The sequence below is a fragment of the Herpailurus yagouaroundi genome, unplaced genomic scaffold (genome assembly GCF_014898765.1).
Source record: "Herpailurus yagouaroundi ecotype Mexico unplaced genomic scaffold, PumYag 142, whole genome shotgun sequence".
Taxonomy (NCBI): Eukaryota; Metazoa; Chordata; class Mammalia; order Carnivora; family Felidae; genus Herpailurus; species Herpailurus yagouaroundi.
The window spans coordinates 52,651,569-52,723,657 of record NW_024412397.1 but is presented as its reverse complement, the minus strand read 5'-3'; the positions used below and the strand labels follow the sequence as shown (position 1 = coordinate 52,723,657).

Sequence of the window (72,089 nt, the reverse complement as noted above, 5' to 3'; positions counted from 1 at the left end):
CGGGAACCCTCTTGCACTGTTGGTGGGAATGCAAATTGGTGCAGCCGCTCTGGAAAGCAGTGTGGAGGTTCCTCAGAAAATTAAAAATAGACCTACCCTATGACCCAGCAATAGCACTGCTAGGAATTTATCCAAGGGACACAGGAGTTCCGATGCATAGGGGCACTTGTACCCCAATGTTCATAGCAGCACTCTCAACAATAGCCAAATTATGGAAAGAGCCTAAATGTCCATCAACTGATGAATGGATAAAGAAATTGTGGTTTATATACACTATGGAATACTACGTGGCAATGAGAAAAAATGAAATATGGCCTTTTGTAGCAACGTGGATGGAACTGGAGAGTGTGATGCTAAGTGAAATAAGCCATACAGAGAAAGACAGATACCATATGGTTTCACTCTTATGTGGATCCTGAGAAACTCAACAGGAACCCATGGAGGAGGGGAAGGAAGAAAAAAAAAAAAAAGAGGTTAGAGTGGGAGAGAGCCAAAGCATAAGAGACTGTTGAGAACTGAGAGCAAACTGAGGGTTGATGGGGGGTGGGAGGGAGGAGAGGGTGAGTGATGGGTATTGAGGAGGGCACCTTTTGGGATGAGCACTGGGTGTTGTATGGAAACCAATTTGACAATAAATTTCATATATAAAAAAAAAATAAAATAAACTTAAATAATCAAGACTGTGTGGTATAATTATGGAAAAATGGACTAGCAAAATCAAAGTTTTAAATGTCTGAAGAGATGCATGCATTTATGGAAACTGGATAAGTGACAGATGGAAAATATGGTAAGTGATCAAGTGGAAAAGAATGAACTGTTCAGAAAACGGTCCTGGGGCAAATGGTTCATATGGAGAAGATTAATTGGAAACATGGATGTGCCATAATTAATTAATTGCAGAATGATAAAAGAGCTAATGGTGAGAAAGAATAGCTTCATGAATTTGGTCTAGGAAAGGTTTTTTTTAAAAAAGATAATGAAATATTTAAAGCATATGGAAAAGAAAATTAACCTTTTACATTAAAATGTAAAATCTGTACATCCATGCACAAGAGGCACCATGGGCAAAACAGTAACTTGCACATTTATACTAGCAGGTTCCATACACAGATTTACTATTTATTGAGTGTATATTCTGTGTCAGGCATGTTCAGAGTCCTAGGGATAGAACACTTAACAAAAGAGAAAAAAATTCATGTCCTCATGGAGTTTATATCCTAGTCCTAGAGCTGGTGTGTGGTAAAATCAGGGTTTGAATCTATTTCTGCCAACTCTAAAGCTTCTGCCCTATAAAGTAACAAATGCAATTACATCCTATGTTGATGCATCACTTTATAAATATTGTGAGCTTGGTTAATACAGATTTATCCCTGATACGTGGACCCATACTCAGTTAAGACTGAATCTGAGCCTACAAAGGTCAAGCTTTTACTTATAATAAATTCTCTAAGATAAAAGTAATCTTGAAGCATTCAGCCTTTGCAGAAGACAATCAATCTTGTAGTATATAAAGGTACAAATGTAGGGGCGCCTGGGTGGCTCAGTCAGTTAAGTGTCCCACTTCAGCTCAAGTCATGATCTCATGGTTCATGAGTTCGAGCCCCATGTCATGTTCTGTGCTGACAGTTCAGAGCCTGGAGCTGCTTCAAATTCTGTGTCTCCCTCTCTCTATGCCCCTCCACCACTCATGTGCTATCTCTCTCAAAATAAATTAACATTTTTTGAAAATTAAATAATTTTTTAAAAGATACAAATGTATTAGGAACTCCTGCAAATAAATAAGAAAAACAATGGGAAAATATGCAAACTATAGGAATAGGCAATTAATTCAAAGAAGAGGATCATTAACAATACAAAACATACCTCATTTCACTAGTAGGTGCCTTGACATTCAAGCCAAAATGAGATACTATTTCTTGTGCATCCAATTAGTAAGACTTAAGGTCAGCCATCAAGTGTTGGAGTAGGTCTGGAATGATATGAACTCTTATGCACTGCTGGTGAGAATTTAAATTATACATCATTATTGGGAGAGAGCAGAGTGCTAATGTTTACTAAAGCTGAATCCATACATACCTTATGACCCACCATACCCAATTCTACATATTTAGCCAGCCTAGAGACACATACAAAAATGCATACTATAACCTCGTTTCTATGAGGGAAAATTGAAAAAAAGACCAATTTAACTATCCATTAGCAGAGAGATAAGTACATACATATACTCTATCCATCTAATGAAAAATAGGTAGCTATAATAATAAATGACCTAGACCTCTTTCTATAAACAAAGACAAATCTTACAGACATAATTTGGAACAAATATATTAGAAAAAGATGTGTTTTTTTTAAACATTTGTTGATTGAGAGAGTTCAAGTGGTGGAGGAGCAGAGAAAGGGGGACAGAGGATCTGAGGTGGGCTCTCCACTAACATGCTGACAGCAGCAAGCCCGATGTGGGGCTCGAACTTACTAACTGCAGGATCGTGACTTGAGCAGAAGTTGGATGCTCAACCAACTGAGCCTCCCAGGTGCCCCAGAAAAAGATGCTTTAAACGTCCTATTACATGAATTTGAAAACTGCAAAACATTACTATATATTGATTATACGTTCATGCTTATGTAGTAAATATATTTTTATAAAGTATGAGAAACTCCTATTATTAACAGTGTTTTCCTTTTTGAAGGAGGAGGGTAAATCCAATTGCAGAAGTGAATTATAGAGGTTTCATGTGATTTTAAATTTTTTGTTTCTTAATCTGGGTAATATAAATGTATAATTTATATTATTCTTTATATATTTTGAATGTCAGAAATGTTATATTTTTAATGTATAAATGCACAGATATCTCCAAAAATTTGTTTTCTTTTTCTTTTCTTTCCCTAAATGCACCATTTCTTAGATCAATATGCTAATGAAATACTCTAGTATTACTGACATAAAGTCCAGTGAGTCAAAGAAGCAAAAACTACTTACTTGTTGATCTTCTATTTTAAAATATGAAGCTAATACTGTGTTTTGTAATGTGATGGGATTTTAAATGTAGCCACAGGAGATATTTCAAAGGATGATACTGCTGACTTATTAAGCCATAAGTGTAGAAGCATCCCACAAGTTACCTATTATGGTGAAGCAAATACAGATGGATATTATTGTCACCCTGGAAGACCACACAACATACCCGAGGTTATCCAAATCCAATAGACACTGCTCTCTTTCAAAATAAACCATTTTATCCAAAAAGAAAGAGTTGTGCTATGTGTTCTGAAAGAATAATGTTATATCCACGTTTTTAATGTTTGGTATAAAATCAAACATATGGGAAGCTTTTACAAAATAAACCCCATGGGAGGTCCATTAAGGAAAAACCCAGGTATGGATTCTCATTATAAATATATTGAAATACATAATTCCCCAGACGTTTTTAATGTGAAATCCCAAATGTGCATAACTATCAACATCCAATTAAGCAAAATTACATTACCTGTACTTAACACTTATCTTTGTGTGTACTTCCAGAGAGATTTTTGCTGGACTCAACACCATGATTATATAAAGGGCCATGCTTAGAAAGAACAACTTCAAGAAATTCAGCACACTCTGTGTATACTTTTATTTGTTTTCCTGCATCCCAGCTCCCTGTCTTTTTACATAGCAAATAATTCATAGAACATTATTTAGAGATTTCACCCTAGAACAGGTAGAGTTTTAATTAAAGAGTCTTTTGGAAATTAATATCTCATTCTGATAATGTGAGTATTGATTTATTCACCTTCTATTTGTCATTTTTAGTAGTGATGGATGGCCTTGTTTTTTTAATTTTATGGATTATAATTTTAGAGCCAGTAAAAAAGCAGATACATAATTTATGGGAAAAAAGAAAAATCAGTAACCTCTCTACAAGGTGAATACATTTAAGCCTAAAAGATTTTAGTTCACTCTCCCAACCAAGAAGAAATTAGGGAACAGAAAATAATACATTTTAGCTTCATATTAATCATTTAGAATCACCAGAGGGACAAAACCCATCGCCCTTTTCATAACTGTCCAAGTTCATAAGGTTTCAAAAGAACAGCCACTTACTCAAATTCAACCCAGAAGCAGTTTTCATCATAAAGGTAATGGGAGTTTGTACCTAGTTACATTTTGGCTGAAAACAAAAAACAAAAGAACACCGCTTCTCCCTTTTACTTCTGTTTGATGTTCTGTGTATCAAAGGCCAAAAGGTCCACTTCTCTGGAAGTCTACCTCACCAATTAATTTGTGTGACTGAATGGTTATGTATTTAAACAATGTTTCTATGGGAGGCGTCATATAGGTAAGTCCTTAGGGGCATCACATGCCAAAATGACAGCAGATGTGATGATATAGTCAACACACACTGGGGCATAGATGTCATTTATTCCTCCTAATAACCTTGTACTATAATTTTGAGTAGATAGTTGGCCCTTGAACAACATGTGTTTGCACTTCACAGGTCCACTTATATGTGGACTTCCTTTAATAAATACAGCACGGCACTGTAAACATATTTCCTTTTCCTTATGATTTTCTCTCTTAATAACATTTTATTTTTTCTAGCTTACTCTATTGTAAGAATACAGTATCTAATATGCATAACATACAAAATATGTGTTAATTGTTTATGTTATCAGTAAGGTTTCAGGTTCACAGTTAGTGGTGAAGACTTGGGGAAGTCAAAAGTTATACATGGATTTTTGACTTCACAGGGTGTTGGTGCCCCTAAGTAACCCACATAATGTTCAAGGGTCCACTGTAGTAGTTTTCTGAGAGAGAGACAGAGAAAAAGAAGCATACTAAAGACAATATCATCCTTTGGGAGACACATATAATTTAGGGAAAGGAAAAAGGAGGCTTCCACAAAATGATAACAACAAAAATAGATAAAAGATGGAAAAAAGGCAGGAAGGGAAGGAAGGGAAGGGAAGGGAAGGGAAGGGAAAGGAAGAAATAAAGAAAAGAAAGAAGAGAAATGACCTAGAAGTCAGAGGAGGAACACGAAAAAACAAGCTGGTGGGGGGTGCAGAGATGAAATAGCGTTCTACCACAAGTCAGCTATATCCCAGGTGCTTTAGATGTAACATGTCATTTAATCAGTATATCATCTAACTGCTCTGTGTGGTAGGTAATTTTTCTCAATTTATAGATTATACCATTTTGGTTCAGATAAAACTTTCAAAATCTGTTTAAATAAGAAACATAGTGTGTCCTTTTATCTATTCCTTCCATGCATGTGAGAAAAAAGGAAGTACCAAGGATCAACTTCTGGCTTTTCAGAGAAAATCCCTGAGTATTTATACTTTATACCTTTGCAAAAACAGAGATCATCAATTTAAATATTATTTCAGGACTATGTTATTAAGCAGAGAAATCAATTAGAATTACACACCTCTTAGAGTTTAAGGGTTAGTTTAATTAGCCACAATATCAGAAGTCTGGAGGTTTTACAAGGTCCCATTATTGAATTTAAACTTACCAAGAATAATGTTTTTATGCAGAATATTATCTGCTTTTCTTGCATAGGTAATATTTTTGTCTCACCTTTTGTAAAAAAAACAAAAACACACACAACAGTAATTAGAAAGTTTTATATTTAAAGACTAAAACCTAGAATTTCATTGATCAGTCCTAAGGGAAAAAGAGGATGGCTGGAAAACTCAACTCCTCTGATATGGAAAGGAAATGGTCAGAACAGGATAATTAAGAAATAGCATGTGACAGGTGTAATGGTTAAGAGCTGTATTGTTTTATATCTATGTAAGGAATGCACAAATGTCTGTGAGTGACAGCACTGTTTGGGGACCTATGTCTGCCTAAAGCCAAAGCTTATGCTGGCTCAATTATCCCTTGCCCACCCATCCAAGGAGATAATCAGTGGATATAGCCCACAGAATATAAGATGAATGGAGAAAAAAAGGAGGAAGTGTCAGAAATTTGATGTGGAGAATTTAGATTCATAACAAAGGGGAAATAGGAAAATAGTAGAAGCTGTAGTTTCATCAACATGGCAGAAATTCTATAACCTGAAAACCCACCCATAACCTAGGAAATGCTAGATTCCACATGAAAATTAATGTATAGCGAAGCTTGCAAGAAAGAGAGGAAAAGGCAAAGATGACAAAAATAAAAAGAAATGAAAATGAAAGTGAAAAGTAAAATGAAGTGATACTGTAGCAGCCTTGACTATCTGACTTGCGAAACCAGGAGCACGAATGCTAACTTTCTTCAGGAATAGATGCTGAGCCCATTGAAGCTGTGTCCCATTTAATAAAGCCAGGACTTCAAAGGACTTCCCGCTCCGCTCTGTAAGAGCATTCACTAGAAAAAAAATTAGTCTTCAGTGCAGAGTGATAAGAAGCTCCATTGTTTGGGGCACCTGGGTGGCTCAGTCGGTTAAGCTCTGGACTCTTGGCCCAGCTCAGATCATGATCTCACGATTTGTGGGATCCAGCCATGCCTCGGGCTTCACACTGACAGCACAGAGCCTGTTTGGAATTCTCTGTCTCTTCCCACCTCTCCATTCCACCACCACCACCCCTCCCCGCACTCCACTGTCTCTGGAGGGCTATTGGTGAGAAAGATTAGTGCCCGGAGGAAACATGGAACTCCAGGCTTGTGTATTATTTCGATCCCAATTCAAATTTCTAATGTATGAGTAGTATAGAAACTCCCATACCAAGAGGATAATTTAAATATTGTTCCCAAGTTCCTGATAGCTAAGATATTCCTAGAATAACTGCATACAAAACCCTTTTGAGTTAAATACCTATAACTGAGACCACAGGCAATTCATAAAAAGGAAAAATAACGTCCACTGAAAATGAACTCAAAGAAAAAAATGAAGAACAGATCCACATATTAAAAAATTAGCAGACACCACATAAAACAGAATCCCAGAACTTGAAGCACTAAAGGGGCATTGTGAAAGAACAAAACTTTGTGTTTAAAAATTGCTAATGAGTTGGGGCGCCTGGATGGCTGTCAGTTGAGTGTCCAACTACAGCTTAGGTTATAATGTTGTGTTCAAGAGTTCGAGCCCCACATCGGACTCTGTGATGACAGTTCAGAACCTGAAGCCTGCTTTGGATTCTGTGTCTTCCCTCTCTCTGGCCCTTCCCTGCTTGGTGCTCTCTCAAAAAATAAAATAAAAAGTTTAAAAAAATTTAAAAAGTTACTAATGAGTCAAACCCTAAGGGATAGGTTGTAGTAGAAGAAATTAGACACCAGCTGAGGATGTAGTTTGAACCAGAAGTTAGACCTGAGAAAAATTTACAGAATGAAGTGCAATGAATTAACACCATTTTAAAAATATGGAAAAGAGGGGCGCCTGGGTGGCGCAGTCGGTTAAGCGTCCGACTTCAGCCAGGTCACGATCTCACGGCCCGTGAGTTCGAGCCCCGCGTCGGGCTCTGGGCTGATGGCTCAGAGCCTGGAGCCTGTTTCCGATTCTGTGTCTCCCTCTCTCTCTGCCCCTCCCCCGTTCATGCTCTGTCTCTCTGTGTCCCAAAAATAAATAAACGTTGAAAAAAAAATTTTAAAAAAAATATGGAAAAGAGAGTAAAAACCTGGATGATGGGTTTCATATCATTCATAATAGCTTTATAAGAAAAACCAGCTTCTCTGACAGAGCAAAGAGACATATTTGATAAGAAAAAGGCTTTTTCAGAATTCATGAAAGAATCTTCAGATTCAAAGCTATATCAACATCAAGTGAGATGAAAGTAAGGAAAGTGAGGAAAACCAAAGGCAAGAAAAAGCTCTTAAAAGAACTAAATTAAAGGGAGAATTCACTCAAAGAGGAACAATAATTTCACTGAGTACCTGCTTCATAGTAGCAAAAACATAGGGAAGAAGACAATAGTGCTGAAAGAAAACTGTCCAACAAAAACCGAATTCCTGGCTAAATAATAATCCAAGAGTAAGAGCATATAGACAAATATAGAGTGAGATAATTTACCATTTTTGACCTGTACTGAAAGAATGAAAAATGGATAGACTTCATGCAGATGGTATTTGAATCCAGAATCAGGGAGAGAAATGTCAAACACAGTGGTAAACAATTGAGATTGGTAAACATGTGGCTAAATCTAAACAAATATTACCTGTGCAGAATCACAGTACTTGTTGGAGAAGGAGTCAATATAGAATATCCCTCTTCTCCACCTGAATTGAAATATGAGAAATATTCATAAGATCTATGTAGATGGAGGTGAAACCTCAGTTTTCATTAACCAATATATCTGTATATTGGAATATATGGCTTAGGTGTAGAACTAGACTAGTTTGAAAATCTATTCTGAAATAAACTCACTCCTCAAAATGGCAGACACTGTGAGATTTACAATTGGCCAAGAGCATGTGTACACTCTGTGAGAAGTCTAATACCAAAGAACAAGTTTATCAGACCATATTCAACTCCTCCCAAATTCACTAATAAGATTACTTACCACTTCTCCTCTTGGAAGGTATATCAGTCAGGTTAATATAAATCATGTGGCTGTAAAAAATAATGCAGAAATTTTCTTGGACTATAACAGGAAAGACTTATTTCTTGATCATATAAAACCCACTATTGTTCTGCTGTGGACTAAACGTGGACTTCATTAGTGGCTGAAGGAGAGGTCGTCCTTTAGGACATGCTACTCTTAGGGCTCAGAAGGCAAATAAATTCCATTGGGAGACTGCACAAATCACATCTATTTATATTCTACAGACTAAAATTTCACACATCCAACTCTGATCTGAACAAATAACCTACCAAAGGAATGAGTGAGGGGGTAAAGCAAGAGACACCCCATGGTGTCATTTTGTCAATATGGAAGAAAGAAGGAAGAGAAAAGATCTGCCCCCAAGATCATAGTAACCAATTCAGTACACATGTGGATGTGTGGGGAGGCAAGTGGTTATAAAATGAGATTAATATTCTAGACAATACAATGGAAAGTAGAAGAGTGATTAAAATAAATAATACTTTTAAGAGAAAGAAGTACTGATTTTTGACATTGTTAAATTTCTATGCATTTTAAAATTTTAATTATAGTAAAAATTCTTAGAAATTAAGTAGGAAAATTTGAAGGGGAATAAATTTGATTAGAGCAAGTAGGTTATTAGTAGTAGATGGAAGAAGTAAAAGAAAAGCAGATCAATTGAAAGCATAACACGAGATGGTAGACATAAAATCACATATATTAGGAAGAATAATAAATGTAAATAAAGCAAACTCAACAGTTAAAATCCAGAGATAACCAAACTGGACAAACAAAACCAAAAATACCTATATGTTTTTTTCCCAAAATGCAAGAACATGGAAAATTTGAAAGTAAAAAAAAAAAAAAAAAAAAAGAACTAATATCAGGCAAATACTTAACCCATGCAAAGATAGGAAACTATGTTAGTATTAGACAAAATAGACTTTAAGACACAACTCCTACTGTGGATAAAGAGTATGGTTACTTGTACATTCTGATCTTGTACACACTAAACAGAATCACAAAACATTTAAAGGAAAACTTGACAGAATGGCAAGGAGAAATGAACAAATTCATAATGATTATGGTATATTTTAGCATCTATTTCTTATAACTTTTAGATAAACTAGATGACATTGAAAGGGCGGGCCTATGCCAGCCGACTCCACCTTGTTCTGTGTCCTTCACCTTGACCACACCTCCTCCCCTTGAGTAACCCCCCCCCCACACCTGCCTAACAGGACTCTGACCCTTCCCCCAGCCAATCGGCTGAGGCAACAGCCATTACCTCACCAACTGCCCCTAGGCCCCAATAAAACCTTTGTCCTTTTGAAACTCTCTCCCCAGCATCTCACCGCTGCGTTGGTGCAGGTAGGGAATTGAGCTCGAGCTAGCTCAAATAAAGGCTCTTTTGCTTTTGCATCGGACTCAGCTCCCTGGTAGTCTTTGGGGATCACGAATTCTGGGCATAACAACATATCAGTAAAGATATCAAGATTTGAATATAATTATTTTTTATATCTTATGGCTGTAATAATAGTTATCCAAACACCTACTTCCAACAATTAATATAGTGTCTTCTCTTGCACACATGAAACATTCAGAAAATAATTTCAGACAGAAAGATTCTCATTCTGTTTCAAAAATTGGTGTTATACAGACCATATATTCTCATCATAATGTAATAATGATACAAGCCAATTACAAAAAGATAAATTTAAAAACTCACACCTGAGAAATTAAAAACAAAATTCTAAATAATTCATGATTCAAAGAATAAAGCATAATGAACATTTTTAAATATTCAAAACTGACTAATTTCTAAAATACAATCTCTGCTAGTTTCCTATTACTGCTGTAACAAACTGCCAAAAGCTTAGTGGCTTAAAACAGCCTGGATTATTACCTTACTGTTCTGGAGGTCAGAAGTCTGAAATGACTCTTGGCTAAAATCAAGGTGCAGCAGGGCTGTGGTCCATCAAGGAAGCTCTAGGGGAGAATATGTTTTCTTGCCTTTTCCAGTGTCTGGAAACCACCTGCATTCCTTTATTCATGGCCCCTTTCGCCTTCAAAGAGTCTTGAGTCTTCATATCTCATTACAGGATTCTGACTTCTCTTTTTCATTTATTAGGATTCTTATCATTACAGTGGGTCTACCTAGTTAATCCAGGATAATCTTCCCTCCTGAAAATCAGCTGATTGGCAAACTTGATTCCAGCTACAACCTAAATACCCCCTTGCTAGGTAACCTACATATTCACAGATTCCAGGTATTAGGATATGAACATCTTTGATGGGGTTGGAGAGGCATAATTCTGCCTACCTCACAGCCAAAGTATTATTTTGAGGGAAAAGTAAACACAAATACTATAAAGAAGAAAGGCCAAATTTTTGAGGTATGTATCCATTTTAAGGAGACAAAACAAATCAAAAGAGAATAAACCAATAAAAGAGGAAAGGAATATTTGCAATAAGGAAAACAATTAATGAAACAGAACACATAAATTTTAGAGGATTGCAAAAGCCAAAGCTGCTTCTTGAAATAAATAATAAAAATGAAAACAAAGTCTCCTGCAAATTCAGTCTAGAAAAATGAGCTACTCAAACAACATTAAAGATGGTGTGAGGAAGAAGACATAATTAGATTGAGCAGAAATGACAAATGTAGCATAAAATGAAAATTTTAAGGCAATAATTTGAAAATTAACACTTTTTATAAAAAATACAAATTATTAAAAGTACTTTGAAAAGAAAAATTTTTAAACCATAAACCTATAATCCTTAAAGAGAAATCAGTATTGAGAAACTTACCGTCTTCATGAACACACTGTAATGTTTTCAGCCCATAAGAATTATAAAGGCAAATTCTACTAAATCTTCAAGGAAGACACTTCAGAGAATTGAAAAATAGGCAATATCCCTAGGTCTGGTGTATTGGTTAAAAAATGGGACCTGGGCACCAGCCTGCCTATCTGTAGAGTGAAATGAAAGCAATATCTCTCTTATAGGTTTTATGAAGATTAAATTCACCAATATATGAAAATAACATAATAAGCACTCATCATATGTTAGTTATTTTCATTGTGGTGGTGGTTGTCACCATCTACATATACCACGAGCTCAAGGTTAAAGAAATGTTAGCAAGCAGAGGTCTTGATAGACTTTTTTTTTTTTAATTTTTTTTTCAACATTTATTTATTTTTGGGACAGAGAGAGACAGAGCATGAACAGGGGAGGGGCAGAGAGAGAGGGAGACACAGAATCGGAAACAGGCTCCAGGCTCTAAGCCATCAGCCCAGAGCCTGACGTGGGGCTCGAACTCACGGAACGCGAGATCGTGACCTGGCTGAAGTCGGACGCTTAACCGACTGTGCCACCCAGGCGCCCCCTGATAGACTTCTTTTAATGAAGGAAAAAAAAGAGAATGGGCATTTGAAGAATCATCTAAGGCCATCCAAAAGAAAAAATGTTGTAACAATTCACTGTCAAAGACAGGCTTAGCAATGCAAACACTACTTTTCCTCCAAGTTAGGTAAGCAGGATAAATAATAACAGAAATCACTGAGTTTAAAAGGCCAATGGGAGACTTCCTGTCTCAGAGAACCATGCTATGAAGACTTTGAAAGGGAGCCAGAGGTCTCTAAGCATATTCATGTTTGGATATTTGTTTGATAATGTGGGTTATTGATTCCACATTACTCTTTCCCAAGTTAATATGCCAAGTAGTTTAGAAGAGACTCAAAGCTTCTATGCTTATCAGCAGGGCATCTGTGGTCATGTGCAGGCATGCCATACTTGGTAGAAAAAGGATCAGACCTCTATGAAGTGTCCATATCATGGACCCAACTAAATGCTAACAGATACAAAGTATAATTAGTTACCAAAATACAGCCTTGGTTTGATCTGAATGGGCCTGAATTTTAGATTACTGGTATTCAGATTAGGAAGGATTTAATAAAGATCAAGAGTACCCAAGTACTTTCAAAAAATGGAAAAAAGAAAACAAAAGAAATTAAACAAGGACTCAGGTGTTTGTATGCCAATGTTCACTCATTGCAGCATAATTCACAACAGTCAACAATTAAAGTCAAAGAGTCAAAGGGGGAAACAACTCAAGGGTCAATCAACAGTTGAATAGATAAATAAATATATAGATATACAGTGATACCTAGCCTTAAAAAAGGAATGAAGTTCTGATATATGCTACAACATGGAAGAACCTTGAAAACATTATGCTAACTGAAAAAAGCCAGACACAAACAAATACTACATGATTCCATTTATATGAAATATCTAGAATAGGAAAATTCATATAATCTGGAGTAAAACCTTGGTTTGCAAGCATAATTCATTCTGGAAACATGTTTGTAATCCAAAGCACTTGTATATGAAAATGAATTTCCCCGTAAGAAATAATGGAAACTCAGATGCTTTGTTCCACAGCCCAAAAATATTCATATAAAAATGATTGCAATACTGTAATATAACAAAGAAAATGCAAAATATAAAGAAAAATAAACAAATTAACCTGCATTTACCTTTGAAAACCTTTGTGGCTGGTGTGAGAGAAACAAGAGAGAGGAGGGTTATTTTGTAAGATGTCTTTCTCTATCACTAACAGAATCACTGCTATCTATCGGTTCAATGGAATATTTTTCTGCATGGGGCCACTGTGTACACTTGCACAAATGCTGATTACAGTACAGTAGTAATAAACTCCTGTCATATACTGTATTTAGTGTAATTGGCAATAAGGCAGCAAAGGAAAGGGTCTATATCTGCAGACAGCCTGACCTAGAATGAAGAAAGCATTTCTAAGCTTACTCTTGTATGGAAAGCAAAGGACTGTCCATAGGTGCTTCGAAATGACAAAAAATACATTAGTGCCAGTTGTGGGCACCTTCCAACATTCTGAAAAATCATTGATTTCTGCCAAACACCATGGCCTGAGACTGAGCATCCAAGCATGGGAGATGATCACCTACAATCCCACAGCAAAACAGAGAGAAAGAGAGAAGAACATTGGCTTAGTTGTGAACATGTGATATTCGGCATCATGTACTACTTGTATTGCAAGACATCATTCACTTATCAAATTAAAATTTATTATAAACATCTGCTCATCTTGTGGAACACTTGCAGAACAAGTTACTTGCAATCCAAGGTTTTGTTGTAGTTTAGAGGTTACTAGGAGCTGGAGAGAGGAGGTAATGGAGAGCTATTGCTTAATAGTTACAGAGTTTCTCTTTGGAGGGGTGGTAAAGTTTGGAAACAGATAGTGGAGATGGTTGCAGAACATTGTAAATGTAAGCTAATGACACTGAATTGTATACTTAAAAATTATTAAAATGGAAACATATATCTTACTACAATAAAAACTGAAAACGAAAAATAACTACAGTTGTAACGATTCATACCCATATGGTTTCTCTCTTAGCTCTTAGGGGATTAGAATTTAAGTACTAGAAAGTAGAATATTAAGAACATGTTATCATTTTTATTTTACTAGATAGAATATGCTATATGTTTACTAGAATATTTAATATTCTATCTTTTCCTCCTTCCTATCATTATCCATAATTCTAGGCTTCTTATTCTTTTTTTAAATTGAAGTATGGTTGATACACGTTACATTAATTTCATGTGCACATCTTAGTGACTCTACAAGTCTACACATTATACTATGCTTACCACAAGTGTAGCTGCCATCTGTCACCATACAATACTATACAATACCATTGACTATGATGTATCTTTTATCTCCCTGACTTATTCATTCCGTAACTGGAAGCCTGTATATCTCCCACTCCCCTTCACCTATTTTTTTCCCATTCCCCCCTAACCCCTCTGGCAACCACTAGGCTTCTTTATAGTAGTAAAAATATTGTGCTGTGGCTTTCCCAAAGCATGATACAGCTACTCAATGAGGGTAGTGCCACAGATACACCTGTTTGATGGTACAAGGCTTTTATTTATAATATTTGACTTGGAGTCACCATAAAACCATGTAATAACAAGCCATGTTATTACACAATTCTGCCTCCATGATTCTAAAGAAGCTGCTCAATGAGATCAGCTCCTCATGTACGTAATCTCATCATGCACAAAAGAAGCCATTCATGTACTCAATGCTGTCTACGTCTACAAAATCCATATTAACATCATATCTTAGAGGGAAACATTTAAGGCTATAGATTTCTTGTGGAAACAGTTCTCTTTACATTTCCTTGCATAGCAATAGGAAAATCAACCCTCATCCTTTCTCTAGGACCTGAAGAGGGAATACACTTGCAGATGAAATAAATTGTCTTTCTTCTGTTGAAATGAAACTGCAGCCTATGTGCTCAAAATCATGTGCAAAAGGCAGATTGAAACTTGGTTGCAGAGAATTTTCTGTTCCCGACAACATCTGTTGTACTTGACAGATGCACCAGTGCCAACTTCACACCACGTAAAGTGAGACTACAAGAAAGTAGAAACTCCCAGTGTTTGAGCTTCTATTCTGAACAAAAACACCATTAACCCAGAAACTAGGCTCTGAACTGAATAAACTATATATAATGTTTGCACCTTGTGGATGAAGAAACATATGTGATTTCAATGATTAAAATATCACATTCCTCACTCCCTGCTTCTTGACAGACAGAAGGTCTGGTTTCCTTAATCTTCCATTTGAGTTCATAACATTTCAAAATGTTTTTATTTTCCCTATGACTATCAAAGAAATAGAATATCTGAGAAATGTAAAACGTTTCTTCCAAATCATAAGAGCATCATGATTCTAGTAAATGTATATGCAAGGAACATGAACAGTAAAATGACTCAAGAGGACATGCAAACAATAAACACATGCTACACATTACTGGCTTTTGTTAGTACTAAAATGAATGCAAGCTAAAACAAAGATGAGGTATAATATATAAGGCATATACTTGAAAATGCAACATGATTCCAAAAGCTAGTGAATAGTACATTAAATCCAGAGTACTGCTGCATCATTTGTAAAATAGTACATTTATATGGTCATTTTGGAAAACATTTTGGTATATCAAAGGTCATTAAAATCTTTTTTACCTTACCTTAGGAAAGTGCTAGTTAATTTTGTGCTGAAAAACAAACATCAATTAAACACTATTGTATTTCTTCCTCCACAAATTTTGATCTTAGGAAAACTGGAGAAACAAAAGGAAAATATAGATTCCAGAAATAAAAAATTGAGCAGCCAACTCACAGCATTGAAAATGAGTGCAAGTGAGCATATGAAAAGATATTCCACATCATATCTTGTAAGGGAAATGCAAATTTAAACAATGAGATATCACTATAAGCCTATCTGAATGACCAAAATCCAAAATATTAACAATACCATATGCTGGTGAAAATGTGGAACAGGAACTCTCATTCATTGCTGGTGGGAATGCAAAACAGTTCAGCCACTTTATTTGTCAGTTCTTACAAAACTAATCACACTCTTACAATATGATTCAGGGGTCAGTCTCCTTGGTATTGACTCAAACTATGTCCACAAAAACACCTCACATGGGTATTTATGGCAGCTTTATTCATAAGTGTCAAAACTTGGAAGCAACCAAGATGTCCTTCAGCAGGTGAATGGATAAATAAATGGTGGTACATACAGACAATGAAATATTGCTTACTAATAAAAGGAAATGAGTTGTCAGGGCATGAAAAGACATGGAGTAAACTAAAATGCATATTGCTAAGTGAAAGAAGACAATCTGAAAAGACTACTTACTGTATGATTCCAACTATGTGACATTCTAGAAAACTCAAAGTTATATGAGACAGCATAAAGATACGTGGTTGCCAGGAGTAGGGGGACAGGGTGAGGAGATGAACAGATGGAGCACAGAGGATGCTTAGGGCAGTGAAAACACTCTGTATAGTGCTATAATGGTGGATACAGGTCATTATACATTTTCCAAAACCATAGGATATACAACACCAAGAGTGAACCCTAAGGTAAACTAAGGATTGGGGTGATTATTGTGTCAGTATAGGTTCATCAACTATAAAAAATGTACCACTCTGGTGGGGGATGCTGGCAATGGGAGGATTATGTGTGGGGCAGAGAGTATGTGGAAAATCTCTGTCCCTTCTTATAAATTTTGTTTTGTTTTTGTTTTTAGTTTATTTATTTTGATAGAGAGAGAGAGAGAGAGAGAGAGAGAGAGAGAGAGAGAGAATCCCAAGCAAGGTCCATGCTATGAGCTTGAAGCCCAATGCAGGGTTTAAATTCATGAATTGTGAGATCATAATCTGAGCCAAAACTAAGAGTCAGATGCTTAAATGACTGAGTTACCCAGGTGGCCGCCCTTCCTATCAATTTTGCAGTGAACCTAAAACCACTCAAAAGATGTAAAGTCTAAATTTCAACAATTACATAAATTTTACAAAAAAGGCACAAAAGGACAACAGCAACAACAAAACTCTAAAACATAAGAATAACTAAACTGTCTCATATGTTTGTAAACTGGAAAATGTCTTCATAAATAACCATGTGTTAAAAAAGTTCACATTAGAAAAATTAAGAAAATTTAAATATTAAATATATTTAAATATTTAATAGAAAACACTACAGATCAGCATTTGTGCGGCACAGCTACAACAGTAAAAACTTGTTATGAAATCCTAATCAAGATTTTAGTTGATTATTATGAGAAACTTAATTAATTTTCTCTAAATTAAAAATAAGTACATTGCAAAGGAAACACATTAAGGCGTTTAGAATGGTGGTCTTTGAGATAAGAATTGGAGGAGAGAAAATACCGAGAAAAATGTATACTTTGCTCTTACAAAATCAATGAATTTAAACAAAATATATATGAACATATAATACATGTGATTTTTGTAATTATATAATGCAGAAGAAAATCTATGTATACAGATGGGTTTATTACAGTGTTATCAATGGTGAATACATAGTGTTATCCTTCTCAATGTCCAACAACAGAGGAATAATACAGAGAATTAATATAGTGTAATATTATGCCAAAATTAAATAATAGGGACAATTATGTAGATGTATCTGATAAGAATTTTTTTAAAAAAAACAGTTGTTTTCATTAAAAATAATTTTTTTCATAAAATACTTAATGCAATTTGTGATATTAAAGATCCCAATTATATGTAAACCAGATGATATATGTATGAATAAAAATAAATCAGATAAAATATAAAGCATTATGTGAGAGTGAGTTTAAGATAATAATATACCATATGCTTTTAGTTTCTTTAAAAATTGTATAGGGGCGCCTGGGTGGCGCAGTTGGTTAAGCGTCCAACTTCAGCCAGGTCACGATCTCGCGGTCCGTGAGTTCGAGCCCCGCGTCGGGCTCTGGGCTGATGGCTCAGAGCCTGGAGCCTGTTTCCGATTCTGTGTCTCCCTCTCTCTGACCTTCCCCCGTTCATGCTCTGTCTCTCTCTGTCCCAGAAATAAATAAACGTTGAAAAAAAAGTTTAAAAAAAAAAATTGTATAATATTGGGGGGGAGCCAAGATGGCGAAACATCATGGAAGTTTTTTGTGTGTGTGTGTCTTGCATCCATGAAATACAGCAAGACCCACACTAAACCATCCTGCACATCTGGAAAACTGATGAGAGTATTAACACAACAATTAGCACAACCTGAACCACAGAATTAAGCAGTAATTCCTTTTCTCCCTTCAAAATGACAAAACAAAGGAATTCACCCAAAAGAAAGAGCAGGAAGAAATGACAGCCAGGGATTTAACCAACACAGATACAAGCAAGACGTCTGAACCAGAATTTAGAATCACGATAATAAGAATACTAGCTGGAGTCGAAAATAGATTAGAATCCCTTTCTGCAGAGATAAAAGAAGTAAAACAGAATGAAATTAAAAATGCTATAACTGAGCTGCAATCATGGATAGATGTCACCGTGGCAAGGAGGAATGAGGCAGAACAGAGAATCAGCAATATAGAGGACAAATTTATGTAGAATAACGAAGCAGGAAAAAAAAAAGAGAGAGAGACATTAAGGAAAAAGAGCATGATTTAAGAATTAGAGAAATCAGTGACTCATTAAAAAGGAACATCATCAGAATCATAGGGGTCCCAGAAGAGGAAGAGAGAGAATAGGGGTAGAAGGGTTATGTGAGCAAATCATAGAAGAAAACTTTCCTAACCGGGGGAAAGACACAGACCTCAAAATCCATGAAACACAGAGGACTCCCATTAGATTCAACAAAAACTATCAACAAAGCATATCATAGTCAAACTCACAAAATTCTCAGGCAAGGAGAGAATCATGAAAGCAGCAAGAGAAAAAAAGTCCCTAACGTACAAGGGAAGACAGATCAGGTTTGCAGCAGACCTATCCACAGAAACTTGGCAGGCCAGAAAGGAGTGGCAGGATATATTCACTGTGTTGAATCAGAAAAATATGCAGCCAAGAATTATCCAGCAAGGCTATCATTCAAAATAGAAGGAGAGATAAAAAGTTTCCCAGACAGATAAAAATGAAAGGAGTTTGTGACCACTAAACCAGCCCCACAAAAAATTTTAAAGGGGACTCTGTGAGGGGAGAAAAGATGAATGAATATATATATATGTATATATATACACATATATATATATATGTACACATATATATATATACCTATATATATAGATAGATATAGATATGCACACACACAAAGCAATAAAGATTAGAAAGGACCAAAGAACACCACCAGAAACGCCAACTCTACAAGAATTATAATGGCAAGAGTTTCATATCTTTAAGTATTCACTCTAAACGTCAATGGATGGGGTACCTGGGTGGCTCAGTTGGTTGGGTGTTCAACTTCAGCTCAGGTCATTATGTCACAGTTCATGGGCTCGAGCCCCGCATCGGGCTCTGTGCTGACAGCTTGGAGCCTGGAGCCCATTTCAGATTCTGTGTCTCCCTCTCTTACTCTGCCCCTCCCCCACTCATGCTCTGTCTCACTCGCTCTCTCTCTCTCTCCCTTAAAAATAAACATTAAGAAAAATAAATAAATAAATAAATAAATAAATATATGTCAATGGACTAAATGATCCAAACATAACATGTAGGATGACAGAATGGATAAGAAAACAAGATCCATCTATATGCTGTTTACAAGAGACCCACTTTAGACCGAAAGACACCTTCAGATTGAAAGTGAGGGGATGGAGAACCATCTATCATGCTAATGGTCAACAAAAGACAGTCAGAGTAGCCATACTTATATCAGACAATCTAGACTTCAAAATAACGACTGTATCAAGAGATGAGGAAGGGCATTATATCATAATTAAGGGGTCTATCCACCAAGAAGACCTAACGATTGTAAACATTTATACACCAAAAGTGAAAGCACCCAGATATATAAATCCATTAATCACAAACATAAAGAAACTCATCGATAGTAATACCATAATAGTAGGAGACTTCAACACCCTACTCACAGCAATGGACAGGCCATCTAATCAAAAAATCAACAAGGAAACAATGGCTTTGAATGACACACTGGATCAGGGGGACTTAACAGATATTCAAAACATTTCATCCTAAAACAGCACAATATGCATTCTTTTCCAGTGCACATGGAACATTCTCCAGAATAGACTCCATACTGGGACACAAATCAGCCCTTAACAAGTACAAAAAGATCGAGATCATACTGTGCATATTTTCAGACCACAATGCTATGAAACTTGAAATCAACCACAAGAAAAAATTTGGAAAGGTGACAAATACGTGGAGACTAAAGAACATCCTACAAAAGAATGAATGGGCTAACCAAGAAGTTAAAGAGGAAATTGAAAAGTATATGGAAGCCAATGAAAATGATAACACCACAACCGAAAACCTCTGGGATGCAGCAAAGGCGGTCATAAGAGGAAAGTATATAGCAATCCGTGCCTCCCTAAAGAAGGAAGAAAGATCTCAGATACACAACCTAACCTTCTGCCTTAAAGATCTGGAAAAACAACAGCAAATAAAACCCCAAACCAGCAGAAGACAGGAAATACTCAAGATTAGGGTAGAAATTAATGCTATTGAAACCACAAAAACAGTAGAACAGATGAATGAAACCAGAAGCTGGTTCCTTTAAAGAATTAACAAAATTGACAAACCACTAGCCAGTTTGATCAAAAGGAAAAATGAAAGGACCCAAAAAAATAAAATCAAGAATAAAAGAGGAAATATCACAACCAATATAGCAGAAATAAAAACAATAATAAGAGAATATTATGAGCAATTATATGCCAATAAAATGGGCAATCTGGAAAAAATGGACAAATTCCTAGAAACATATACGTTACCAAATTCAAACAGGAAGAAATAGAAAATTTGAACCTACCCATAACCAGGAAGGAAATTGAATTAGTAACCAAATATCTCCCACAAAACAAGAGCCCAGGGCCAGATGGCTTTCCAGGGGAATTCTAGCAAACATTTAAGTAAGAGTTAACACCTATTCTCTTGAAGCTGTTCTAAAAAATAGAGATGGAAGGAAAACTTCCAAACTCATTCTATGAAGCTGGCATTACCTTGATTCCAAACCAGACAGAGACCCTACTAAAAAGGAGAACTATAGACCAATTTCCTTCATCAACATGGATGCAAAAATACTCAACAAGATATTAGCCAACTGGATCCAACAATACATTAAAAACCTTATTCACCACGACCAAGTGGGATTTATAACTGGGATGCAGGACTGGTTCAATATCTGCAAAACAATTAATGTGATTCATTACATCAGTAAAAGAAAGGACAAGCTGGGGCGCCTGGGTGGCTCAGTCAGTTAAGCATCCGACTTCAGCTCAGGTCATGATCTCACAGTTCGTGAGTTCGAGCCTTGCATCAGGCTCTGTGCTGACAGCTCAGAGCCTGGAGCCTGCTTCAGATTTTGTGTCTCCCTCTCTGCCCCTCCCCGGCTCACACTCTCTCTCTCTCAAAAAAAAATAAACATTAAAAATTTTTTTTAAATAAAAGAAAGGACAAGAACCATATGATCCTCTCAATGGATGCAGAGAAAGCATTTGACAAAATACAGCATATTTTCTTGATAGTAGGGATAGAAAGAAAGTAGGGATAGAAGGAGCATACCTCCAGATCATAAAAGCCATATATGAATGACCCAATGCTAATATCATCCTCAATGGGGAAAAACTGAGAGCTTTCCCCTAAGGTCAGGAAGAAGACAGGGATGTCCACTCCCACCACTGTTATTCAACATAGCATTGAACATAGTATTGCAAGTCTTAGCCTCGGCAATCAGACAACACAAAGAAATAAAAGACATCCAAATTGGCCAGGAGGAGGTCAAACTTTCGCTCTTCACATATGACATGATACTCTATATGGAAAACCCAAAAGATTCCACCTAAAAACTGCTAGAACTGAATCATAAATTCAGCAAAGTTGCAGGATATAAAATCAATGCACAGAAATTGGTTGCATTCCTATACATCAACAATGAAGTGACAGAAAGAGAAATCAAGGAATAAATCCCATTTACAGTTGCACCAAAAACCATAAAATACCTAGGAATGAATCTAACCAAAGAGGTGAAAAATCTATACACTGAAAACTATAGAAAGCTTATGAAAGAAATTGAAGACGACACAAAAAAATGGAAAAAGATTCCATACTCCTGGATAAGAAGAACAAATATTGTTAAAATGTCAATACTACCCAAAGCAATCTACATATTCAATGTAATCGCTATCAAAATAACACCAGCATTCTTCACAGAGCTAGAACAAATAATCCTAAAATTTGTATAGAACCACAAAAGATCCCAAATAGCCAAAGCAATCTTGAAAAAGAAAACCAAAGCAGGAGGCATCACAATCCCAGACTTCAACGTATACTACAAAGCTGTAATCATCAAGACAGTATGGTACGGGCACAAGAACAGATACCCAGATTAGTAGAACAGAATAGAGAACCCAGAAATGGACCCACAAGTGTATGGCCAACTAATCTTTGACAAAGCAGGGAAGAATATCCAACGGAATAAAGACAGTCACTTCAGCAAATGGTGCTGGAAAAACTGGACAGCAATATGCAGAAGAATTAACCTGGACCACTTTCTTATACCATACACAAAAATAAACTAAAAATGTATGAAAGACCTAAATGTAAGAAAGGAAGCCATCAAAATCCTCAAGGAGAAAGCAGGCAAAAACCTCCTTGATCTTGGCCACAGCAACATCTTACTCGATACATCTCTGGAGGCAAGGGGAACAAGAGCAAAAATGAACTATTGGGACCTCATCAAATAAAAAGCTTCTGCACAGTGAAGGAAACAACAAAACTAAAAGGCAACCAACAGAATGGGAGAATATATTTGCAAATGACATATCCGATAAAGCGTTACTATCCAAAATCTATAAAGCACTTTTCAAACTCAACACCCAAAAAACAAATAATCCAGTGAAGAAATGGGCAAAAGACATGAATAGACACTTCTCCAAAGAAGACATCCAGATGGTCAACCAACACATGAAAAAATGCTCAACTTCACTCATCACCAGGGAAATACAAATCAAAACCATAATGTGATACCACCTCACACCTGTAGAATGGCTAACAGTAACAAGTCAGGTAACAACAGATGTTGGCAAGGATGTGGAGAAGGAGGATCTCTTTTGCATTGTTGGTGGCAATGCAAGCTGGTGCAGCCACTCTGGAAAACAGTGTGGAGGTTCCTCAAAAAACTAAAAAAAGAAGTACCCTATGACCCAGCAATTGGACTAGTAGGCATTTATCCAAGGATACAGGTATGCTGTTTCAAAGGGACACATGCACCCCCATGTTTACAGCAGCACTATGAACAATAGCCAAAGTATGGAAAGAGCCCAAATGTCCACTGAGAGATAAATGGATAAAGAAGATGTGGTATTAATGTACCATGGAGTATTACTTGGCAAACAAAAAGAACAAAATCTTGCCATTTGCAACTACGTGGATGGAACTGGAGGGTATTATGCTAAGTGAAATTAGTCAGAGAAAGTCACATATCATATGACTTCACTCATATGAGGACTTTAAGAGACAAAACAGATGAACATAAGGGAAGGGAAACAAAAATAATATAAAAACAAGGAGGGGGACAAAACATAAGAGACTCATAAATATGGAGAACAAACAGAGGGTTACTGGAAGGGGTGAGGGAGGGGGGATGGGCTAAATGGGTAAGTGGCACTAAGGACTCTACTCCTGAAATCATTGTTGCACTATATGCTAATTTGGATGTATATAAAAAATAATAAAATTAAAATTAAAGCAAAAAAAATTGTATAATATTGTGTTGAAATGAAATATGGGTTTAAATCCTAGAAGTTTGTTATAGGAAGTTTAGGAAAGAAAACATGAGTTTCACAAATTTAATTTTCATTATTTTTTAATGTTTATTTATTTATCTTGAGAGAGAATGAGAAAGAGAGAGAGAGGGAGAGAGAGAGCAGGGGAGGGGCAGAGAGATAGAGAAACAGAGAATCAATCCCAAGCAGGGTCCACAGCTGTCAACACAGAGCCCGACGTGTGACTGGACCTCACAAACCGTGAGTTCATGACAGACAAGAGCGTACCTGAATGGTTCAGTTGGTTAGGCCTCCAACTCCTGATTTGCGCTCAGGTCATGATTTCAGTTTCATGAGTTTGAGCCTCATGTCGGGCTCTATGCTGATCATGAGGTCCTGCTTAGGATTCTCCCTCTCTCTCTGCCCCTTCCCCCCCCCCACTCGTGCTGTCTCCATTTCTCTCAAAATAAATAAACTTAAAAAAAATCAAACAGATAAGATTGCTTTCCTGATGAAACGTCATCTATCACTTACTGAACATTTAATATGTATCACGTCCCATACAAATATGGGACATGATATTCTATCTATATTATATAAAACTAAGCACAGAGGAGCATGGCATGCACAATGATAAACCATGTGGAATTATGCCAGCCTTTTGTACAGCGAGCATGACATTGAGTATTGCATAAATAACATAAGGAACTTGAGTAATGTATTGGCTAATACTGTATCACTGCATCATTGCAGTGGTCCTCAACTGGTGTGCCTAGAACACTGGTGAACCCAGAACCCTGATATATGTTTTCATATTATCATTAATGTATACAATTTATTTTTCTGTAACTGATCATACCAATTGCCATGGCAACCACTCAGATGGAATGGTTCTCCAGGAAGGTTATGTGACTTGGTATAAGTATGGACTTATAAGAAAATGTGTGAGAGATCTTTGCTTCTTGAAAGAATGAAATTACATTTGGGCAGTGAATATTACTAGAAAAGCAACAAAGGTAGGTCTAATGAGCAATGAATACTAAATGTTCTAGACAATGAGACAATCTTATACTGTAATAATGAGAATGAGGTAACTATTACTGATCTGCTTAGGGGTTTTGGGTTTTTTATCCCTCTTGTGGATCATTTTGAGAGTGTCACCCAAATACTAATTATGAAAGAGAGTTGTCCTCTTAAGAAGGATAACCGCCAGATTTATGAATTCCCTAAATTTATTTTCTTATAATATCAAGTTCCTTGCTAGCCATAGAAGAGGAAACCACTAAAATAAAATTCAACAAAAATGACACCAATAAACAAAATAATTTATCTTTTGATCTGCAAGTCTTTTTCCTCTTGTAATTTACTAAGCTGTTTTCCTAGTTTCTCAATTCCTAGGAAAACCGTCTATTGCCTTGCCTCTTAAGATTTCACAGTAGCTTTCTTTGTATCTAGAAATGTCCCATTACACACACACACACACTGAGGTAGACTGATGATACAGGCACTTCAAGAAGTCTTAGTTGGCAACAGCCGTTTGGAACATCTGCAAACCCAGAGGCAGCTCCAGAGTTGGCATGAAATCCAAGCTTGAGGTGAACAGCTGGGTGGGAAAGTTTGGGTAGGAGAATTGCTGTGCCAGTTAGTTGAGTGAAAAGCACACTTACCTCATGGTATGTTTCAGGTGCTAATGGGGTGTCTGATGGAGATTGCACAAGGGGCTAGAGCTGCACACACTTACAAGTAACCACTGTCATTACTCTTAGTTAAAATCTCTTCTTCTGTTATAGTTGGATGTCAAATGTCCCTTTCAAGGGATATTTGAGCCTGTAAGAATCATTGTGATTTCAGAATAGTCAATATAATAAGTAATTAAAGGTAACTGTTGTTTTAAAATATATTTTCTTAAATAATATTTTAATGTTTTTAGGAGTAGATTTTGGAAAAGTCGCTGGAACCTAGCAAATGGCAAATGCTTCAGAAATAAGAAAAGCAAGGAAGCTTTATCCCTGCCAGAGAGAAGCCTGCAGCCCAATGTCCTCAAAACACTATGAAAGCATTGTTATCAAAGCCACAAGGCAACATGGGTGCACAGAAATATGCTGAGAAATACAGAACACACTATTTCCAAAAAGTGTTGAGGGCATCAAAAGCAAAGGCTCTGGTGATAATTTATCACCAGTACAAAATCATTAAATACAGGGTATCACACATTTTAAATGACATTACAATTATAATTACTATTCTATTTTTTGTTTTATTGTTTATTATTTCTGAGAGAGAGAGAGAGACTGAGAGCAAGCAGGGAAGGGGCAGAGAGAGAGGGAAACACAGAATCGGAAGCAGGCTCCAGACTCTGAGCTCTCAGGATAGAACCCGACACAGGGCTTGAACTCACAGACCGCGAGATCATGACCTGAGCTGTAGTCCGCCGCCCAACCGAGCCACCCAGGCGCCCCTCAATTATAATGAATATTCTAAACATGAAGGATAAATCATGATTTGACCTTGAGAAATAATTAAACATCTTTGGAGAACTTCTATATCTGTTGTGTAAAGTGTTTAGATTGTATTCAAGTTCAATGATGTTATTGAGAACATAGGATATGCAGGTGCTTTTAACATGTTTTAAAATATCTATTTTAAAAATGTTTATTAATTTTTTTAAGTATGCTAGCATGAAAAAATGAACATAGTTCAGCAATAGCTTGGGTCCTATTTCTCCATTGGTGCCAGCACAAGGCTGGTAACCAGTCCAAAGACAACATTAGATAATAATCACATCTGAAGATGCTGGGATGAACAGATGCCTCCTCTTAGTGCCATACTGCTACAATTATAAAATAAGTTAAGGGCTGTTCTTGCACTAATTTAAGATCTTAATAAAATGACTAAACATGGGGTGCCTGGGTGGCTCCGTCGGTTAAGTGTCCGACTTTGGCTTAGGTCATGATCTCATGGTTTGTGAGTTCCAGCCCTGTGTTGGGCTCTGTCCTGAGAGCTCAGAGCCTGGAGCCTGCTTCCAATTCTGTGTCTCCCTCTCCCTTTGCCCCTCCCCTGCTCATGCTCTGACTCTCTGTCTTTCAGTAATAAATAAACGTTAAAAAAGTTAAAATAAATAAAATGACTAAACATAACATATTTATATTAGCATTGTTTTCCCATAAAATAACAATAACCAGTTAAAGTACAGGAACAATCAGTCAATAGTAAAAATAAGGAAGTGAAAACTGATAAAATACCTAGGAATATTTTATTTTATTTTATTTTATTTTTATTTTCTTAATTTTTTTTTCAACGTTTTTTATTTTTTATTTTTGGGACAGAGAGAGACAGAGCATGAACGGGCGAGGGGCAGAGAGAGAGGGAGACACAGAATCGGAAACAGGCTCCAGGCTCCGAGCCATCAGCCCAGAGCCCGACGCGGGGCTCGAACTCACGGAGCGCGAGATCGTGACCTGGCAGAAGTCGGACGCTTAACCAACTGCGCCACACAGGCGCCCCATACCTAGGAATATTTTAAATTAAATTTATATCTTGGGGTGCTTGGGTGGCTCAGTCATTAAGCATCTGACTTTGGCTCAGGTCATGATCTCAATGTTCATGAGTTTGAGTCCCACATCAGGTGAACTCATACCTCACTTTGGATGATCTTGTGCCCTGCTTTGGGTGAGCCCTGCTTCTCTCTCCCTCTCTCTTTCCCTCTGCCCCTCCTGGGATTCTCTCTCTCTCTCTCTCTCTCTCTCTCTCTGCCTCTCACTCATGCCCTCTCTAAAAAAATTATATGTTCTTTAAAGAAACCCGTAATATTTCACAGCCATCTATAACTTCACTCAGGTTTCATTCTGTTTGCTGGCTCATTTATTTGTTCATTTTCTTCAGTTTTTAATTTTTTTCTTTTTGTTGATTTTTTGATATTTTATTCTATTTCATTTTCTTTATCTCATTTTATTCTATCTTATATAATTTTAAAAAATCTTTTGTATTTTTTCTTACCTTTATTTTTCTTGTTTTTCCTTTTTTCCTCTATTCTATCAAGCATCTTTCTTAATGTTTATTTTTGACAGAGAGAGAGACAGAGCATGAGCGGGGGAGGGGCAGAGAGAGAGGGAGACACAGAATCTGAAGCAAGCTCCAGGCTCTGAGCTGTCAGCACAGAACCCAATGCAGGGTTCAAACTCACAGACGGCAAGATCATGACCTGAGCCAAAGTCGGATGCTTAACTGACCAGCCACCCAGGCGCCCTTCAAGCATGTTTCAACAAGCAGACCAAAACACACCTAGGATCTAGCTTCATTTATTTGATTTTTTGTTTTGTTTTTAGTTTTTAAATTTTTATTTTGTACTTTATTGATTTTTTTTCTTCCTCCAAAAAGACAAAATTAAGGAATTGACCCCAAAAGAAAGAATAGGAAGAAATGACAGCCAGGGGTTTAATCAACAGTATATAAGCAAGACATCTGAACTGGAATTTAGAACCACAATAATAAGAATACTAGGTGGAGTTGAAAAACTCAGAACCCCTTTCTGTGGAGATAAAAGAAGTAAAATCTAATCAATATGAAATTAAAAATGCGATAACTGACATGCAAACTTGAATGGATGCCACAACAGCAATGATGGATGAAGGAGAGCAGTGACTCAGTAATATAGAAGATAAAGTTATGGAGAATAAATGAAGCAGAAAAAAAAGAGGGAAACAAAGGCAAAGGATCTCACAAGACTTAGAGAACTCAGTGACCTAATTAGAAGGGAAAAATATCCAAATCTTAGAAGTCCCAGATGAAGAGAGAGAAAAGGGGCAGAAGGTTTATGTGAGCAAATTATAGAAGAAAACTGGGGAAGGACACAGACCTCAAAACTAATCTGGGGAAGGACACAGACGTTAAAATCCAATAAGCATTAGAGTCAACAAAACCAACCATCAGCAAGGCATATCATAGTCAAATTCACAAAATACACAGACAAGGAAAGAATTATGAAAGCAGCAGGGGTAAAAATAGTCCTTAACCTATAAGGGAAGACAGATCAGGTTTGCAGCAGACCTCCCCATAGAAACTGAGAAGGCCAGAAAGGAGAGACAGGATATATTCAATGTGCTGCATCAGAAAAATTATGCAGCCAAGAATCTTTATCCAGCAATGCTGTCATTCAAAATAGCAGAAGAGGTAAAGAGTTTCCCAGATAAACAAAAACTAAAGGAGTTCATTACCACTAAAACAGCCCAGCAAGAAATTTTAAGGGGTACTCTTTGAAGAAAAGACAAAATAAAATGAAAAAGACCAAAAGTAACGAGGACTAGAAAAGACCAGAGAACATCACCACAAACACCAACTCTACAGGCAACACAATGGCATTAAATTCCTATCTTTCAGTACTCGCTCTAAATGTCAATAGACCAGGGTACACAGGTGGCTCAGTAGGTTGAGGGTCTGACTTCAGCTTGGGTCATGATCTAGCGACTTGTGGATTTGAGCCCCATGACATGCTCTGTGCTGACAGCTCAGAGCCTGGGGCCTGCTTCGGATTCTGTGCCTCCATCTCTCTCTGTCCCGTCCTCTGCTTGCACTGTGTCTCTCTATCTCTCTCTAAATAAACAATAAAAAAATTAATTTTCAATGGACTAAGTGCTCCAACAAAAGCCATAGGGTATGAGAATGGATAAGAAAACAAAACACATCTATATGCTACTTACAAGAGACTCGTATTGAAAGTAAGGGGACAGAGAACCATCATGCTAATGGTGTTAAAAAGAAAGCTAGAATAGTCATACTTATATCAGGCAAACTAGGTTTTAAAATAAACACTGTAACAAGAGATGAATAAGGGCATTATATCTTAATTAAGGGGTCCATCCACCAAGAAGATCTAACAACTGTAAACATTTATGCCCCCAAATGTGGAAGAACCCAAATATATAAATCAATTAATCACAAATGTAAAGAAACTCATTGATAACAATACTATAATATTACAGGACTTCAACACCCAACTTACAGCAATGGACAGATCATCTAAACAGAAAATCAACAAGGAAACAATAGCTTTGAATGACACACTGGACTGGATGGAGTGAAAAGATATATTCAGAGCATTTCATCCTAAAGCAGTGGAATACACAGTCTTCTCAAGTGCACATGGAATATTATCCAGAATAGATCACATACTTGGTCACAAATAAGCCTTCAACAAGTACAAAAAGATCAAGATCATACCTTGCATTTTTTCACACCACAATGCTATGAAACTTGAAATCAACCACAAGAAAATTTTGGAAAGACCAGGAATACTTGGAGTTTAAAGAATATCCTACTAAATAATGAATAGGTTAACCAAGAAATTAAAGAGGAAATTAAAAATACATGGAAGTCAATGAAAAAGAAAACATGACAGCCCAAAACCTCTGGGATGCAGCAAAAGCCATCTTAAGATGGAAGTATATAGCAATCCAGGCCTTTGCCAAGAAGTAAGAAAGTTCTCAAAAACACAACCTAACCTTCCACCTAAAAGAACTAGAAAAATAACAGTAAATAAAGCCCAAAGCCAGCAGAAAAAGGGGGAAATAAAGATTAGAACAGAAATACATGATATTGAAAAATAAAACAGTAGAACAGATTATTGAAACCAGGAGCTGTTTCTTTGAAAGAATTAACAGAATCAATAAACCCCTCGCCAGACTGATCAAAAAGAAAAAGACTCAAATAAATAAAATCACGAATGAAAAAGATCACAACCAACATTGCAGAAATACAAACAATAATAAGAGAATATTATGAGCAATTATATGCCAACAAATTGAGCAATCTGGAAGAAATGGACAAATTCCTAGAAACATATAAACTACCAAAACTGAAACAGGAAGAAATAGAAACTTGAGCAGACCCATAACCAGTAAAGAAATTGAACCAGTAATAAAAAATGTCCCAAAAAACGAAAGCCAGGACCAGATGGATTTCCAGGGGAATTCTACCAAACATTTAAATAAGAATACTTATTCTTTTGAAGCTGCTTCAAAAAATAGAAATGGAAGGAAAACTTCCAAAATCAGTCTACAAAGTCAGCAATACCTTTATTCTGAAACCAGAGACCCCATTAAAAAAGAGAAATTTCCCTGATGAACATGGGATGAAAAAATCCTCAACAAGATACTACCAAACTGGATCCAGCAATACATTAAAAATATTATTAACCAGGATCAAGTGGGATTTATTCCTGGAATGCAGGGCTAGTTCAATATCCACAAATAAATTGATGTGATACATCACATTAATAAAAGGATAAGAACCACATGATCCTCTCAATAAATGCAGAAAAAGCATTTGACAAAATACAGTATCCTTTGTTGATAAAAACCCTCAAGAAAGTAGGGATAGAAGGATTATACCTCAAGATCATAAAAGCTATATATGAAAGACTCACTGCTAATATCATCCTCAGTGGGGAAGAACTGAGAGCTCTCCTCCTAAGGTCAGGAACATGACAAGGATGTCCACTCTCACCACTTTTATTCAACATAGTGTTGGAAGTCGTAGCTTCAGCAATCAGACAACACAAAGAAATAAAATGCATCCAAATTGGCAAGGAGGAAGTCAAACTTTCACACTTCACAGATGACCAGATACTCTATGTGGATAACCCACAAGACTCCACCAAAAAAAAAAACCTGCTAGAGCTGATACAAGAATTCAGCAAAGTCACAGGATATAAAATCAATGGTACAGAAATCAGTTGCATTTCTATGCACCAAAAATGAAGCAGCAGAAAGAGAAGTCAAGCAATCAATCCCATTTTACAATTGCACCAAAACCCATAAAATACCTAGGAATACATCTAACCAAAGAGGTGAAAATCTATACACTGAAAACTATAGAAAGCTGATGAAAGAAATTGAGGATTAGATGAAAAAAAGGAAAAACATCCCATTCTCATGGATTGGAAGAACAAATATTGTTAAAATGTCGATACTACCCAAAGCAATCTACAGAGTCAATGAAATCCTTATCAAAATAACAAAAACATTCTCGGGGCGCCTGGGTGGTGCAGTCGGTTAAGCATCCAACTTCAGCCAGGTCGCGATCTCACGGTCCGTGAGTTCGAGCCCCGCGTCAGGCTCTGGGCGGATGGCTCGGAGCCTGGAGCCTGTTTCCGATTCTGTGTCTCCCTCTCTCTCTGCCCCTCCCCCGTTCATGCTCTGTCTCTCTCTGTCCCAAAATAAATAAATAAATAAATAAACGTTAAAAAAAAATAACAAAAACATTCTTTACAGAGCCAAAACAAACAATCCTAAAATTTGTATGGAACCAGAAAACACCCTGAATAGTCAAAGCAATCCTGAAAAAGAAAACCAAAACCGGAGGCAGCACAATTCCAGACTTCAAGGCGTATTACAAAGCTATAATCATCAAGACAGTATGGTACTGGCACAAAAACAGACCCATAGATCAATGGAACAGAATAGAGAACCCAGAAATGGACCCACAAATGTATGGCCAACTGATCTTTGACAAAGCAGGAGAGAATATCCAATGGAAAAAAGACAGTCTCTTTAACAAATGGTGCTGGGAGAACTGGACAGAGACATGCAGAGGAATTAACTCGGACCACTTTCTTATACCATACACAAAAATAAACTCAAAATGGATGAAAGACCTAAATGTAAGACAGGAAGCCATCAAAATCCTTGAGGAGAAAACAGGCAACAAACTCTGTGAGCCACAGCAACTTCTTACTTGACATGTCTCCAGAAGGAAGGGAAACACAAGCAAAAATGAACTTTTGGGACCTCATCAAGATAAAATCTTCTGCACAATAAACAATCAACAAAACTAAAAGGCAACCAATGGAATGGGAGAAGATATTTGCAAATGCTATATCACATAAAGGGTCAGTATCCAAAATCTATAAAGAATTTATCAATTTCAATACCCAAAAACAAATAATCCAGTGAAGAAATGGGAAAAAGCCATGAATATTTTTCCAAAGAAGACAACCAGCTGGCTAATAAACATGAAAAAATGCTCAACTTCACTCATAATCAGGGAAATAAAATCAAAACCACAATGAGATACCACCTCACACCTGTCAGAATGGCTAAAATTAACAAATCAGGAAATGACAGATGTTGGCAAAGATGTGGAGAAAGAGGAACACTTGCATTACTGGTGGGAATGAAACTGGTGCAGCCACTCTGGTTCTCAAAAATTTAAAAAAAGAACTACCCTATGACCCAGCAATTGCACTACTTGGTATTTATCCAAAGGATACAAAAAAACTGATTCAAAAGGGCATGTGCACCCCAATGTTTATACAGCACTATCAATAATAGCCAAATTACAGAAAGAGCCCAAATGTCTATTGACTGATGAATGGATAAGAAGATGTAGTATATATACTCAATGGAATTATTACTTGGTGGTCAAAAAAAAAATGTAATCTTGCCATTTGCAACAACATGGCTTATGCTAAACGAAATAAGTCAGAGAAAGACAAATATTATATGATTTCACTTACAGGTGGAATTTAAGAAACACAATAGAACATAAGGGGAAGGGAAGCAAAAATAATATAAAAACTGAGAGGGAGACAAACCATAAGAGACTCTTAAATACAAAGGATAAACTGAAGGTTACTAGCAGGGTGTTTGGTTGGGGGATGGGCTAAATGGGTGATAGACATCAAGGAGGGCACTTGTTGGGATGAGCACTAGGTGTTATATGTAGTTATGAATCATTAAATTCTATTCCTGAAATCATTTTACACTATATGTTAACTAATTTGTATTTAAATTAAAAAAAGAAAAGATACTTTTTATGTAAAAATTATTTTATGATAAAAGCAAGCAATAGCACGGTTTGTTGGACAAGGGATAGAATATTCTATAAATCCTATTATGAAAATCATTTAGTGCACTAGAATCTTTATAGTTTGCAAGTGTCAAAACTAAATTCAAAAGAAAAATAGGAACTGGTTTATACAACAGAAGATGCAGGGCTCACTATAAGCATGACTGAATCAAAGAGTTTAAATTAGGCCATCAAGACACTGTCAATTCCCAATTTATTGACTCTCCTTTTCTTTGTGATGACTTTATTCTCTGGTTTCCCCAAACCCCTATGAGCACAACTATGATGACAGGCAGCCTCAGGCAGGCATGTGACTAGTAGAGCAACTCCAGCGGAAAGGGGAACTTATTCCCCATTGGGTTGAGAAATTACCTGGTTGACTTTCACTGGACTGTTCCACACACTGATTTGTGAATAATAATAATAGTATTTATAACAATAATTTGTAAATACCTATTCATCCAAGTCTATTGCATACATGTGAAGTCCCTTATGTTACTAGCCAGGAAAGGGTGGTTTCACAGAGAAAAATCAGGATGCTGTTAACAGAGGAAGAGGAGATTGACTTTGGGACAGAAAGAAAATCAGATGTGTGCAAGAGTTAGTTATTTAAGGGTGAACACAAGACAACAGATAATTAAATTTACTAATACAATTAAAGAGTACTGGAAAATAAAATCATAAAGAATACAAAATAAAATAAGCATTAATATTTGTTAAATTCTGAAGGGAGAACTATTTTGAACTTAAAATTGATAGGGGTACCTGAGTGGCTCAATTGGTTGGGCGTCTGACTTTGGCTCAGGTCATGATCTTGCAGTTTGTGAGTTCAAGTCCTGCATCTGGCTCTGTGCTGATAGCTTGGAGCCTGAAGCCTGCTTTGGATTCTGTGTCTCCCTCTCTCTTTCTGCCCCTTACCTGCTCGTGCTCTGTCTCTCCCAAAAATAAAAATAAAAACATTAAGAAAAAAAATTTTTACTGATAGAGCCATCAGAAGAAAAGATGGCTACCATAGACTTCCAAACTATTTTTTTCTCTGTATTCAAATGAATATAGCCACTTCTGTAGCATTTGTTCATTTGTTTTATTTTGATATTTTTAAAACATGAAATTTAAAAATTTTTACTTAATCAAATATGTAGGTTTTATGGCTTATTCCATTGATTTTTATATTTAAAAAAATCCATCATTTTCCTAGTTTAGGTTAAATATTTGCAACAAATTTTTATAATAAAATATAGTATAATATAAGCAAAAAAAATCCAGACTGGACTAAAAATACGATATATAAAATAATGTAATATTATTTTATCCACTATAAACTCATTAGTTTTTAAAATTATATTTATTGCATGTTCACTATGAACTAAGCACTATTCTAAGGCACTGGGTATAACAAAGCAGTGCATTGGTCCCCACCCCCCTCCCCTTATACCCAGTTTCACTTTCTGTGGTTTCAGTTACTCACGGTCAGCTGTGGTCTTGGAAGCAGACGATTCTCCTTCTCACATTAGAAGGTCAGTACTAAAGTAGGCTAATGCCTACATCACTTACCTCACCTCACTTCATCACGCAAGCATCTTATAATTTCACAGCATCACAACAAGAAGAAGGGTGAGTACAGTATAACAAGTTATTTTGTGCACACAAGAGAGAAACCACATTCACATAACTTTTATTATAGTATATTTTTATGATTCTTCTATTTTATTATTACTTACTATTGGTAACCTCCTGCTGTGCCTAATTTATAAATTAAACTTTATCATAGGAATGTATGTATAGGAAAAAACATAGTATGTATAAGGTTTGGTACTATCTGCAGTTTCAGGCATCCACTGAGGGTCTTGGAACATATCCCCTGTAGATAAGGGGGTGCAGCTCTATTTAAAACTAATGAAAAGCATTCCATTCTTAAAGCCAAACTTCTAGGAGAGAAGACTGATAATAAAGAAAATAAATGTGTAAATAAATAATAAACTGGATACTGATAAATGCCGGGGATAAAAACAAAGGAGGGGATGTGGCACTGAGAAAATGACATATGAATGAAAATCTAAACTAATTCAAGTGAAAAAAGTATATAATTACAGGCAGAAGAAATTGCTAGTAAGTTGCCTGCATGCCTGACACAGTTGAAGATAGTAAGCATAAAAAGTTTGTAATAATAAAGCAAAATGAGAAACTGTTTTTAAAAATGTAGTGAAAAGAATAGGGCATATATTTGTGCACAGTTCGTCACTCATGTACAGATATGTACAGGAAAAGCTCAAATGGAAAAACAGAAAATGGTTAAAAGTAGGATTAAGGCGTTTTGTTCAATTTTCACTTTTCTGTGATTCTAGTTTTTTTCTAACAGTCATAAGTCCCTCTCACACTAGAATTTGCATTATTCAGACTCATTGGACTGGAATGGATTGAGCAGCTGGAAGAACTGTACAATTATAAAATGTGGAAAATAAACCACACATCTGATGTTAAGTGCCAAATTTTCCACCTAAGATCATGCCAAGTTCTTAGTCTTGTACAAGTGATGAAAAGAGAGCCCTATCAATAAAACATTTTTTATTCTCTTCCCAGAAGAATTGCTCAGCCAACAAATACCCAGACAAGAAACTTACTGTCTCATAGTGAGAACATCAGCCTTATGCTTAATTTAATTTATGACTTCATAGCCACTCACCAAATTTGAGATAATGTCTTCACATTCCTTATTAGTTTAGTAAAGTATCTAAAAAGGCACAGTTGAAGCCTTAGCAGATGGCAAGCTTCAGTCCCTGAAATGGGATTACAGTTCTTTCTTTGCTGGATGTTGACAGATGGGTCTCATCAGACGGATATCATCCCATACCTCCAGGGCAGAGAATGAGTGCACAGAGATTTCAAGGGGACAAATGTGTTTAAAGAACACATGCTGGTTCTGCCAACTAAATCAATAAGGGACAACGGATAGTTGGAACTATCAAGTCATGTTGGGTCTGGAAATTGCTCTTAACCTTTGCCTTAATTTGTAGACTGCTAATTCTGGAAAGAAACATCCAAAATATAAGTGGGTCACATGGGATGCAGTGCAATGGCATTCTGATTAGGCTGCTACTTTTTATAGATGGTTTCTCAGGGTGGTTAGATGTTAAACCAAATTTCTTTCTCTTCATGATGTGTTTCCAGCACATTATCTAGAACATAGTAGGTGAAACACATGTGGTGAGACTTGTTCTTTCGCATGTTGGATGTCTTCAGACCCACAGAGACAACTGCACATGCTGAGCACACTAAAAAAGTCAAACGTTTAGCAGAAGCCTAACCTTTGGTCTGTGTTGAGCTAGGATTAGACTGAGCCCATGTCTATGTCTTCAGTTGTGCAAATTTGTTAACTCAACCTGGAAGTATGTCACCATCACACGCTCCTGTGATTCAGCTAAGTGTTCACTTACATATACATATAGCAGACATTTTATTCTCCCAGTTTGTTTATTCCTTATTGTAATTAGTGATATTTAATTATTTTTGTTGATTTTATGTATCAGGGTAACATCAATTGCCATAACCAGCAGATTGATACTTTAAAAGGTTTATATTTCGTTCAAGTTTACAGTGCTAGGTGGAAGTTCCTAGTCAGTAGATGGATTTCCTCCTCATAGTAATTTAGGGATTCAGGCTTCTGTCACCTTGTGGACCTGCCAGCTGCTAGGAACACAAAGCCCTCTTCATCCAACCTAGAGGAGGAAAACATTAGAATTTAAGTGCCCCAACTGATTCTTACAAACTCTAAGTTGAAACCTGTCTCTTCCAGTCCCATTTCAAAGGAAAACCAGTCATATGACCATTCTTGGTTCCAAGTAGGATTAGGAAATGTAGCCCCTTGCTGAGCAGTTTGTCACTTAGCATCTTCTGGAAAGTGAAATATGACTTTGGTGAACAGCTAGTCAATTCTGACATAATGACTTTGCTTAGGTCCTTGTCAGTGTACGGAAATCTTTGGATGTTGGTGAATCAAAGTTCGAATCTCTTTCCTTCTTAGTTCAGAACTTTGTTGAGATAAAGAGGTTGGAAGAAAAAGAACTATGGGTGAACTTTCTTCCAATCATCTCAAGTCCTGTAGCAAGCATATGGGTGGTGGACTTGTCACTTATCTGCTCACACAGTCAGGGAAGAATCTATTGCTGACTCCCTTACGAAACACCTAATTAGAAACAATATGCTCTTGACTATTGGTAGCCTCCCCCATCATTTTTCTTTATAGATATTTCATACTAGTAATGGTCTTAAAATCTTTTAGGCAGCCTCAAATACTGGAAAGAGCATGGGCTTTCAGATTAAACAAAGACAATATTAACAACCTGGCTTTGAATCCCTGTTACATTGCTTATGAGTGTAGGATCTTGGGTATTTAAGTGAAAACTGAGCCTCGAATTCACCATCTTCAAACTGGTAATGCATCTTATCTCATTGAACCTGACATACATTTGCAACTCAGCAAATAGTCTCTATTTTGATAATAACTACAGCAAATTATTCAAAAGCAGAGCATTAGTCAGGTAACCTTTGATCATAACCTTTTGGTAATGAATGCAGCTAAAGTAAGTATAGGGCTCATAATCTCAGGAAAAAGTGTTGACATTTTGTTCACTTTCTGAAAGGAGAAAATGTTTTTAAGGTATACTTAGTCCTCTTGAAAGTATTTCTAGTAAACTATTTTGGGGACTAAAAAGATAGAAGAATCAAGAATAAGGATGAAAATGGATACTGTCCAACAATGCCTTATAGGAATAATAAGAGTGATTTGGAGTCTTATTCCTTCATGGATAGCAACATTTACTCCTTAGAGCAATTGCTATCACTTACCCTTTTCACTGGCGATGTCCAGTTGTCCCACTTACTACTTTTGTCCCACCAGTTTAGAGGCATGGATTCCTGGATTAACACAACAAGTATCCTTAAGTATTCTTCTGTGGGGTCATTTACTCTCTTATTGATAGTGTATCATAAAATGTGAACCTTATAAATTTTTTATACAATATTTTGAAGACTTCCCATGACCTCAGGACTAAATCTAGATTCTTCATACATCTTATAAAACTCTTCATGATCTAAGTCTTCCTAGTTCTCTAGTTTTGTCTGTTATCAGTTGTACACTTTATGCAATGCATTAATCATGCTAGATTCTGTTCAGTCTTATTATAATAATTGCCCTCATTCTTTGGGTCCCAATTTACATATCTCCTAAACCACTCACCTGTCCTTCACCAGCAGAAATCATAGTAGATATTTTTTCTATATCATTCCAAACATATAGTTCCCATTATATTCCAGTTGTCTATTTTAATATCATTTATTTTCCAAACTATTTTGCCTTTAAGAATTTGGTTAGAGGCCACATTCATCAGAATTACCCAGGGAGCTTATTAAAAATGCAGATTTCTGGACCCACTTTTAAAATTAGAGGATGAAAGTCAACGTGTGTCTATTGTTTTAGGAAGCAACCTAGATGATTCTAATGCACACTCATATTGAGAACTACTGACTAAAGGGTATCTGGAATCAAATAAGCATACAACTCATTAAATTAATGGACAAATAAATACTATGCTTCACCAGAAATAGTTTTTCTAAGATCCTCATACCTTTTAGCTGACTTCTGTCTCCTAGAACAACAACAGTACCTTGTAGCTGACTTCTGTCTCCTAGAACAACAGCATCAAACTTACTTGGAATAACCAGAGGCATAGAAATATGTGAAAGTGGCGGGGCGCCAGGGTGGCTCAGTTGGTTAATTGTCTGGCTTCGGCTCAGGTCATGATCTCGCGGTTCCTGAGTTCGAGCCCTGCGTCGGGCTCTCTGCTGACAGCTCAGAGCCTGGAAGCTGTTTTTTCAGATTCTGTGTCTCCCTATTTCTCTGCCCCTCCCCTGCTCACGCTGTCTCTGTTTCTCAAAAATAAATAAACATTAAAAGAAATAAAAAAAAAGAAATATGTGAAAGTGTGGAGGTTGAGCAATCTCCCTGCAATATTTTTGGCAACAATTTGGTCTGAATTGCAGCATGTTACAGTGAGTGAAATCACTGAAAACACAGAGGACAAATATTTGCAAAAGGAAATGATACTAATATTCTTAATGTCTAATGGCCCTTCATAAATACATAAAAAAATTATCATCCCAATAGAAACATAAGCAAAGGCATGCACTGGAATACATAAAAATAAACAGACCCATAAATGGTCCAAAAATGCAAAATGCTTAATCCCACTACTATTTCAAGAAATAAAAAGTTGAATAACAAATAGACACCATTTTAGACTCTGTGGTACTGTTTTTATTAAGGATCCATTTTTTTGTTAATAGTGCATGGAAATGGGTATTTTCATACACTCGCTAGAAGGGCAACTGGTCCAAGTTTTCTGGAAAATACTTTGAAAATACACACATAGATTTTAATAATACACACAATGTTTGATCCAGTAATTTAACTTTTAGGAAATGAAGAGATATCACAGCACTTTCAGTTTCCGATTTAGCATATAAGAAGCTTGGAAGTCTCTACTCCATCCTAACAACAAGAACAGATTGAAAAATCAACAACATTTCCTGGATCCATAAAAATGGGGAAGACACAAGGCAAGCCACGACCTCTAAGATGGGAGATACAGGCAAATACAGGAAGTTATGACTTACTGGATCAAACTCACAAGTAGAAACCACCGTGGGAACTAGCACTGGAGTAGGAAAAGCTGAAGTGTAATTGATGAATTGCTGGAGGCTCAGTGTGAAATAGTCTGAGAGTTAAAAACTCCAGAGGGATCCAGCCATAGGTGTATCCACATATTTGTGAGTTTTACCTCCAGGAGCTCAGCCAGGTTCTTACAATGAATATCACAGGAAAATTCCTTCATGCTACTGGCAGGAAGAGGGTAGAGGGAACAATTTTGAAATACACTAGAGCATTCTTCTTCTTAACAAGGCATGCCCTTATGAGAATATAGTTAAGCAGAAGCTAGATAGCTGGGATATATCAGAGTGTAACTGAACTAAGGACAGGGAATTACCCAAACTGCAGTCTCCTCCAACTTTCCAACGCTAGCCTAGTCTATCCATCCTGTTTCAGCTAAGCAGGGAAAAATGACCGAGAAACACTTGGGAAGTTCATATTCCAGAGGCATAGGCTTACAAACAGACTGAAACCATGTCATAAGATGACAGAGTGCTTCCCCCACATACACATGTTACCCCTAGTAAACAAGCCTTACTTATAGCAATTCCTTTTACCCAAAACATCATGTCCAGCTACCAAGAAAAAATTACAGGCATGCCAAAAGGCAAAAACAAACAAACAAAAGCAACCAACTAAACAAAAAACCTCCCACAATTTGAAGAGACAGAACAAGCATTAAAGAAAACATGGCAGGAAGAGAGCCCAGGCAACTATGTAGCTCATTTTTTTGCTGCACTTGGAGCATTACCCAAGCAAAGAACCCAGCCAGTGACTCTGCCCATGTGCAGAGCTGTGCCAGTGACCCCATCTGGCCAGGGAGCTCAGTGGGCAATTCTACTTTATTTGAGTCCCCAGCCAACAAGCCACAATGACTATGGAGACTATTCTATGTCCCCACTCAGCAAGGAAGCAAATTCCCAGTACTGCCCAATTGCTGAGTATACCCTCCGGTCCTACTAGGCCAGGAAGCCTGACCAGAGAACACAGGCAGCCATGGAGTCCATATTACAGCTGTGAGAACAGGGAGCCAGGTCAGCAGTATTGTACAAGTGTTAATATAGGCTCTGGCCCACATAACCTGAGAGCCCAAGCAATGACTCTGACAGCATGATTGCACAGCAATATCTGAGACCTTTATCAACCACAGAGTCCTTCCTGTGGCTCTGTCTGAAAACGGAGACCAGCCAGCAGCACCATCTAGTTGGAGAGCAGAGCCTGAAACCCCACCTAGTCAGGTGTGATTGCAGAGCCCACTTTGTTACCCCTATCCTATTTTGGAGTCCAACCGGTGGTACCACCCTGCCAGGGAGCACAGCCAGCACCCTCCTTTCCCCAATTAGGGAGCCCACTCAAAAGCCCCACTCAAATGTGAAGTTCAGCCAGCAGGCCCACTCAATGGTGGAGCCCAGCCCTACCAGAGCATGGGGAGTGGCCTTGTCCAAACAGAGACACCAGAATTAATCCCTGTCTACCTTTGAATGCTATCAACTGACCCATCCAGAACCCCAAGCTGAGCTGACTGGTGAAATTCTGGTCCTGCTGAAGTAAATCTGTAAAGTCTGGAAGAGGAGATTTACTCAAATGTACAGATACCAAAGAAGGATATAAGGATCAGGAAGTACCAGGTAAGCATGACACCACCCAAAGAAACTAAAAACACTCTAATAACTAACCCAAAAGAAAGGGAGATCTATGAACTACATGACAAAGAATTCGGAATACTCCTCTTAAAGAAGTTTAGTGAACTATAAAAAATATCCAAATAGACAACTAAACAAAATTAGGAAGAAAATGCATGAATAAAATGAGAAGCTCAACAAAGAAACAGAAACCATAAAAACAAAAACAGGAATCTTAAAGCTGAAGAATACAATTGAATGAACTAAAAAATTCAATAGGGTCAACAGCAAACACAATTCTTCAGCAGAAGGAATCAGGGTCTAAAAGACAAGTCATGTGAAATTATCCAGTCATTACATTATTATCTTCTTTGTCCCTTTTAACCATTTTTAGCTTAAAGTCTATTTGGTCTGATATAAATCTAAGTAACTCTTTCGATTGCTTGAAATGTCTTTTTCCACTCTTTCATTCCCAGTCTGTGTCCTTTAAGCTAATGTGAGTGTCTTGTCAGCAACATTACTGCTGTTCAACATAGAATTGGAAGTCCTAGACAGAGCAATCAGACAAGAAGAGAAAATAAGGACATCCAAATTGGAAAGGAAGAAGTAAAATTGTCTCTGTTTGCAAATGACACAATTTTACATGTAGAAAATCCTAAAGACTTCCTCAAATATTGTTAGAACTAATTAACTGAGTGAAATTGCAAGATACAAAATCAATATGCAAAAATCAGTTGTGTTTCTATACACTGACAATGAATTATCCAAAAAAGAAATAAAATAATTCTATTTAAAATACTATTGAAAAAATAAAATACTTACGAAGAAATTTAACCAAGGAAGTAAAATAAATTGTAACTATATGACGTGAAAGCCATTGAAGAGCACACCAAAAAATGAAAAATGGAAAGATACCTGGGTGCCTGGGTGGCTCAGTTGGTTAAGTGTCCAACTTCGCTCAGGTCATGATCTCATGGTTCTTGGGTTCGAGCCCCATGTCAGGCTCTGTGCTGTCAGCTCAGAGCCTGGAGCCTGCTTCCGATTCTGTGTCTCCCTCTCTCTCCGCCACTGCTCCACTCACAGTCTGTCTCTCTCTGTCTCTCTCAAAAATAAATAAACATTAAAAAAATTAAAAAAAAAAAAGATACCTGATGTTCATGATTTGGAAGAATTAGTATTGTTCAAATGACCATACTATCTAAAAGGCATCTCTAATTTGGTGCAGTCCTTATCAAACACCAAAATTCCATTGGTGTTTTCTACACAAATAGAAAAAAAAAGTCCTAAAATTTATATAGAACTTAAAAAGTCTGAATAGCTGAAACAATGTTGAAAAGAATAACAAAGCTGGAGACATCACATTTCCTGATTTCAAACTATATTAAAAGCTATGTGTAGAGGGTGTGTGTATAGTACTGTAGATATATGTGTGTGTATATGTATATATATATATATATATATATATATATATATATATATAGTGTGTGTATATATATATGTGTGTGTGTATATATATGATATAGTATATAGTATAGTGTGTGTGCATATATATACACGGAACAGAATCCAGAACCTAGAAATAAACTCATGCATATGTAGCTACCTAAGGCAGATAAGGACGAGATAACAGGCAGTAAAGGCATAGATAAACTCAACAATACCATCAATTAACTGGATATCATTGGCATCTGTAGACTATATAATCCAACACCAGAGTGAACACAGATGTATACTAGGGACTCTGGGTAGTTATGATGTGCCAATATAGGTCTGTCAATAGTAACAAATGTATCTGGTGGGGATGTTGGTAATGGGGAAGATAGGTAAAATCTCTGTACCTTCCTCTCAACTTTGCTATAAAACTAAAACTGCTCTAAAAAAAGTTTTATAGATAAAATAATTTCCAATACAATGAAGCTCAGTACCAAGTTATTTTTAAAAAAGAAGTTGTAAAATAGGCTAAAAGCCCCCAGTGGGAAATGGTTTAAATAAATTGAACTGCATCCAAGCACCATATGGAACACTGTTCTTCTGGATCAGACAAAGCATAATACAAATATTGGATGTTTACTATATAGACTTGCACAGCTTACTTTTATTCTCTAAATTTTAGTAATGATAATATATTTACCTTATAGATTGATGTATGAGAGGTACTATTAAATTCACTTAGTGAAATGCCAAGCAGCTAAAAATTTCCTGAGAAATATTAGCTAATGATTAATACATTGCAAGAATTCAAAATTTATTTGATAGCATGAGCAAATATTCATGGACATAGTAAATGAATCATCAAGTTTCAAAATAGTATATGCAGGATTGCTCTTCATTTCATATTTTAAAAATATGGCCTCTTTCTCTGTGTCCTTCTCTGTGTCTCTCTCCCTCTCTCTTCTATATTCATTAAAATTTTATCAGTATAGATTTGGATTGTGGAATTATGAATGACATTTGTCTTCCGTGTGAGTTTCTATTTTCTGCAATGAGTGTATATTGCTTTTGTGAGAAAAAGAAAGCAGATGATTAGTCAAGAGTGCCTACAATGATGTCATCTTTATCTAGCTCAAGTTTAGGAAACAACACATTACCAGGTAGTGCAAAAGGCCATGGGCTATTTAGATACTGGAGGTTCCCAGATACGGAGAACTAAGCAGAGAGACTGCTGACACCAAGAGTACCATTCTGAAGGAAGGCTTGCCTTTTGGAGGACACGGCATTGCACTTTGTGGTAGGAGAGTGATAAAGCCTCACAACTCCCTGCATGTAGGTCTTCACAGAGATTCATGACGGCAGCGTATTGCAGACTTCTTGCTCTTCTTTCAGACATTTTTGTCACTCATGTCAGACCTGGACTGCTTTCAGTTCAGCTGGTAACACTTATAACTTAGTTACCTTCTCTACACTTTCCATAACTCATCTCTAAAATGGAGATAATGAATGTACTGTCACATAAGGTGGTTTTGAGTATAGTGGCAGCTATGTTTTAAACAATGTGTCATTGGTATTAACATGCTTCTCCTTATTATTATAAGGAGGAAATATTTATTTAGTCCTCTGACCTTTCTGAATTAGACAAAGGAAAACATGAGGTTTAAGTGCTTCAGGAAATATGACATCACATAGGGAAACTGGACAGAAGTTGTTTAAGAAATAAACAAGTGGAATTTGTCCACTTTCTGGACAAAATGAGTTAATGACTTGTTGATGTCATACATTAAACTTACATTTAGTTGGTGGAGTTTGACAAGTTTTCTAGAGTTCAGTAGTTAAGCCCTAATATTCACATTCATTTATTCAACAATTATTATTATATATCTGATATTATATATCTGATACTCTTCCAGATACAAGGAGCCCAAAAATGAATAACATAGGAGGACCTCTTTGAAAAGAAACCCTTGTGTTGTAGACATAAAATGTGCAGATAAATTATTTTAATGCAATGGTACATAAATAGTTGAATAATGCCCAATCTACAGAAATAGCAGAAGCATTGATTTATCATCTGGCAGTAGTAGTAGAATTTAAGGATAACTTCTTGGGAAAGATGACACGTGAGCTAAATTTTAAAGAATGAATAGATGTTTGCAGTGTGACCAGGGAGGAGAGGGAGAACATTCCAGGATAGAATGATATAAAAAGTGTCATGGGAGTATGAAATTAAATGGAGCATTTGGAAAAGCACAAAGTCTATGGGGTGGCTGGTGGCTCAGTTGGTTAAGTGTCTGACTTCGACTCAGGTCATGATCTCACAGTTTGTGAGTTCAGGCCCCTCATTGGGCTCTCTGCCTACTTTGGTTCCTCTCTGTCCCTCTCACCCATCCCTCCCTTGCTGGCTCTCTCTCTGTCTCTCAAAATAAACAAGCATTAATTTAAAAAAAAAAAAGAAAGAAAAGAAAACACAAAGTCTGGAATAACTGGAGTATCAGAGTAGGGGGTATTGGAAATGGGATCAGAGAGACTGGCAGGACCTGATAAATTCAAATCCTGAACTGCATGCTGAGCTATTAAAATTCCCCACAGTAGTAAAGAACAGTTATTGATGTTTTCATGTTTGGAGATGACATGGTCACATTTACATTTTAGATAAATAATTGGCCCAAAATGGAGGATGTTTGAAGTTCACTTAGAGTAAATTTATCACTTAGTTTATCTGCATATAAGTGACTGGCATTGCTACTTTTTTTTTTTTTTTTTTTTGGCGTTGCTACTTAAATGGTACATGATGTTTGTCAGTTTAAGAAACCTCTATGTGCTTTTATTCCCTTGGTTATAAAATAAAGAAGATAATAGGGTCCTGTCTCAGAGAGTAATAATAAAAGTTAAATGGGTTAATATGTGTAAAGTGCTTAGTGTAGTACCTCACATGTAGTAGAGACTCTATAAATGGAACCTAATTAAATAATTAAGTCTAAACAAACTTATGTCTTTAAAGATCCACAATTAAAAAAAACACACACAAGATAAGAATAAAGAAACAACTGAGAGATGCCTGGATGGCTTAGTTGCTTGAGTGTCTGACTTTGGCTCAGGTTATGATCTCGCAGTTGGTGGGTTCAAGCCCTGCATGGGGCTCTGTGCTGACAGCTCAGAGCCTGGAGCCTGCTTCATATTCTGTGTCTCCCTCTCTCTACCCCTCCCCCTCTGTCTCACTCTGTCTCTCAAAAATAAATGCTAAAAAAATTTTGATAAGAAAATAACAATTAAAAAAAAGGAAGAAACAACTGAGATTACTTGGAGGACCATCTTCTGGAGGAGGATTATAAAAATAGTTATAAAAATTCTAGAGTGAATAGTACTGCACATTCTATGGTTTTATTTCCTCACCAACTGTATAAAGTTTGCATTTGGCAAGAAGATATAAAAAAGTTCTGCAAACTCTTCTGCAGAAACGTAGACAATTTTTTAACCAGAGTTTGACATTCACCTTCATTCATTTGCCTGCCAGAGTGCAGTTTCGCCTTTATATAAACACCAGATTACTGTTTGCTCAACAGCTTGGGAACCATCAGGTAGAAGAACAAAGGGCACATTTCAGGCTCAGAGAAACATGGAAAGGGTAAATGAACTTTGTGTGAATCTTCCAGCTCTCATGATACTTTCTCTGGCCTCTTCCCCAGGATGCTTTATCCAAAAAAGAAAAAAAAAAACAAAAGCAAACAAGCTCTCAGACCCACCTCAGCTATATTGGAATGAAAGTGCTGAAAAGAAAGGAAATTTGTTTTCAATATGGTGAGTGACGCATCTGTGAACTAAAACTTTAAAAGTTATACAATTTCTGAAAATTCTTAATGGATAAAGTAATTTTTATGGACTTAAAAAATAATACTATGTGTACTTACCATACCATATCCTATGTATATATAAAACAGGAAACTGACAATACATTCATTATAAATAGGAACATGATTACGTTTCACCATTTAAAATTAATTCTGATGTTTCATAACAATTCAGTTAAAAAGAATGTATCATTTAATACTTAGGAAATATGTGAGAAAGCACACAATGATTAGTATATTTAAGCAATTGTAGACATCTGAAAGTATTTAACTATTCAACTAAACCAGGATGTGTAAAATGTTAATAGTTTTTATACGGTGCGATTATTTCTACATTTCTCTATTTCACAAAGGAAAATATTGCAATTTGCATTTTAAGAGCTAGAATTATACTTTAAAAAATGAAAATGTAATGCAAAGAATTATTTAGGGAGACACTATTTTAAAACACAAAGATTTAAGCATTCCAGTTATTACAGAAATTGATTTAAATTTCAATGAACAGAGAGACATCCAAACTTATGAAGAAAAATATGAAGAGAAAAACCTCTAGTAATTGTATCTCTTACAATAATGCAAATTTTGGAAGGATGAATATCATGCTGAGAAATTATGTGAGGTTATCAAATTCTGTTTCAGAGCATGTCCAGAGTCTATAATTCCATATAGCTATTAAATGTGAGTAGGCAACAATTTTATTTTCTTTGTATGTTGTTCTAGTTTCTATTGCTGTGTAACAAGTCACCCTGAAATTTAACAGATTTAAAACTGTGATTTTATTAAGCTTATGGGCTTGGGGGGTCAGGAATTCAGCAAAGCAGTATAAGGAATGGCTTTCCTTTGTTCCATATTATTTGCAGCTCAGCTGTGAAGACTGGGCGGCTGGAGGTAACTGATGACTTGGGCTTCTCTGGCATACAATCTCCAACATGCACTATGAATTTGGGCAAACAGTGTATGTAAATATAATTTTATAATTTGTAAAACTAAGAAACTAATAGTGTTTTTTCATAGCCATTATGACATATATATGTATGGATATGCCAGCGTATATATGTGCACATGTATGACAGCTCTATCTTTACATCAACTCACATTTCCTATCATAAACTGAACTGATCACCTTAACTTATTTGGTAGGAAAATTCTATTTGCATATTAATATGAATTCATCTACCTACCAAAGTACATACAGTGTGTTATGGTATTTCTAATGCTAATAAATATGGAGAAGAAGTAAGATATTTATTTGTATATGTATGCATGTATGTATTTTAACCTAACGCTCATTGTGTTACTTTTGGCATTCCACATAATTTCCATGTGCCAGGGATAGCAGGATCTAGTGAGTCAAGAGATGTCAAGTTAGTCTTCGGTTAGGATTCTGTGGGTCTTTCGCAGTCTTACAACTTTTCGTCAAAAAGTCAGCTGAGGTAAGAACAGTAATACAAGCAAAGGGATAATTTCATTGTTAACACCATAACGGGCAGTATAAGAGGATTAAAAGTATTGACTCTGGAGCAGAATGATTGTGTTCAAAAGTTGACTCTACAAATTAATGTCTGCAAGACTTTGGATAGGTTAGTTAAATTATCTGTGCTATAATCCTCATATTTGTAATATGGGGATAATGATAGTACTTATATACATATACATATATAAATGTGAGATTTAACTGGATATGTGTAAAGTGTTAGTACAGTGAAAGACATATGGTCATACTCAGTAAATATTAGATGTTACTAACATTATTATTACAATATAATTTAGGGACGCGGAACAAAATTTTACAACGTAAATTTTATCTCACAGATGGATTGCCTTGTTGAAAATACAATGCATATGATCATAATTGTAATCCTTCCTTGCATTTTTATTTCCCTATGTTGTTGAATCATTCTTAGAATGCTTTCCTGGATTTCTTAATAGTGTTCTGCCACAGGGTACAGGGCAGGGGCGACTTTCAGATACTTATCTTTTCTATGCTTAGAGGCCTTTTTGCCTTAATTCATATAAAAACATTTATTGATTACAGACAATATTCTAAACACAATGAGATCCCTGGAAGATATTATAATAACAACACAGTCTATTCTTTCAATGTATTTTCAGTTTTGTGGGAGAGAAAGGCATGTAAAAAGATTACTTTCCACATGGTGATGTTCCATGATTCAAGAATGAGCATAATTATCTGGAAAAATAATTTTTTTCTTTGCACTTCTTCGGCTGTGCATTTCTATTTCCTGACCCTACATCTTTTTCTATTATTTTCAATATCTACTCCCCAGCCTGTCTTAGCTGCTCATATCCTTTTTTTTTTTTTTTTAAATACCTGGCTCATTTGTCACCATGCTTTGTAGGACTTCTCTGACATCTCCAAGTAGACTGGAAGTTTTCCGTATTCCTAAGACAGAACTCTTTATATGAGAATGGTGATGGATTTACAAGTGTTAGTCATCACAATTTTAAGAAGGAAATAATTTATAAAATTTACTGTGAAATTTTATCATAATGTCTCCTTTGCCTCGTACACTCAAAATAAATCTGTAAAATTAAAAAGATGTGATCATTTGTAACGCATCATTTCAGGGTCATATTTCAAATTCTCTCCATTGACAAAGAAAGATTTTTGAGAATACTATTTACAGAGTTTTCAGCTTGTGCCAGCTGGTTTTCAGATAATAAAATGTGATCACCCATCCATTGGTGTATTGATATTTTAAAACCTCAAAGCCAAATATAATTTTTTATTGTTTCCGTTTTGGAATATTGTTTGTGATTGAAGCCTATTTAGGAGCAATTCCTATAGCTCTATGCTTAGAAATATATGCCATGTCTTTCCCTAACAAATATGTTTGAGTTCTAAATATACTGTTGGCTCTTCCAAGGAATTTAAATCCTATGTTATAAAATCAATCCATAAACTGGCATCAGACACTTAGATCTATTCACAGAATATGTTCATAAGTAAAAGCAGTAATCATGGGGTGTGTCTATTGAAACATTTTAGATATATGTGACTTGATTAATATAATTTTGCTTCACATAAAGGCATACATATTTCATGATAATTTATTCTAATTTGCTTCTTTCAAACGTCGGCATACAGTCTCAGTTTCTTCCTCAATCATATAAGTTTTACATGACTCATATTTCCACAGAGACTGTTTTAAATATCTGAGTGCATCTCCTGATATAACTATCCCATAATGTTAAAAATTGAAATGCACGTGAATGTTTTAAAAATGCTTATGTAGAGTATCTGTTTCAATAGCTGTTATAAAATAGTGTGGGTGGTTAGTGGCTACATAGTCTCTGGAATGGTCAAAAAGTTCTGGAGAGGATGGTGGGGATTTTGCACAGCAATGTGAATGTATTAGACAGTACTGAATAGCTCACTTACAAATGGTTAAAATGGAAAAAAAAAATAATGCTTATTTTCAAGAGAGAGAGAGGGAGGGGGGGAGAGAGACAGCCTGAGTGGGGAGGGGGCAGAGAGAGGGAGGCACAGAATCTGAAGCAGGCTCCAGGCTCAGAACTATCAGCACAGAGTCCAATGTAGGGCTCGAACCCACAAACCGTGAGATCATGACCTGAGCCCAAGTCAGATGCTTAACTGACTGAGCCACCCAGGTGCCCCAAAATATTTTTATAATAAAAATTTTACATGAAGTATATCTTACCACAATAAAAAGTAAAATCAAATGAAGCAGTGTGTTTTAGCCCTCAGTATGATCTAAACAAATAGAAAACTGTAACAAATATGTATGTCTTTAAACTTATATTTATAAAATTTGTATATATACCTCTTCATCAGTTCTTTTACTCCAGTGCATTTGGTTTTTCATTCTACCTTAAATGATCATTAGTGCTTTATAACAAGCTCGAGTGGATGAAGCATTGTGAAGAGTACAGGCAAAACAGTTCCTACCTATCATTAAAGATGTTACTGTGAGGATATTTAGCATAGAAATACTAAAATAAAGGACAGGATAATGTGATGGCTATGACTCAAGTACAGAAAAATCATGTGGGCAACCAGTGAAAGGAAAGATTAGTTATGACTGTGGGGGAGACTCGGGTCAGGTCATGATGCAGCTGAGATCACAATGATGAATAGGACTTTTAGGCGGCAGGTATAGGATGGTGTTTTACCAAGAAGAGCAGAACAAACAAAATGACAGAGTCAGGAAAGTGAAAAGCCAGAAGTGAGAGATAACTAGAGCACATGCCGTATGGAGTAACGTATTGAAATATGAGACTAGAGTAGTGGGAGAAAGCCAAATCTAAAGGGACTAGATAATTTACTGTTTTTGTTTTTTGTTTTTTGTTTTTTGTTTTTTTTATGCAAGTAATAACACAGTGGCCGGAAGGGTGGGTAGAGCCATAGTGCCAGACAATTGATCTAATCACTGTTATTGAATAGACTTCTGTGGTATTAACAGATGAAGGTAGTAAAAAGGAAATTTGAACTTAAAACATGTTTCCCATTATTTCCAAGGAGACAAGGAGATCAAGTTGAAGTGCCAGGCACAGTGGTAGACACTTTGGATATCATGTCATACATTTAGGATAGTTCTAGATTTAAAATCCAGTTAGACATTTGGCTAGCAGTGAAGACACATTGTAGGAAAAAAAAAAAAAAAAAAACAACTTTTAGGTGGAATATCTACAGGTGCTAAGGGTGACACCCACTTTCCATTTTGAAAATAAAAACTATTCAGGTTAACCCACAGACCTCTAGACAATATTTAAACTTCCATCCAAGGTTATTTACTTCTAACAATACAAAAGTATAAATTTTATTTTAGAAAGCTGTATTCTTGTCATCATAAATGCTGTGAACTTTTCTATGAGTTATAGACACATAAGTATTTATAATTTATTCTTCCTCACTCAATACTATCATAAACTCCATAATTAAAACTTGCTGATAAAATGTCTGCATGGTATATCTATTAATACCAAATCAATTTTCACACTGGATTTATGTTGTAAATTGGAAATATGTTTTGAAATATTTAGAATTAAACTTATGACAGAGGATCAAAATGTTCTTTTCTCATAAGATATTCAGTGAACTCAATATAAAATACCAAAAAGAGTACCTTTTTAAATGATATTTAAGTATTTAAATGTTTCCACTAAATGTTGAAACAATGCATGCTTTATAAAGTAACTGTAAGGGTCCTACAGCAGAGGGTGACTATGAAAGATGAAGGGTAATGAAAAATAAGGCAGGCATTTGCAACTTATATATACCAAAATGCATTTATTGGTGGTTAAAATGCAATTTCCTAGTAGAACTTTCATAAAACCAAGTAACACTTATATAATCTTTCTAGCTAAAATGTGAATTTTTCACTCAGTCAAAATTACTCTCATCCTAAAAGTACATCTATTTTCAAAACCACAGTTCTTCATGTTGAACACCTCATATGTGAGAGTCTGGACTGCACAGTGGCTGGGAATGTGGAGGGAGGAAAAAAAAAGGAATGTACCTTCTGCTTTGAAAGAAAATAGAAAACTTCCTAACAAGGCCTAGCAAAGTGTACTAAACAACACTGGATGGGATGTACGTGAAATGGCTGTCTGTGCCCTGGAATATTTTTCTGTTCTTTGGCAAGATGCCAAACTGGAGGTGTGGGGCCACAGCAATTAATCCTAATAAGTTGGCAGGGAGGGCTAGAAACACCCCATTTTTTGCACACATATGTGCAGGTGCTTGTGGTCTGTGTCAGAATTTCACAGTGGCTTTACCAGACTCTGAATTTGATCCACTTTCTCATAATATCCAAGACAGGAAGAGAGAAACCATCTGTTGGATTACCAAGGTAGAAATTGCATTATAATGCGAGAAATTAACCATAAGGTCTGAGTCAGCTGGACCATCACTGCAGATCTGTCATAAGCAGAAAATAAACTCTGACAAATGTGCACCATCCTCAGGATAACAGTCAATCTACTTCAGCCTGAGTGTGTTTACTTCAGCATATGGACTTAATACAATTGTTAAGTCCTTTCTATAGTGATGCTTAAAATGGTTTGGTGTCAAGTTGGAGCAAGAGCCAAAAGTACTTGATGTCACCACGAAAATAGAGTCATCCGTCATCTGAGTCCTGCTTTGGGGAAAAATGCGTGCAATGACTGTGCTCCCTTGTGCGCTTAGATCTACAACTTAATGTCTAAATGAAAATAAAGTGTTAGCAGAGCAAATAAACAAGACCTGATTTTATGATACGATAAAAACTAAACACAGGTGTGGGTTCCAATGGATGCTGAAAGAGTGCAGAATTGGAAAGATTGATGAAGGCTCTTATCCTTCTGTGAGTTCGTAAGATCTATATCATATATATCTGTATCTATATCTATTTCTATATGTATCTCAGTCTCTATCCCCCCTTCCCAACACACTGCTGCTAAAACCCTTATACATCCTAAGTGAGAGGAGCACTAGGAGAGTCTCTTGTTCCAATATTTGGTCTCTGATCCATCTCTGCCATAAGGCTTGGAAACCTGTATAAATTCCTAAGTGATAAGAGCAGTTGGAGCATTTTTTGTTCCAATGAGGAGACTCCTGGTGGGCTTGTTGAATGCCCCCCAGATGGGGGCTGGTCACCAGAAATACCAAACAATAATTACAAGCTTAAATTTTCAGCCCTGCCCCTCATCCTTCAGAGAAGGAAAAGGGGCTAGAAATGGAGTTTATCATTGATCATACCTACATGAGCAAGCCTCAATAAAATCTCAATAGTAGGGGATTCAGCTAGCTTTCAGGCTGGCAAACACATCCATACTGGGAGGGTGATGCACCCCAGCTCCACAGGGACAGAAGCTCCTGCGCTGGGAACCCTCTCAGACCTTGCCCTTCGTGCCTCTTCATATGCCTGCTCTTTTGTATCCTTTATCATACCCTTTAATAAGCTGGTAAACATAAGCAAGTGTTTCCTTGAGTTCTGTGAGCTTCTCTAACAAATTACTAAAACTGAAGGAGGGGGTCTTTGTAACTTCCCATCTATAGCCAGTTGATCAGAAAGATGAGCTATGAGTGGGGCTTGCGACAGGCATCTGAAGTACGTGCGTTTGGGGTGTGGAGAGACAGTTTATGGGGCTAAGCCCTTACGCCATGGGTTCTGAGGCTATATCTAGGCAGATGGCGTCAGAATTGAGTTAGATTATATGACACCCAGCTGGTGCTGCAGAGAATTGCTTGGTGTGGGGAAAAACCACACGTTTGGTGACCAGAAGTGAAGTTTTCGTGTGAGTAGTAAAGGAGACACACAGGAGGAAGAGTGGGGTTTTCTCTATATAGAAGAGGGAAGTACTGAGTTTCTCCTTTACATCTTCATTTCTCCCCAACACATGCCTCTGCTCCATCTCTCTGTGATCAAAAAACTTTGCTGAAACATCGACTTCTCTTTTCTATGCTGTTTAAGTCCTCACTATTCTTCAAGGCTCACCTCGCTGATCTATGCACAAAGCCTTAGCTGATAATCTCAGCCATACTCATCTCTGACATTTAAACAGTTGGAAATTTCTGTCCACAATACACATTTCTGAATTATGTTTTATGACATATTTTGATCATGTCAAATTCTACTAATTTATGAAAACATTTTCTGATTTATTTCCCTCAGGGATAAATGTCCATCCTCTATAGTCTCAGAGTACACAGTGATTTTGGTTTTGTTGTTGTTGTTGTTGTTGTTGTTGTTGTTTTTGATAGCACTTTTTGCACTGTGTTTTTTAAAATATTGCATGTTCCCTAAGGGAACGAACTATGCTTTTCTCGTCACAAAAACCCCAGCATCTAGCAAAGTACCTGGCATAGAACTGCTATTCCATAAGTGTTTGTTGAATAAATGAGCTCTCTTCTTCCAGATTCTAGCAGCTCTAGAGGTGCGCAGGCACAAATTGTTATCAAAGAAAGCAAAACAAATAAACAAAAAACGAATCTAAACTTGAGAAAAGACAGACTCATTCAAAAGCAATATTGTGATGGGGAAGGAGACTCTAACAATAAGGTGAGGCATCTTTGCAAGAGGGAGAAAGACTAAGGAGAGGGCCATTATGCTCTGATCATAAGGACCATAAAATCTATAAGTGATCAAATATCAGGCAGAAAAAAAAGTTTTCTTTAATAAGAAGGATTAAACAAGGCAAGGAAGATTCAGACGTGAGATAGTGGGATGAGCAATGGTCTGATCTAACCACTGAATCTTTTCCCTGAGATCAGCATATCAGGAGGGGTTGTACAGGGATGGCTGTTCCGAGTTTCTGATGCTTGTTCAAAGGAGGGTGAAACAAAGGCCTAGGGAGAGGAGAGAAATTTAACTAAAGTTTGGTCAAGTCAAGTTAAACAGTTATTTTACCTAGAGTACTCAGTGGGTAAAACAATTCAGCTAATCATTTTTAAGGCAAAGAGGAAATTCAGAGTATCTTTGTTTAAGAAAGGGGAACCAAGTTTAAGAAAGGGAAACATCTTGGGACTCCTGGGTGGCTTAGTTGGTTAAGCGTCTGACTCTTGATTTCGGCTCAGGTCATGATCTCATGGGTCCATGAATTCGAGCCCCATATCGGGCTCTGTGCTGACAGCTCAGAGCCTGGAGCCTGCTTCGGATTCTGTGCCTCCCTCTCTTTCTGTCCCTACCCTGCTTATGCCTTGCCTCTCTCTCACTCTCTCTCAAAAATAAACATTAAAAGAAATTTAAAAAGAAAGAAAGAGGAGCATCTGAGTATCTTATTTAACTGAAATGGGAAAGAGTAGTTGTTTGCATTAAACCATCTCCTGAAACACAAAAACGTGGGGAGATTTATTACCTGTTGATGTTTTCCAGGAGCATTCAGGTACAATTTAACACTGTCAGTATAGAGTGATTATTTGACCCTGAGACCAAAATAGCTTTCACCATTTGCATGGCACTTTGCTTATTTTTGAACAAAAATAAGATCTCTGACCTGTTAGAGATCTGAAAGGTGGCTTTGGTTTGGTTAAGCTTATAACTGGAAGACAACTATCGGCATAGACAGGATACCTGTCCAGAGAGAAGGAAAAGCAAGAGTGAAGGTCTCAGGAAAGAAGAGCAACGACTCATCTGAGAACTGGAAGAAGTTCAAATGGAAAATATATATATTAAAAACAAAAACCTAAAACATAGTAAAAATTATCTTTGGTTAAGGAAGTTATTTTTAAAATGCAGCTGGAAACTAATTTAAAAAAGACTATTACTGGGGCGCCTGGGTGGCGCAGTCGGTTAAGCGTCCGACTTCAGCCAGGTCACGATCTCGCGGTCCGTGAGTTCAGAGCCTGGAGCCTGTTTCCGATTCTGTGTCTCCCTCTCTTTCTGCCCCTCCCCCGTTCATGCTCTATCTCTCTCTGTCCCAAAAATAAATAAACATTGAAAAAAAATTTTTTTAAATAAAAAAGACTATTACTTTTGACTTATGAAAAAATAGAAATATGTATAAATAAAAGAACTTTTGTGGATCAAATCTTTGCTCTTCTCTATCTTGCTTTGTGTTACCAGAGACTGACTCCTATTGACTACAACATTGGGCTCCCACTGCCTTCTGGCTTCTGGTTTATATTGGCCTATGGGTGGTACCCACAAGAGACCAGAAACATCCTCTTTTGTGGTTCCAATTCATTTGGACTCTGGTAACATCATTCCTTCCCATTGATGCTCAGGCCTAGGGGGCACAACAGCTCCCTACGGTTGCTAATCCTTGGGTGTTTCATTATCCCTTGTTTGGTCCCCAAACCATGCCCATATCTTTGTAAACTCTTTAAATTAAACCCTTTGGGTTCACCATCTGTTTTCTGCAGTGGACTGGACTGAAACATCACAACCAAAATAGCAAGTGACAAACTTGGAAAGAAAATACAACCTGTCTTATAGAAGAAGAGGTTTGTTTGTTTGTTTGTTTTTAAAGTTTATTTATTTTGAGAGAGACAAAGAGAGAGAAAGAGAGAGCATGAGCAGGGAATTGGGGGAGCAGAGAGAGAGAGAGAGAGAGAGAGAGAATCCCAAGCAGGTTCTGCACTGTCGGCACAGAGCCTGACATGGGTTCTAACTCATGAACCATGAAATCATAACCTGAACCAAAACCGAGAGTCGAATCCTTAACCAACTGAGCCACACAGGTGCCCCTAGAGTAAGACTTTATGCCAATTTTATAGGTGCCATATTATAGGGTTCTTAAAAATTATTATGAAAATTAAAGATGGATATCTCAAAATAAAAATGAACAAATGACCAGAGCATTAAACAACTAATAACTAAGTAATTATAAAACATATATTTGTACACTTGAAGTATGGGCAGAATTTTATGTTACATGAATTGCTGTACTTCCTAAGTTTTCTATCAAGGAATCAAAAATCAAACTATCAAGAATAACTTTTACTTATATGAAAAGAAAAATTAACATATGTGATATAAAAAGTAAACCTCACACAAATTTCCTTTAGGTATTTTTCATTAAGTTGAATTTAGCAAAAATGAGGTCACCGATCTGCCCAACTTGGGCAAAGAGCAGTCCAATAGATGGAAGAACAAAAAGCAGAAGAAATATCCAGTGTACATGACACATTTAATCCTCTGTGAACCCTGCTTTGAAAAACTCATTCTTTATAAAATAGTCATTCTCTAGTTAGTGAATCCATATCATCTCACACATGATCCTTTTTTTAAATTTTTTTAAACATTTATTAATTTTTGAGAGATGGAGAGAGACAGAGTATGAGTGGGAGAGGGGAAAAGAGAGAGGGAGACACAGAATTGGAAGGAGGCTCCAGGCTCTGAACTGTCAGCACAGAGCCCCATGCGGGGCTTGAACCCATGAACTGGGAGATCATGACCTGAGCCAAAGTCAGACACTTAACTGACTGAGCCACCCAGGTGCCCTGCACATGATTTTTATAACCTCCTTTTTCCATGATATGACTGCATCTCTGTTGTGAAGTCCTTGAGGATATTTTAAAAATAATTTCCAGAAGAAAATAAGTGTTCTTGAAATAAGTGTTACTCATTTCTTGAATGAGTAAGTGAATGAATCGGGAAAGTAAAACAGAAGAGAGGATGGGAGGCTGGCCCTGAAGGTTCCAGGGCACTTTAAGCAGTAATTGATTTCTGGAAAAATTCTGGAACCCTATTGCATGTAAGTTAGAAAGTCAGAGTCAGAGTCATAAGGTGATGAAGGAAATAGGCTTTTGAGCAACACTTAATGTATTCAATTATCATTACCTGAGTCATTTCTTAACTTCATTCATATCATTGATATTTGTGTGTTCTTTTTTTCAAGAAGGCAAAATCCTGTTCCCTTCCCCCACAAACCAGGAAAATGTGTTTTCTTGAAAATTCTGTATCTGACTGTGAAAATATGAGTATATTTGTGTGTGTGTGTGTGTGTGTGTGTGTGTGTTTGTGTCAATGAAAGAGAGAGAGACAGAGAGTGCATGCACACCCCAGGGTTCAATCAGTATAACAGTACTACAAGCAATATGGGGTAAGGGGTTCATTATTGGAATTTAACATACACAGTTGTCAAAGGAACAAGGAAAATGGATGATAAGAATGGGTAACTGGATGTTTACAGAAAAATCATTGCTCACATAGAAACTGGAATAACCAAGTCCAGCTGCCTACATGGGACCATGACAGGGAAGCTCTCAGAGATCTAGGGGAAGCTCTTGCCACTATGCAATTAGTGCTTCTCTAGGTTCACCGTCAAGAATTGGGTGGTGGACTTGACTACTGGTTAGCAGATAGATGACTTAGATGAAAAGTTGGGCAAGAAAAGAAAGCTGGAAACTTCCACTAACCTCTGCGTTTGATCAAAAAGACCATCAGAGATTGATGGCTCTACTTGATTTCTCTGTTTTTTTTTTTTGGACAGCACAAACCTGGACCTGTACAAGGAAAGGCACTCACCCATCTTAACCAAACAGGCAGTAGAAGAATCTGGCAGTGTGTATATAAAGTGCCTAATATCCAGTATCATCACTATCAGCCATTATTGTTGTCATTACAAAGGAGGGCATCATTCAATGGAAAGAGAATTTTAAATACTATACTGTAATATCTTGCATGCTATAGTAGACACTAACTTCCTGTGTTCCCCACCCTTGGTTCCAGGAAGTCAATTATTTGTTTATTGCCAAATCGATTATTTTTGCCTCTTCTAGGATTTCAATATAAAGAATTATACTTTATGTACAATTTTGTGTCTGGCTTCTCTTGGTCAGCATAATGTTTTAAAATTCACCCAGGTTATAGCACAAAAACAGACACTCAGATCAATGGAACAGAATAGAGAACCCAGAAATGGACTCACAAATGTATGGCCAACTAATCTTTGACAAAGCAGGAAAGAATATCCAATGGAATAAAGACAGTCTCTTCAGCAAGTGGTGCTGGGAAAACTGGACAGTGACAAGCAGAAGAATGAACCTGGACCACTTTCTTACACCATACACAAAAATAAACTCAAAATGGATCAAAGACCTAAACATAAGACAGGAAACCATCAAAATCCTTGAGGAGAAAGCGGGCAAAAACCTCTTTGATCTTGGTTGCAACAACTTCTTACTCAACACGTACCTGGAGGCAAGGGAAATGAGCAAAAATGAACTATTGGGACATCATCAAAATAAAAAGCTTCTGCACAGCGAAGGAAACAATCAGCAAAACTAAAACGCAACCGACAGAATGGGAGAAGATATTTGCAAATGACATATCAGATAAAGGGTTAGGATCCAAAATCTATAAAGAACTTATCAAACTCAATACCCAAAAAACAAATAATCCAGTGAAGAAATGAGCAAAAGACATGTATAGACACTTCTCCAAAGAAGACATCCAGATGACCAACCGACACATGAAAAAATGCTCCACATCACTCATCATCAGGGAAATACAAATCAAAACCACAATGAGATACCACTTCACACCTGTCAGAATGGCTAACATTAACAACTCAGGCAACAACAGATGTTGGTGAGGATAAGGAGAGAGGGGGTCTCTTTTACATTGCTGGTGGGAATGCAAGCTGGTGCAGCCACTCTGGAAAATAACATGGAGGTTCCTCAAAAAATTAAAAATAGAACTACCCAGCAATTGTACTACTAGGTATTTATCCAATAGAATGACCCAGCAATTGTACTACTAGGTATTTATCCAAGAGATACAGGTGTGCTGTTTCAAAGGGACACAGGCACCCCAATGTTTATAGCAGCACTACCAACAATAGCGACAGTATGGAAAGAGCCCAAATGCCCATTGATGGATGAATGAATAAAGAAGATGTGGTATATATATACAATGGAATATTACTCGGCAAACAAAAAGAACAAAATCTTGCCATTTGCAACTACGTGGATGGAACTGGAGGATATTATGCTAAGTGAAATTAGTCAAAGAAAGACAAATATCATATGACTTCACTCATATGAGGACTTTAAGACACGTAACAGATTAACATAAGGGAAGGGAAGCAAAAATAATATAAAAACAGGGAGGGGGACAAAACATAAGAGACTCTTAAATATGGAGAACAAACTGAGGGTTACTGGAGGGGTTATGAGAGGGGGGATGGGCTAAATGGGCATTAAGGAATCTACTCCTGAAATCATTGTTGCACTATATGCTAACTAATCTGGATATAAATTTAAAAAATTAAATAAATAAATAAAAATAAAAAAAAATTCATCCAACTTGTTGCATATAGCAACTATTTCCTTTTATTTTGAGTAGTAATTTATGTAAGAATATAACTCAATTTGTTTATTGATTCAATTGTTATGAATAAAGAGTCTATAAATATTTCTATAAAATTCCTTGTGTGTACATATATTTTCATTCCTCTTGGTTAAATACCAAGATTATCAGGTTATATGGAAATTATATGTTTAATTCTGTAAGAAATGGAAATATAATTTTTCAGGATGGTTATTTCATTTTACACTAGCATATTTAAAATATCCAATTACTCCACATATTCACTAACATTTGGCAGTACGGAGATTTTTTATTTTATTTTAAGCTTTCTGGTGTGTATGAAGTAGTATCTCATTATAGTTATATGTTGTATTTCCCTGGTGACTAATGATGTAGAACATCTTTTTATCTGTTTATTGGTCATTCATGTGTCTTCTCTTGTAAAGTGTGTTTTGCCATTTTTAGTATTTGTTTCCTTATTATTAAGTTAAAAAAATTTTTAACATATATTAATTTTTTGAGAGAGACACAGAGTGAGCAGGGAAGGGGCAGAGAGAGAGGGAGACACAGAATCCAAAGCAGACTCCAGGCTCTGAGCTGTCAGCACAGAGTCTGAGGCAGGGCTCAGACCTACGAACCACAAGATCGCGACCTGAGCTAAAGTCAGACACTTAACCGACTGAGTCACCCAGGTGCCCCTCCTTATTAAATTTTAAGAGTATATAATATGGATACAATTCCCTGTCAAATATAAACATTTTGAGTATTTTCTCCAGTTTATGCTTTGCCTTTTCATTCCCTCAGCATAGTTCTAAACAGCAAAAGTTTTAATTTTGATAAAGTACAATTCAGCTATTTGTTTGGTTAATTCTTTCGTTTCCTAATAAAAACATCTTTGGCAATTTGAAGTGTTCTTCTAATGTATTTTGTAAAATAGAACACCAGAAAAATATCTATTTTATATAAAAGAAGGCAGTAATATATGAGTAGAGGAATAAATAGGCAAAAGACATTAAAAAAAGCCCAAATAGCAAAATGGCAGAAGAAAATATTATCAGTAACTCCATTAAATGTAAATAGATTATATATTTTTTCAGAAATGGATGAATTTTGAAAATATTATGCTAAGTAAAAGAAGGCAGTCACAAAATACAGCATCTTGTATGACTTCATTTATTTGAAAAGCCCAGAGTAGGGAAATTTGTAGAGACATAAAATATATTTGTGAGTTAAAAATAGCTTTATTGAGTTTTAATTTATATATTCTAAACTTCACCATTTAAATCACACATTTTAATACTTAAGTATTTGGCATATTCACAAAGTTCTGCAACCTCATCACTCCCTAATTTTGGAATATTTTTTATCATTCCCATCCTAGCCATTGTACTACTATCACACATTTTATTTCTACATATATATTATAAACCTCAAAATATATTATGTAGATAATAAGTAGGCTAAGGGATATGAAAATATACTATTACAAGAGTCTTAAATTATAAAATGTGTCTGATAGGGGTTATAAGGAAGAAAGACTGGGGAATGACAGCTAATGGGTATGGAGTTTCTTCTGGGGGTGACAGGGCCTTTAGCACGCCTGGTTAAGGTTGCTGAAAATGTGTTATGATGTATTAGGTAATAGGAAGTGAAGAAATAGGGGTGCCTGGGTGGCTAAGTCAATTAAGTATCTGACTTTGGCTCAGGTCATGATCTCGCAGTTCATGAGTTCGAGTCCCATGTCGGGCTCTGTGCTCACAGCTCGGAGCCTGGAGCCTGGAGCCTGCTTCAGATTCTGTGTCTCCCTCTCTCTCTGCCCTCCCTCAAAATAAACATTTAAAAAACAAGACAAAACAACAACAACAACAACACAAAGTTGGTTGAGTGATGGACTTCAGCTCAGGTCATGATCTCGTGGCTCATGAGTTTAAGCCCCATATTGGGCTCTCTGCTGTCAGCCTGTCATCGCAGAACCTACTTCAATTCTCTGTCCCTCTCTTTCTGCTCCTCCCCCACTTGCACTCTGCCCAAAATAAATAAGTATTTAAAAAATTAACATTCTGGTGTTTCTCTAGGTTATGGCTCTCATGTCTTGTGTAGCTAAGTTGATCTTGGCTCTGATTCTCTGTATTCTTCTCTCTAGAATTCTAGGAGGCAGTATGCACTATCACCTCAATTTTCTGAAAGTATTTGGACACAAATATTAATGCCACTGTCCTCCCATCTGTTGAAAAATCTACAATCCAACTGATATTAAGAAAATTTAATGATATCTTTGCCTTTAATAAAGTGTATCATTCCTAAAACCTAGGAATCTACCATCATCCTCCACCTTTCCCCTCTGAAAAGTTGAAGATGTTTTAAGAATGACTACATGTATTACTAAATTAATTTTAATCTTTAATTAATGCTGTATTTTTCTATAAGTAAATATGTTGTTAAAATAAAATAATAATAATAACAATAATAATAAACCCATGGAGACCAGTGTTGAAAATTCCCTGAACAGACAAAACCAGTTTAGTGACAAAAACAAAGCTTATTTCAGCTTATTTTGCAAGACTAACTTGACTTGGGTCCTTTCTTGCTGATGCCTCTCGAAATCATAAGCAAAACTTAAACTGTTTCCCAAGGGTGATATCAGGTAATCACTCACCAATTCCCACCATTAAAAAAAATTCTAATATTATAACCAATCACTATGAAGAATAAACAGTCACAACTTTTTCACTATATAACCTGCTTTAACCTGCTTGATAACAATATGCCTCTGAGCCTGATTTCATGTATTGGTTGAGTGCTTTCGGTTAGCAAACTGTCTTTTTGGTGTGTGCACAATAAACTTTTCCTAATTTCTGCTTCAGTAATTCACTGGTTTTACTTCTGTTATTTCTGAACTTTTGATAATGTATTTTCAGACATTGCAATGCCTTATTATTATTCATTAGAAAAACCAATCTGGATTATTGGTGTAATTTATCATGTTAAACATATACAAGCCCATGACAGAAATTATTTCTGTAAGTGTCTGTTAATATGTAAATGAGGATTCTATTGCTTCAAGCCTCATATAGTAATTACTCAGCTCCCTTTCAAGTGTGATTTATTGATCAGCAATTTATAAAGATGGAAAGATGCTAGCTTATTTTCCCCTGTCAGTTATTCCATTGGTTGAAATTGCAAAATATGGTTTCTCTCTTTATAATTGTGTTCACCATTCAGTGTAATGTCATTGAATTTCTCCCTGTGAAGTTGCATATGTATTATTAGATTCCTGGGTTTTATCAACAGCTACTTACAGAAAGATTGCACTTATCTTTTAAAAATCTGTCCTTAAAAGTAAGCCATCAGAGTAAATACCAACAGAAGGTATGCAGTTAAGAGTTATTGACTGATATAATTCTTCCCTAAAAAATGAGAGTAATTAATTAGTTTTGTTGCTTTCTGTGTTTGATGATTTAAAAAAAATGTTTAAAATGTGTGGGCATGTAGAATTTGGGGGGAAGTTAGGAGGACTAGAGAAAGCAAGAGATCTCTAGATGTTGAAAAAAATAACAAGAAAAAGAAAAGATGCAATAAATTACTTCAAAGACAATGTTGATGTGATTACAAATATGCTTTCACAGGTTAGTCATACAGAGCAATGAGGAGTAAATTTACTTTCAAAACAGTACTACTTAGTCAAGGAAAGAAAGCTAATCCTGGCCACATAAGAGACACTATTTTCTAATTCCCCAAACCATTCTCTCAAACAATAAACTATGTGATTCCGAGTCCCCCTGAAGAAAAATCTATTATCTAGGTTTTCAGCAGGTATAACACAATCTTAACAATTCAAATGAAAACAAGATAATGATATTAATATATGATCTTTATTTGGTCTCATCTTTCTTTGAGAGAGAGAGAGAAAGGGAGAGAGCAATGGGGGAGGGGCAGAGGGAGAGATTGAGAGAGAGAGAGAGAGAGAGAGAGAGAGAGAGAGAGAGAGATGGGGGAGGGAGAGAGAATGTTAAGCAGGCTCCACACTGGGGTGGATCTTGGGGTGTATCTCATGGTGAAATCATGACCTGAGTCGAAATCAAAAGCCTGATGCTTAACTGACTGAGCCACCCAGGCACCCGTATTTGGTTCTCATCTGAAAGATACTTGCCGGGGGGTGCCTGGGTGGCTCAATTGGTTAAGTGTCCAGCTCTTGATCTCGGCTCAGGTCATGATCTCATAGTTCGTGGGACTGAGCCCTGCATTGGGCTCTGTGATGACAATGTAGATCCTGCTTGTGATTCTCTCTCTCCCTCTCTCTCTGCCTCTTCCCCATTTGCTCTCTTTATGTCTCTCAAAATAAATTAAAAAAAAAAATTAAGTTTAAATCCAAAAAATAAAAGGACTGGTTAAGGAAATTAAGTAGCTTTTCATTTACTGTTGTCAATAAAGAAATTTTTCTTGACCCTAACTTCTTGAAGAAATTGGAATAGATTCCACGAAATGTCTTGTAAGCAAGAAAGTATGAAGGAGAATTTTCTTATCTATGCAGGGATATCTAAGTAATAACTAATTGAAAGAAACAGTGAATAATGATAATGGAAAGCCAGTAGTACCCAATGCAATCTCTTTATCCCTCCTTCCTTTCTCTTGAAATGCTTCTGAAAGCAGACCTGCTAATCAATGAGCCATCAAACAGCTGGAGGATTTCCACTCACCACATCTACATGAAGCCAGGAAGATATTAACTACCCTTATAAAATGGCAACCTACTTTATTGCATTAACATACTGTACAGACATAAATTTTCACCATCCAGAGGATAAAGACTAAAGTGCACATCACACACACACACACACACACACACACACACACACACCCCATTTGCTATGATAGATAGCTGTTTCTTGGTCCAATTTCCTCCATTAATCCCTCTTTTTATTAGAGTGACTCAGGGGTTTTTAGATCCTATAAGCAACAAAAAGGAGTGAGAAGAAAGTGAAATATAGGTGACACTTTATATTGGATAATGGAGTTTGGAGGGAATTAACTTGGAATAGTTCAAAAGTTGATGTATTATAGAAATTGTGATTTTTTTTTGCAAGGAAAAAGAATGAAATGACTGCTTCAGATTATGTATAAGAATAAAAATTCATAGTGAGAAAACCATAGTATAACCAGGAAATTCTTCTTCAGTCTAGAAAATGCACATGAAATAAAACATGAGAAAGATATTAAGAAATTCAGTACATATATATTTTGCTTAAGCATCAGGTGAATATTGGAAGAAAAGATAGAAAAGCCCTAAGTTTCTGTCAATATATTAAATTAGTAGGACTTAATAGGCTCATGAATGAGGATGATTAAATGAAATTAAGAAACTGAAAAATTTAGCAGCACAAAAAAAGAATAAGAGCATAATTTGAAAATGACTTGCCATTGGAAACTGAATTTTGTTTTATAAGGTATACATAGAAGTATTTCTCATTTTGCTCCCTTGATCCATTTCTTAGTTCATTGCCCTTTACCCTGAAACCTGTCTTGGCCCTTATTGATTGCATCATCCAAGCATTCTGACATCCAATCATCCAGACCTATGGGAAGCACAGGCAAGAGATAGGAAACTGAGATTAAGCAGGATTTCTGGATATTTCTTCTCCCCTTTCCTGCAGTGGCACTGCACTTCTGGCTATGGCTTGGCTACATCCCTGTATGACTATATAATCTGTCATGTTGAGCCCCTTCTGAAAGGCTCCAACTCACAAGAGGCTCTAGAAACACTATTTTAATCTTTGGGTCCTTCAGGGCTAGTAGACAGTAATGCTAGTTTCTCACTGATGCTAGTTTCTGGGTGCTTCACTACATTTGACTGTTTATTTTACATGCCTATACTTTGAAGGTAGGACTTCCTTTAAAGATTTATTAGTTGAAATATCTGATTAGAACTCTGTGACCAAATGGGACCCTAAGTCACACTGCGCCTTTTTAGTACATTCAACAAAAATCAGGAATTTAAAACATGAAAGAAGTATTAAAAACAGACAGAAAGACAAAAAAAGATATGTAGAAATGCAAAAAGAGCCGGATCCAATAAAAAATTTAAAGGAAACTAAAAAAAATGCAAAATATTTAAAAACTCAGGGTGCCTGGGTGACTCAGTTCAAGTGTCCAACTCCTGATTTCGGCTCAGGTCATGATCTCACAGTGAGTTTGAGCCCTGCATTGGGCTCTGCACTGACAGTATGGAACCTTATTGGGATTCTCTCTCCCTCCCTCTCTCTCTCTGCCTCTCCCCTGCTCATGCTTACAGTCTCTAAATAAATAAATAAATAAATAAACATAAATAAATAAGTAAAACATTTAAACAAAAAATAAAAATAAAAAATATTATAAACCTATAAGAATGTACCACAAACTGTATCATATCTGCACAAAAAAATGAAGATCAAATATTTCATATCAAATGGTATGAAAACCATTGGAATGAGCACTGGATATTATATGTAACTGATGAATCACTAAATTCTACTCCTGAAACCAATACTACACTGTATGTTAACTTGAACGTAAATATATCTATATCTAGATCTATAGATCTAGATCTAGATCTAGATCTATCTATATCTATATCTATATATCATCTATATCTCTATATCTATATATCTAGGCAAAAAAGATTATTATGTGTCTGATATATTAATTAGTTCTTACTTAAAATAAGAGCTAGGAGTGCCTGGGCCATTCAGTCCACTAAGCATCCAACTCTTGATTTTGGTTCATGTCATGATCTCAAGGTTCATGGAATCAAGCCCAGTGTCGGGCTCTGTGCTGACAGTGTGGAGCCTGCTTGGGATTCTCTCTGTCCCTCTCTCTCTCTCTCTGCCCATCCCCCACTCATGCTCTCCTTCTCTCAAAATAAATAAATAAACATAAAAAAAAACTAAGAGCTAAAATGCAGGAAATGTTTCAATGAAACAATGCAAACTTTTGAGTGAAGAAGTTGCTGATGTGATTTTCAGCATGCAAAGCACTGAGTTGACCATTATTCTGTTTACAAAGATAATAGGGGCTATGTGTTTACAAAACAGTACTAAAAATTAAGTTAAATCTGTTCTTATTCTGTATTTTGATACCTTAAAAGTGAATTTTAGATTAATACAAGATTATTCTGTTTTTTTGTCACCAAATTTGAATTCTGACTCAGCTTTGCTCTTTATTTTACAAATTACCAATTAAGAACTGATAATTCCTTGGTGACCTCACTGATCTACTGCAATCTAACATCTACATCTACAAACATGCATATATGCACTTACACATATTGTGGTTTTTCATCAATTTAGCAAAAGTCATCAGAAAGTATTTCCTTCTCCAGAATTTGTTTTATTACAGTAAAATAAATGCGATTAATTTTGAAGCTACTGGTGAAATCTCATTCTTCCAACAATTTAATGCTAATTCTGGATTTAAGAGAAATCCCCAATTATGGCAATGAAGGAGCATCTCTGTATTTGGAGTTGTTAGATAGTTGTATTTCCTCTCTAATGACTTTTCCATAAATGTCACAGAGAAAAGTTGGAGAAATTGTTTCCAACTGTGAATATTCTGTCCATTTCAGAAAGCCCAAAGTCCCAGTTTCCCATTCCCTCCCACAACTATTCTATTTGCCAGTGAAGAGGGAGGATGTGACAACTTCATTGATTTTGTGTGTATCTCACTTTCACCTAGACAGCTGGAGCAGCCAAATGTGGTTTGATACTACAATTTTCAAGGTAGATTCATATTTTCAGTGTCTTAAATATCCAACTTAACCCTTTTACACTTATTAGCCTCTCACAAAGATACAGGTTCCTTGTAGATCTGGGACATCAGTTGTATCTCTTTCTCCAAAAACCTTAATTTAGATAATCTGAGCATCTCAGATAGGAGTTTTAGTTGATTGTACTGGTTTCTACAGAAAACATGATAATTGAGGTTAATCCAGATAGTTGTGTCTGAATAAAGGAGTCCTGCTGTTTTATTAGCAAGAGGTTTTATTTAAAACAAGCTGGAAAAGTTCTGGGCTGCAATGAGCATTTCAGCTGCCAACTTCTAGGAGGAAATTAAGTAGCAATATGCACAACTGATGGAACAGAAACTGAAATTGATGCAAGAGGAACACACGTGTTTTGACTACTCTAGTTTGCCATGTTTACCAAGACATGCATTTTGTAGCTTTTTAAACTTCTAAATAAGTGATTTGAAGGGATCTCTTTAAATACCCATACATATACATCCATCTATCATTTATTCTCCATCCTTGCCTTCTTTACTTTCTGCTCTCCTGTTTCTGTCTCCTATTCAGAAAAATGAACTTTTTTTTCCCTAAGCAAATGTAACTTGGAATATTCAGCATATGAGGTTTAAGTTAGCCTTAAACAATTACAAATTCTAAACTGAATCTTGTACTTTTGCTCTTTAGAAATACATTTCTCCAAGAAATTTTAGGAACATTGTTTCATCTTATTAAAATTAAATGCTCCTGGTGACTTTCATTTGAAAAATTTATCTTCGTATTGGAGAATGATGAATATTCTGCACTTTAATAACATTTTCAGCTAAATGGGCCCTGATGGAAGCAGGTAACCTTATTTTATATGCAGCTCAACTTCTTGCAATGTCTCTTGGAGGTGGCCCAAGGTGGTCTATCTGTTTGCAACATTTGTCACCTCTTTGCTCCCGAATGGAGGTCAGGGGACTGGGTTACAACCACTATTCTGCTCTAGATGGTTGAGTCCCCATTGACAAATCGCTTTAACTCAGTTTTCTCTTCAGGAGAAAAGAAACTATAAATCTCAGGCTTGGGATACAATCAAATAAAATACAGTAGTCCCTCTATCTGTGGTTTCACTTTCTGCAGTTTCAGTTCCCCAGAAGTGGATGATCCCCTTTCTGATGAATCATCTGAAGATGAATAGTAGCCTAACTTTACATCACATTGCTTATGTTCACTTCACCTTATCATACAGGAATTTTATCATCTCACATCATCACAAGAAGAAGGGTGAGTATAGTACGATATTTTGACACACACACAGACTATATTCATATAACTTATTCCAGTATATTATCCTAATTGTTCTATTTTATTAGTAGTTATTGTTGTTAATTTCTTACTGTGTCTAATTTACAAATAAAACTTTATTGTAAATGTGTATGTATAGAAAAAAATGTATACATAGGGTTCTGTACTATCTGTGTCTTCAGGCATCCACTGGAGGTCTCAGAATATAACCCTTGCAGATTAAGTGGGGGCAACTGTAATACACAGAGGCAGTTCATAAACTGTAAGTGTCACACATCTATATGGAGTTATTACTAGGTCATTCTTTTTTTTTATTACTAGGTCATTCTTATTGGCTATCAGTATAGCTTTCTATGACCACTGAAAGAAATTTTTAATCACACCCTGCAAAGAAATGGAAAATCAGTCTTCCAAAACATTTTTACTTAAAAAAATGCATATTTTTCCACGATTAACTCAATTTTGTGTCTCTACTATTGCAAACAAGTAAATTTTAGAATATGAAAATATTTAATAATGAAGTATTTCTATTATAAAATGTATGATACAAGTCACATAAGAAAACACTCTTTTTAATTTAATTTACTTTTTAAATTTACATCCAAATTAGTCAGCATATAGTGCAATGATGATTTCAGGAGTAGAGTCCTTAGTGCCCATTACCCATTTAGCCCATCCCCCCTCTCACACCCCCTCCAGTAACCCTCTGTCCTCCAAATTTAAGAGTTTCTTATGTTTTGTCCCCCTCCCTGTTTTTATATTGTTTTTGCTTCCCTTCCTTTATGTTTATCTGTTTTGTATCTTAAATCCCACATGAGTGAAGTCATATGGTACTTGTCTTTTCCTGACTAATTTTGCTTAGCATAATACACTCTAGTTCCATCCACGTAGTTGCAAATGGCAAAATTTCATTCTTTTTGTTTGCCAAGTAATACTCCATGGTACATTAATACCACATCTTCTTTATCCATTTATTCATTGAAGGACATTTGGGCTCTTTCCATACTTTGACTATTGCTGATAGCGCTGCTATAAACATGGGGGTGCACGTGTGCCTTCCAAACAGCATAGCTATATCCCTTGGATAAATACCTAGTAGTGCAATTGCTAGGTCATAGGATAGTTATATTATTAATTTTTTGAGGTCTTCCATACTGTTTTCCAGAGTGGCTGCACCAGTTTGCATTCCCACCAGAAGTGCAAAAGAGATTCTTTTTCTCTGCATCCTCACCAACATCTGTTGTTGCCTGAGTTTCATGTTAGCCATTCTGACAGGTGTGAGATGGTATCTCATTGTGGTTTTGATTTGTATTTCCCTGATGATGAGTGAGGTTGAGCATTTTTTCATATGTCAGTTGGCCATATGGATGTCCTCTTTAGAAAACACTCTTAAAGACTTAAATTATCTTAAATATTTATATTGCCAACTGGTAATGAAAGTAGCAACTGTACTACAAAATACTCAGAGTCTGACTGACTGTTGAGTTGGGACATTCGTCTTCTCCTGCCCTGAGACTGGGACTTACACCATCCACCCTCTGGTTCTCAGGCCTTGAGATTTGGTCTGGAACTCACACCATTGGTTTTCCTGGTTCTCAGTCCTTTGGACTGAGACTGGAAATGCCACCAGCTTTTTGTGGGTTTCCAGCTTGCAGACAGCAGGTCTTGGGACTTCCAAGCATCTGTAATCATGTAAATTAATTTCTATGATAGATCTTTCTCTTTCTTGCTTTCTCTCCATCAATATGTATACACACACACATGTATACATGCAGGTATTTGTCTCTACACATGTGTGTGTGGAACCAAAAGTTTGGCAAATTTCTCTCACTAAATGCTACTACAAAGATCAGTATGTTTACCCAACATTAAAATATATATCCTACAACAGGGGCACCTGGGTGGCTCAGTTGGTTAGGCGACCAACTTCAGCTCAGGTCATGATCTCACAGTTTGTGTGTTCGAGACTAGCATCAGGCTCTGTGCTGACAGCTCAGACATATTTCAGATTCTTTGTCTCCCCCACTCTCTGCCCCTCCCCTGCTCATGCTCTGTGTCTCTGTCTCTCAATAGCAAA

General features: G+C 36.4%; 1 long non-coding RNA gene across 1 annotated transcript; it reads left to right on the top strand.

Annotated features, from left to right (window-relative positions):
- The first annotated feature begins 35,121 nt into the window (after positions 1 to 35,121).
- On the top strand, positions 35,122 to 59,505 carry LOC121032665 (uncharacterized). The gene is made up of 3 exons (XR_005791422.1): positions 35,122 to 35,255; positions 47,090 to 47,201; positions 59,150 to 59,505. It is a non-coding gene; the product is annotated as an uncharacterized LOC121032665 (long non-coding RNA).
- The last annotated feature ends 12,584 nt before the right edge of the window (positions 59,506 to 72,089 follow it).